This window comes from Glycine soja, unplaced genomic scaffold (assembly GCF_004193775.1).
Source record: "Glycine soja cultivar W05 unplaced genomic scaffold, ASM419377v2 tig00105716_1_pilon, whole genome shotgun sequence".
Classification (NCBI taxonomy): domain Eukaryota; kingdom Viridiplantae; phylum Streptophyta; class Magnoliopsida; order Fabales; family Fabaceae; genus Glycine; species Glycine soja.
In genome coordinates, this window is record NW_021144570.1 from 1 (window position 1) to 52801 (window position 52801).

At 33.0% G+C, this 52801-nt stretch overlaps 6 protein-coding genes and 1 pseudogene across 6 annotated transcripts; 1 reads left to right on the forward strand and 6 right to left on the reverse strand.

Moving 5' to 3' along the window:
* Positions 1 to 379: 379 nt before the first annotated feature.
* Positions 380 to 1207, forward strand: LOC114404677 (chromatin modification-related protein EAF1 A-like). Its single transcript, XM_028367538.1, has 3 exons — positions 380 to 501; positions 702 to 914; positions 1007 to 1207. Exons 1-3 carry the CDS (start codon positions 404 to 406, stop codon positions 1083 to 1085), a joined length of 390 nt encoding a protein of 129 aa, XP_028223339.1. The 5' UTR covers positions 380 to 403; the 3' UTR covers positions 1086 to 1207.
* A 5037-nt stretch (positions 1208 to 6244) lies between these two features.
* On the reverse strand, positions 6245 to 9271 carry LOC114404671 (sulfate transporter 2.1-like). Its single transcript, XM_028367533.1, has 6 exons — positions 8962 to 9271; positions 7386 to 7803; positions 7219 to 7267; positions 6882 to 7089; positions 6698 to 6768; positions 6245 to 6327 (listed from the first exon to the last, which is right to left on the reverse strand). The coding sequence occupies exons 2-6, from the start codon at positions 7716 to 7718 to the stop codon at positions 6245 to 6247; spliced, it is 744 nt and encodes a 247-aa protein (XP_028223334.1). The 5' UTR covers positions 7719 to 7803; positions 8962 to 9271.
* A 454-nt stretch (positions 9272 to 9725) lies between these two features.
* Positions 9726 to 10908, reverse strand: LOC114404670 (annotated as a pseudogene).
* Positions 10909 to 20436: 9528 nt separating this feature from the next.
* Positions 20437 to 21097, reverse strand: LOC114404672 (F-box/kelch-repeat protein At3g23880-like). The gene is made up of 2 exons (XM_028367534.1): positions 20585 to 21097; positions 20437 to 20511 (listed from the first exon to the last, which is right to left on the reverse strand). Exons 1-2 carry the CDS (start codon positions 21095 to 21097, stop codon positions 20437 to 20439), a joined length of 588 nt encoding a protein of 195 aa, XP_028223335.1.
* Positions 21098 to 24024: 2927 nt separating this feature from the next.
* On the reverse strand, positions 24025 to 25182 carry LOC114404673 (F-box/kelch-repeat protein At3g23880-like). Its single transcript, XM_028367535.1, has one exon. It carries the CDS (start codon positions 25180 to 25182, stop codon positions 24025 to 24027), a length of 1158 nt encoding a protein of 385 aa, XP_028223336.1.
* Positions 25183 to 40987: 15805 nt separating this feature from the next.
* LOC114404674 (F-box/kelch-repeat protein At3g23880-like) lies at positions 40988 to 41482 on the reverse strand. Its single transcript, XM_028367536.1, has one exon. The coding sequence runs from the start codon at positions 41480 to 41482 to the stop codon at positions 40988 to 40990; it is 495 nt and encodes a 164-aa protein (XP_028223337.1).
* A 1070-nt stretch (positions 41483 to 42552) lies between these two features.
* On the reverse strand, positions 42553 to 43584 carry LOC114404676 (F-box/kelch-repeat protein At3g23880-like). Its single transcript, XM_028367537.1, has one exon. It carries the CDS (start codon positions 43582 to 43584, stop codon positions 42553 to 42555), a length of 1032 nt encoding a protein of 343 aa, XP_028223338.1.
* Between the last annotated feature and the right edge of the window lie 9217 nt (positions 43585 to 52801).

The window sequence follows — 52801 nt, forward strand, 5'->3', positions numbered from 1 at the left end:
ACTCTAAAACTAATATTCTAATTATCCTTAATTAACTCCCCCTTCCTACGGTCTAATGGTAACCTTTTTTGAATTGGACTTTTCTGTATCTATTGGTTTATTTCTGGTTGATTTCTAGAGTGCAGTTACCTCTGAAGAAGTCGGACATTTAATCATAATTTTTTGTCATTTTTTAAATTCTGATTTTAATGTGATTATGCAGCAAACAGCATAACTTTTTTATATCCTGTTGGCACTTTTCCTGCTGATTTTGTATGGTAATATCTTACCGATATGGGACATACACTGCTGGTTGGTTTAATTATTTTTGAAGAATATTATTGATGTGTATCTATGAGCAGGGTGGTAGCTGTAAGAATTTTAAACCTTTTAATAACAGCTGATTTGAAATTCTTTTGTTTAAATGCAGAATGATAACCAACCATTAGTACCTGTCCATAATTCACACGGGATTGCTCTTTCCCAAATCTGCCCGAACAACTTGAATGGAAATGTTTTGACATAAGTTCTATTGATTTGATTTGATTTTTTTGTTGGGTGGTGGTGGTGGTTAGCATTGAAGTTTTAAAGTTATGAATACTATTGTATTATTGTCTATGCCACAACTAGGGTTACCTTGAATTTTTCACATTCTGGTTGTACATTATTGTTTTGTTTGGCACAATCACAAGTATCTTAACCATTTTTGAGTTCTGGTGAAGGCCACTTGATCTTTGTGATACAAATCAAACAAGCCCAGATGTCCTGTCTCTTGGGTATCAAGGCTCTCTTGCTGGTGGTTTACCAATGTCAAATCATAGTTCTGTTTCATCTGTGCATCCTTCAGCTGGGCTAAATTCATCACTTCCATCATCTTCTGGTATTGGTCTTAGCAATAACTTAACATCATCTGGTCCATTGGCAGCCCCTGCCAGGTTAGCACATTTTATAACTGGAGATTCTTGCTATGCAATTATTAAATACACATAATTAGTTATTCAATGCTAGGGACTGCATGTGTTTTCAGGGATAGTAGATATGGAGTTCACGAACTCCACCTTTATCAGTTGACGAACAGAAGAGAATACAACAATATAATCAGATGATATCTAGCAGAAACATGCCGCAATCTACCATGTCTGTTCCTGGATCTCTTTCAGGAAGTGATCTTGGTGGTGTGCGAATGTTGCCTGGTGGAAATGGTATGGGCATGTTGGGGTGGGATTAACAGAAGCATTAGACCAGGGTTTCAGGGAGTGCCATCATCATCTATGCTTAGTTCTGGAGGCATGCCTTCTTCTAGTATGGTGGGGATTCCAAGCCCTGTAAATATGCATGCTGGAGTTGGTGCTGGACAAGGAAACTCAATGCTGAGACCTCGGGAGACTGTACATATGATGAGGGTGAGAAGTGCTCTGGTTCTCTCTTCGAATTTAATTGGTTCTATTGGTGATAATTAACATTTTGGGGTTGGAATTTCTGCTTTTGGCTATGAAACTTAATATCCATCCAATTTAGCATCCCAGTTATTACAATGTTTCCAATAGTTTCTCAACTTGGTTGGGCAATAAGTTCATAGCAAGTCAGTTCTATTTTGATTGATCTTGCCTTTGTGCATCAATTAACATTTATGGTGATCCTATTTATTTTAACCAATGATTTTTCTTACAATTAGATATGTTTCTTACAATTTTTGTCATCAGACTCTTCAACATATTTTAAAATTTTACGAGATATATTTAAGAAAAAAAAAAAAAGTTAGATATGTTTTTCAATATTTATGGCCCTGTGCTCTGCACAGTATTTAGTTTGGGAAAATAATTATATTTATTTTATATCATATCCATTTTAATAACTAAAGAATAATGTTTTTTTATAAATACTAAAAACTATTATTTGAGTATATAATAATTTAAGAATATAATATATTTTATAATTACTACGTAAAAATAGTTTTATAAATTGAATTAATAGAGTAGATGGAAAAAATTGCGTAACAGTGAGGAAATTTTGCAATTTTTTTTACTAAATTACATAAAAGTTTTACAATAAGAAATTTTTCAGTAAAAAAAATTATAAAGTTTTTAAAATATTATGACAATGAAGTAAAAAAACTATAAACAAATAATAAATAAAATGCTCCCCAAATTTAATTGGAATGAAAAAAATAGAAATAAGAATTTAAATTTGCTGATAAAACAATCTTCAATAAATCTTTAGTTAGGCGAGAAGAGACAGAATATAGGGAAAATTTTTCATATTAAAATTATTATGATAATAAACTAGAGAAAGGTTCGACAATTAAAATGAAATATATATATATATATATATATATATATATATATATATATCTTAGCAATTCAAATATCAAAATACTTTCACGCAAAAAGTTCATACATGTGTACATGTTTTTAATGTTTAACAATTCAGATGTTAATATGTTTTCTCATAAAAATACTGCTATACGGTATGAAATTCTAAAGTACGAAAAACAAGAAAGATGATGCATAATTATTTAAAGAAAAATAAATAAAACTTCAATAGATAAATCTTTTGTAATAAAATTCTGCTTATCTTGGTAGCTATCTATATTACCCAAATCAAATAAACAAAAGCTAATAAGAATTACTGCTGGTAAATGCTACATTTTTCTTGTTTTGGTAGTGCCGCATATTGCCTCTTCAAAACTTTCAATTCTTTCGAATCTTTTTTTTGAAAATTTGAGGTCTGCTTTAATTTGCTTCTTAGTTGTTTAACATTTTGACAACATTTCACAAATGAAAGTTAGAACAATAATGATTTGATTCATTTTAGAATTTAAAGCTTTCTCTAGTTTATTATCATAAGACCCCACAAGAAAGCTTTCATGGTGATCCCTACAAATTTCTCTAAACCCTGCCTAAGATGGTTTTTCCAAAAGTCGACTTAGAATCTATAGAATTTAAGATAATTTTTCTAATTACAATCTTAGAATTTAAAAAAAATTAAAAAAACCTACAGTAATATTTTTTTATCAAATAAAAACTCACCATAATTGACTATAGAATTTACAAATCATATTTGATAAAAATCGTCTCTCTTCCCAACATGATGATATTTTGTTACTCAATAAAATTAATTTTAAATTCATGATTGATTTGGTGAAAAAAATCTTAAAACTTAAAAGAAAGTCACATTTTCCCCCTAATTATGCCATGCAATAATATTAAAAAATTCAAATGAAATTTTAAATTAAATTATATATGAAGATTATTTTAATTTCTGATGATACGCTAATCTTAATTATTTTACTTTACCAGAACTTCTTAATATCAAATATAGATAATATTTCTATAAAAAAAAAATTAACATCGAATAAATATATATACATATAAGCTTAATTTATCAACTTACGTTGCATGTAAATATAAAAACAATTATCAAAATTTAAATATTACTTTAACTATATGCACAAAAAATTGGTGAACAAAAATCATTCAAAATTATTATATATGTACTTGTCATAATTGAGAAAGAATTGTAATAAATGCATAGAAAGAAAAAAGAGCTTTTAATTTCATTTAGACATAGTTTGCAAGAAGGCGGAAAATAAATGATGCAAACTTAAGGATATTCATCATTTAGTTACTGGCTTTTCTTGTATAAAATCCAACCTTGGAAAAGAATACCATACATTACACGCATAGAAATTTAATTAATACAGTACAAAATGAACATAACAACAAAAGAAATTGACATGCTAACAAGAAAACTATGAAAATATTGGTGGCAACAGTATATAAGTATGACATACTACATATAAGACCTTCTATTTTATAGTTAAGCCTTATCCCTAAACATAGATACTAACCATTTATTTAAGTTTTAAAAATTGCAAGTATTCACTATTAATTTTTTGGCAATCAACACAAACATTCCACCAATCACCAAATATAAAATACAGCTACACTACTAAAAAAAGGCTTTTTACGACGGTTAATTAGTGCATTTAACGACGGTTATCAACCGTCATTGTTTAAAACATCGTTAAAACGATTATTAACTAATAACCGTCTTTGTATGCTATGTCAGAGTTTACATTCAAAGACGGTTATTTGCTAATAACCGTCTTTGAACTGTGTGTCAAATAGGCATTCAAAGACGGTTATTAGCTAATAACCGTCTTTGAAAGGTATGTTAGACTTTACCATCAAAGACGGTTATTAACAAATAACCGTCTTTGAAAGTCGTGTCAAAATAGACATTTAAAGACGGTTATTTGCTAATAACTGTCTTTAAATACTGTGTCTTTCAAAGACGGTTAATTGTTATTAACCGTCTTTAAATGTTGTACCAAATTTTAGATGGAGCAGTACAATAAACAGGTTTACCACAAATAACCATATATGCTGAATCATTGTCAACCAGTTTCAACTATTAGTATGTGTTTAATAATCATAATTATCTTAAAAATTCATATGAACTGAATCAAGGGACTGAACATGGAAAGCAGTGGACTCCGATAATAACTCAGTTTTAACCATAACATCCAAAAAGGGTTCAGTTTCAAAAATCTAATCATAGCAACCTACAAAAAGCTAAAAATACAACTACAGATGCTAATTACATTAAAATGTTGTGTATATTTATATTTATATGTTTAATTAGCATAAAATATTTAATGTTGCTTAGTACAGTGTGATTTCCAAGGAAAACATTGTAGGTTATTGCAAGATTCTGTCCATTTACTAGTGCAGGCGCCTCCAACCCCATCACAACACTTGCATACAACTCCAAGTGTTGCAAAAATCTTTGAGTACCCTGCAATTACATCACATAATAAATCAATAAACAGCCAAAAAAGAATTTAACTAGAATGAACTAATAAAATCATAGATTGTTATATATAGTAATAACTTTTTTATATGAAAAAATCTGTTGGAGATATTAAAAAATCTAACTGATCATATTAAAAAATCAGTGCTAGTTGGTATACATAATAAGAGTATATTAATTTTTATGATAATTATTTTAAAAATTATATCTAAGAGAAATTCTAATTAATTAATGGTATAATTATCTTTGTATTAAAAATTGGACACCGCAACAAAATCAACTAGCACTGATTTTGTTAACCTGCATGTGCAAATCCTCTGATTTTGTTAACTTGTTAAACATTCTTTAATTTTTATTATTTCTATTGTTTTCTAGTACACCAGTACACCCGTTTCTCCTTCACGAGGATTGAAAATATTATTTATCTTAAATATTAATATAGATTTATGTTTTATATTAACAAAATAAAAGCAAAACTCATTATGTACTGAGTTTTAAAGAATGAGAAATTAACTTGTTAAGATTCTTTTCTAAAATGTTTTTTATTTCTCCCATTTATTATATTTTAAAAAGTATATTTTACCATATACTTTAATAAATTATATATCTATAATTGACAACAATAATTAAGTCAAGTATATATAGGATATATATATATATATATATATATATATAATTATCATATGAAAAAATTAATATAGTTTTTCAAATATCTTTTAAAGTCGTCTATGCTAGAAAATTAAGAATATACTTATTATTTTATTTTAAATAACAAATTATAATTAATAAGTAAAGTCATTTCAGAAGGGAGTGAGAAGATATGGAAGTGGCAATGATTACCGCAGCAAGTAGACCAATCTCCACAGATGCAAACAGTACTCCAAAGAATGCTCCAGCGCATGCAAGAAAGTCTATCTTATCAACCTTCCAAATTTTGTAAGCTTCACTGAGGTCAATGAGTCCTGGTAGGGCAGAGAGAATCACAGAAGCAAGAATAGTTGTTGGAGTATAAATTAAAAATGAAATGGAAAATAATTAGGTTTGACAAAAAAAATAGATAGGGAATGAATATGGTAACTTCGTATATTGTATTAATTAAGTTGAGGGTTTCATATATAATTATAATTATAATTGGTTACTCACAGTAAGGGCAACGACAGCAACCACTAGTCCAATTTTGGCCACTTCTCCAATGTAGGGGTTGTTGAAGTCTAACTGATGGATGGAGCTTGGATTCAACCCCCCTTTTACATGTTTCACAATTTTAACTCCATTTTTATCAGCTCTTGTGATAAACACAATTAGAGTTGACACAACAACAGATACAAGAGGAGAGATTGATGCCAACCAGAATAGTTTCTTCTTCCTTTTACCCTGCCAATTAATTAGCACAAATTAATTTCAAACTAGAGGGAATTGAACAAAGACATAGTAATATTTAAGAGTTGGTTCAGTTATATCGCCTACCAAAAATCTCGTCGTTAGGATGAAGACCAAGAACGAGCATCCCAAGATAAAATTTCGAGGGTTCCACTGTAATTCAACATATATGTTAGCATTGATGATATGCGTATGCATGATGAAATTATATTTATTAGTTCTAGGAAATTTTAATAATTACATTTCTTGTGCCTGTTTAATTTGGAAGCTAATTAGTTATTATTTTACCTTTCCACTAATAAATGGATGCAGAATATGAGTGATTATTTTTTTAAAAAGTTATCAAAAAAAAGTAAATAATAATATTTTTAAAAATAAATCAAATTAAACACGTACCTAATCCATCAGATTTTTTTTAATTAAGGGGACAATAAACAAACAAACAGAAAACAACTACATGTTTTTTAATCATTAAACTTATGCTTAATAATATTTATAATTAAATTTATTATAATAAATGTACTGAATGGTGAATTGGAATCTGGTTCCAAAACTATTGCAGCATGGGATAGGAAATCCACAAGGAACCCAAGTCTGTTAAATTTTAATGGATGGCAAAGTTAAAAAAGATCACTCTCAACCTTATGGGAAACTTATAAAAATATAATGATAGGAATATGAGCATAGTATGTTAATTAATTGTTCACCTGAGGAGTCCGAAGGAAGTCTGAAAGATACCAGCAAAGAGAGTAGCAAGCAAAATCAGCTTTGTATAACCCACTGGATCAGTAGCAGGGTCTACTAATTTCTCCATCATTGAGGATAACAAAAGAGAAACCACTGCCACTGGACCAATTGCTATCTCCCTCGAGGTTCCCATTACAGCATAGATAAGTGGTGGTACCACACTTGTATCTAAATCATTTTATTTCACAAATTAGTAATAAACCAATATCGAGTACTAAATTTATTATTTAAAAAGGCATCATATGGAATGAAAAACAATTGTAATGATAATAAGTAGGAAAAAAAGAAGTGGCTTACAAAGGCCATATTGAGGATCAAGATGTGCCAAGGTGGCATACCCAATGCTCTGCATTGAAAATTGAAAACATCACACAACAAGCAGAAATAGTTCTATATCAATTGCAAGTGGTAGCTTAGCTTAATTATATATAAATTAATTATAATAACATATGCAATATGTATACCTGGGGAATACAAAGACTAGCAATAGTGAGACCTGCAAGAAGATCTTTCCTGAACTTAGTAGCAGTGTAGTTTCTGCCCCAAGCAAGAATTGGAAAAACCACCTGCAGAACTGAAAGGAGGAGTGTGGTGCAGGGTTGATCTATGAGAGAGGAAAGTTTATGTTTATAGTGGGAGATAGTTTTGCTCACAGAATCTGCAACCACACGCCATGGACTTGGGGGCTCATGAGCGTTAAGCACCCACTGAGACCTTATATCCTTCGCGTTCTTCTCAATGTCAACCTGCATGTGCAAATCCTCTGATTTGCAGGTTTCCATAGCTGAAGAAGCCATGTTGAAGTGTTTGGGAGAACTTTGTCTCGTGAAAAACTGACCAACTACATTCTCATGTGATGTGACTTACCTGTGAATTGCAAAGCTATGAAGTTGAAGGACTTGGGGTTAGAAAGCACCTTAAATAACGCAACAAAAGGCCTTGCTTCATTTTCACACCAAATATATATAAAAAAAATACATATATATATATAAAAGAGATATGAACTAAAGGATTCGGGATTCGGCACATATACACTCTTAATTAATGATTCTCACTTTCATACATGAAAATAATATCTCCATCATGAAAGACTTAAATTTATTAATATGAAATTATTCTAACTTAAGTGACGATCATGAGTTTAAATTATGTAACTTACTTAATTCGACTCAAATAATACTTATGAAAAGCTCAAATAATACTTATGAAGGATACTCATAATCTATATTAAAAAAATTAGAGAAAAACTTTTATAATTTTTAATATTACAATTTTTTTTTACTAATAAATGGAAGTAAAAAAAACATAGGAAAGCCAAAAAAAAGGCAAATAAAAATAGTGTTGTTGGTTCTAAATAAAAAGGAAGAAAAAAAAGGTCAAACAAGTCACAATTAAGAGAAGCTGGCAAATTAAACACGAGGAAAAGAGTTGAAAATAAATCCTACATTAGCATAATTATAAACAAATAAAAAGAGTATACAAGCAAGATTATTACAAGTAGATACTCCATTTTCAGAAAAACAGTTCACTCAAACTACAAGTCCACCATCTCACGATCGTATGGCCTGCCAACAAATTTTAATAAGCTGAAAATGTCTGTTACAGAACATATAACAGGAGTTGACATATGTGCCACACATCTGATCAATAGGAAGTTGACATATGTACAGAAAAATGATATTCAAGCCAGCATAAAATATATCTCCACCACCTACCAGTTCATAAAAACCAGAGTTAGTGAACTTATTAAATTCAAACTCTAAATTCTGTTGTAACAATTGAGCCTACCCAAGAATAAGGCAACTAAAGCTCAAGCTTTAGAACCACAAACAAAAAATTATTTGTTATTAGCTTTTTGTAAAACAAAAAATATGACATATGTTAATAAAAACCATTTCATACACTCTGCAAAACCATTTCATACAGTATTTGTAGTGTACTCTCAATGGAAATACACTTATGAGATAACCTCTAATATTTTTTTATCAGTGAAAAACTCTATATAAAAAGGTAAAACCAAAAGACAGAAACTCCAAGGACCTTATAAGTCCAATCAGCTGAGCCCACTGAGCATCAACAGTACTCCATTGATCCCCCTCAATAACCAAAACAATATGAAATACGGCATGTGAGAATAGGGTCAGAGAGGATAACATTAGCACAGACCATGATATCAAAGATGGTTGACAGACACGAAATCTTGTTTGCAAAACAAGAAAAAAGATTCACTACATAAATAAAAGACATAACTAGTTATATTAGCATCTAAAATACTAGAAAAAAGAAGTGCCAAGTGATGAAATGATAGAAAAGAATAATAAAATCATATATGTCCAAACAAACTTATATCACCAAATGCATCCTAAAGGACCTGTAGATGAACCTTCCTCTGCACCTTCTTGTCTCAAACAATGGGGAGTACTCAACCCTCCCCATAATAACTATGCTAATTATGTGTGTCTTGTTCTACACAATTTGGTTTTTTTGCTATTAGTTGCATTGGTATTTGTAGCCAATACTAAGGCATTATTGGCATTTGAAAGTTTGTATTTAATTGACTTATTTTCCATTGAGTTAGCGTGCCTTTTTTTAAAAGGATATTGCTGCATAATTTGGTGGTAATAGAATATAATAAGAGTTCCATTATAATAGAATATAATAAGCCAAGGAAAGCCAATGATACACCTGCTACCTGCTGGTAATAAAATATAATACCATCATTATTGTTTAATAAGAGTTCCATTAAGAATATTTAAATCATTCCCCACCTAACATACGAATTCAAAGACTCTGTTGCGGCGCCTTTGTGTTTGCCGCAGACACAAGTAAGTGCTGCTATGCATCTCTAACCAAATAAGTGCTGCAGACACAGCACAAACAAGTTTTTATATACAAAATTTAAGATCTTTACTCTTGTTTTCAAATAGCATATGCACAGGGTAGCTAGCCTGATTGCTCATGTAAAGCAAAAAGAGGAACATATAATTAATCTAACCTTACGCTCACGAACAACCTTGGCGGCCTTGTCCATTCCTTCCTCAAGGAGCCTGAGATCTTCCATGCCCAGCTCATTCAGACAATCTCCCATTCTCTACCTAAGCCATGAACAAACACCAGCAGTAAACAAATTAAATAAAACATGTGCATGTGCATATATATATATATATATATATATATATATATCAAGAATAAAACATTACCAAAGAGATCGATCGAAGTGATGAAAGATATATATACCTAAACTCCTTACGAAGATTCCTATTCACCTCTTTCAGTTTCTTCAAGTTCTCTTGCATATTCTGGGGGACAAATCAACCAATTAAAATAAAATATATTATCAATTACAACTTCCAAAGCAGCAGGCAGAAGTAAATCTGAAGAAAAGAAAAGAGAGAACCTCGTAATGAGAGATCCGAATATCAACTCCCAGAGTCATCTGGTATTGATCGAAGAACTGCTTTGTTCTTGAAAAAAGAAAAAGATATAAGAGAGAAGATAGGTAGGTAGGGTTTGTTGGATGAGATAGAGAATAAAAAAAACGTACGATTGCTCGATCTTGTGGAGTTTTCCAGTGCTGGAGAACATAATAATAGAAACCTTGGCATCGTAGAGAACGGTGAGCTCGTTGGCCTTCTTGGTGGTGTTCTGTATCCTCTTGATCTGGATCTTTCCTCTAGCCATAGCTAATAGCTAGCAGCTTCTTCACTTGCTCGATCTGGGACAGCGATTTCAATTAATGAGGGAAAGAGGAGGTGCGTTTGCATTGCCGCAAATGGGAGGCCTCTTTGCCAAATTAGTGAAAGCTATTGCACGCTTTTTCATAAACGTCTTGTGCTCTTTCTCGTTTCATCGTCAACACCAGCTCCCATGTGCACTGTGGGGACCCTTACGAGAAAGAGAAGAGAGAGTATGAGAGTGAGAGTATGAGAGGGTCAGTTGAGTGGAGGCAGGAAGGTTCAAGAATTAGGGTTCGCGAAAGGAGAAGGAGGAGGACGCATTTTGCATTTTTTTTGTTTCTCAATTACGACGGTTTTTATTAAGACCCGCAGTGAATTTAATTACATATAACATTCTAAGGCGGTTTTCAATGACCGTCTTAGAATGTGTGTCGTAAAATACTCTAAAACTAACAATAATTACAAAAATGTCACCGTACTCTTTTTTAAGGCGGTTTCTGTACAACCGTCGTAGGATACGTGTTGTAAAAAGCTAAATGATGCAAACTTAAGGATATTCATCATTTAGTTACTGGCTTTTCTTGTATAAAATCCAACCTTGGAAAAGAATACCATACATTACACGCATAGGAATTTAATTAATACAGTACAAAATGAACATAACAACAAAAGAAATTGACATGCTAACAAGAAAACTATGAAAATATTGGTGGCAACAGTATATAAGTATGACATACTACATATAAGACCTTCTATTTTATAGTTAAGCCTTATCCCTAAACATAGATACTAACCATTTATTTAAGTTTTAAAAATTGCAAGTATTCACTATTAATTTTTTGGCAATCAACACAAACATTCCACCAATCACCAAATATAAAATACAGCTAATACAGTTACCTTCTAAATGAGCACCAAGACCCTCCAAAACAGTAAGATTAGCCCTTCAAGTTAATACAATTTTAATTTTCTTATCTACCACTAGAACCACACTTCAAAAGTATATATATACAATAAGTATATTCTTTAAAGAAATCTTGTGGAGGAAACTTCAACTTACCCTTCATGAAGGAATATATTCTTCAGTTTTTATTATTGAAAACCTGAATTTAGTGTGTCTTATATAGTAAAGGAAAGAAAACAAAAATGAAAAGAGAAAAAAAAATCACATAAGTGAGGTTAATTAGGAATTAAAAAACAATAAAATGGTTTTTAAATTAACAAATCATTATTTTTAATCATAAGGAATCAGCGTAAATATAACAATTACTTGTTAGACAAGAAATAAGGAACAAGTATTCATTGAAGGGTATTTTGAGGATAAAAAAATTGTTAGAGCAGCGGGACTAGTGGGAGTGCCAAGAGACACACCCATAAAGCACTAGTGTATTTACAAAATGGAACAGAATATTTGATTTATTACTTGTTTTATTATCGTTGAATATCACACATCACAGATTTATACTTTTCTTTAATTTCCCACCATAAAACAAGATCAATGAATTCTAAAATAAGATATTCCAAAGTCCACACCTAAAAATAAAAAAATAAAAACTGAAATCAACCAATTTTGGTCACAAGTCATTAAACCAGGAGTCTGATAACCAGAGCCTGTATGAACTACAAATCATCAATCAGAGTATTTGAGAATAATTATAGTTCAATAGTGTGACAAATCCAAAAATTCAAGCAGACAAGTAACTTCGTCCAAGCATCATCCACATATCTGCAATGGCATTGACATATTTAATGGCCAAAAATAGAGCATTTTCCATGGTTTACCTCAACATGTGGCTGTCCAGCAAGAAGGTTTGCTACTGCAGTACCTACTACAGCATGACTAGCTTCATGCCGTGCAACTAGAGCCTTCTCACTTCCTTTCAACTTGGCAGTCTTCTCTTCTATTCCCTGAAGCAAGTAACTTGGTACATTTATCCATAATAGATAAACTAGACTCAAATTTACATAACTAAAATTTTCAATTTAACATTTGTGATCGACACTCCAAAGCTACACTTACCTTTAAGCAAGGCCTGGTCATAATTTTTAAGACATTTCCCCCAACATAAGGTGTTGGCAGTATTTTTCCATAATGTACACATACAAGCATGCAGTATTTTTATATACAGACTTCATCATGAACCATGAGGACTTAGCATGTAATGATAATGATATGAGTATGACCACTAAAATCAGGTTTTGAGTAATAACCTGTAAGCTGATCAAGGATCGAGCATAAGGGCAATCAATATCATCTGGAGTCACACAAAATGTAATGGAAAGATCAGGCCCCTTACATATTTTTTACGTAGCTCTTCAAATTGTTTCTGCCAAGAAACATAAGATGAAAACATCAATGTGAGTATAAAACAGCACAAGCCATCATTTCACTCACAGCAACTGATGAGCAAAACATCAAAGGTCCAGTATGAACAAAATTGTGAAACTCTAGCATGCAAATGACACCAAAGTGGAATTTTTCCACGGGATAAGATATATCTGATGAAGAAAGGGGATAAAACAAGGTACTTGCATATCATGCTACCATCAATGTTTAATGCAAAAAGAGCCAACGGGGTTGCCATAAAGATCAAGCCATATTTCATGACTTGCTAATGCTACCAGGAAGCTATATATTAGAATCAGAGAGAGGAGGAGTTATATTCAGCTTAATATTTCTCCAAACATCACGGGCATTTTGGTTTCCTCCGTAGCATTAATGCAACCCAAACAAGTGCTAGAATCAATAACCTGTCTGTCATAGAGAATTGATCTAGCTAGTTGGAAGAACAACATGGCATATCTGCCATAAAAAAAATGCATACAGCTAGCTGGCATTTTAGTCTTCCAAATCCAATCCAATATGACAGCTTTGGTGTGTTGCTATACGAACACCAAAGCCGCCATATTTCTCTGGTTAGGTAACATGCCCCTCTTAGGATTTGATTTTGACACACTATCTTTTGTTAATGTGAGACTTGAATTTTTTTTAATACTATTCCAACAATGTGCATTCCATGGGCAAGGAGAAAACTGAGTTTGCTATGGCGAGTCCACCTTATCAATGATCTCCAAATAATCGTCTCTTCTCGGCCTTCCTTGGAACATTTTGAATCCCAAACATTTTCCCAAATTGTTTGTGAAACCAATTTGAGTAATATCTGAAATATCATTTCTGATGTTCCCAGACAATCTCCGGGAAGCAAAAGCTCTAGAGTTCTCAACACTAATTTTCAATCCACGGGTTAAGGGAATCAAGTCCGATCAACCCTTGAAAAAGTGATTTGATAAAATTAATTAAAAAAAGAAATCACATGCCGAATGCTTTTTTAGTATCCCAAAGTCAGTCAAAATGAGTTTTAACATAAAAATTGGATTATTTTTTATTTATTATAAATGACAAGTATGTTTTCCACTACAATCCTATTTAAGTTAGATAAAATTATTATGAGTGATAAGATTTTCCGTCTAAATATTTAATGTAGTTATAAACCCATAATTTGAACTTTATGTTTGGTTAAACTAGATTATTTGTTTTATTAACATTAAAAAGCGATTTTTTCAGTCTTTTAAGTGTATAGAAGTTTGGAACTATCTTTTTAGTACTCCGGCAAATGTCAATTAATACCTTTAGATTAAGGAAATAAAAATTAAAGTCTTTAATGATGATTAATTTTTTTTTCTTCCTTTATAATTGTTTATATATCTAACTTCTAATAAATAATAATTTTGAAAAAAAATAGTTTTATACATAAAATTGAAATTAAATTTTTATATTAGATGATCATAATTTAATTGTTATTATAATAACAAATATATATTTAATTTCACACTAATTATCATTTTAGTCACTGCAATAAAACAACAAAAACAATTAATTTTACACTATTTTATACTAATTAACTTTATACGTCAAGTATTAGAATAACAACATACAAAACTAATTTTATACTTATTAACTTAAAAAAATATATATGTATATAGATGAAAAATTCCAAGAGAGGAAGGGGCTACTCAAGCCCTTGCTCGTCTCTCTCTAGAATCGTCAGTACAACACCAATACTCTCGAGTTACACATAACCAAGATCCTTATATATTTTAAAATGTTTTAAAAAGTTCAAGTGAATTGATTTCCAATAGTTTTTATCATTGTACAGAGTAACCTTTAAAGAGTTCTCTCTCATTCTCATTCTTGATTTTCTTTAAATCTAAAGATTATAGTAAGTAAACTTATCTAAGCGTAAAGCAAATAAGAAAGCTAGCTACACAAAAAAGCCAATCCTTACCAACTCCCTCAACTTTCACAGAAGTCCTGTATCATCATATCAATGGATCTCCTTTCCTTCACAAAGAGATCGAAACAATCATAACACTAAACAATTCAAACAAGCCCTAGGATTCATCTCCCATTCATAATAAGAGAACTTTCTTCCTTTCCCTTTCACATTAATCCATGCCCAAGCTCTAAGTTTTGCCGGATCCCTTGCGGGCACACAACACAGCTTCCCAATCGACATTGACCCCTCTAAAAATAACATTGTTTGTTTGGGAGGGTACCTGCAGCCCCATCCAAGAGTAACATTTTCTCCCAACTAAATCAGACAAGTCACAGAGAAAAAGCATATGCGACACCAATTATTTACCCAATATCCCATTTCAGCCACCACGGCATTCGGATTACAAGAATTTGTGAGTAACCTACTATACTTGTCAGCCAAAGCCCAAAAACTGTATCACCATTCCGGTTGTCCAGCCAGAATTTAGCATCCCTACAACTCCCTAGCCTCCAATATTCTACGTTAATAAAGTTGAATCCTCACCACCACATACCTTTGCCAAATCTCTCCACCAAAGGGAGGCTTTCTTCACAACATCTGAATTTCCGAATCCCCTTCAACCCCCATACTTTGATTCAACAACATTGCACCAAAGACTCCTGTCATGGTTTTTAATTGCGGTTGTGGTTTTACATTGCGAGCAATAGCAAAAAAATGCGATTGATGTGGCCCCAATTAGGGTTGTTGACCTCTATTTAAAACCATGACTCCCATCATCCTTAATTATTTTCCTTATTTTCATTTTGCAAGCAATTTATGCCATGAGCAATGCAACATCCTTTACTCCTAGCCCTCCCTTCTCTTTCTCAAGACAATTTCTTTTTTTCCCAATTGATCCAAGAGATATGCTTTTCCCCCTCCACACCTTTCCGCAGAAACAAATTTCAAAAGTTGATAGGTTAAAAGCGCCCAGTAGCTTTCAACTAAGAGAAGTAACTCCAAGGGCATGAATACGAGTGATTAACAACTATTTTGAAACTTACGTACAAATTGGATTAAAATTAAACAGCTGTGAAAAGAGAGAACAAATTTTTAAATTTGTCATTAATTAGCACATATATTTATAAATTTTTATAATTTTCATTTTTTATTGAAGAAAATATGAGATGCAATTTTACTAAAATAGAGACTAAAACAAGGAAGGAAAATTGATTTTACAAAAATGCCCGCACATGTACTTTATATATATAAAGATATTCACATGAAGCCAATATTTGTACTGATAAAAATGTTGAAAGATTTGATCATCTACTGGATATTAATTTCATTGTCAACAATGGCTTGAAGACTTTGTAAAATGTTAAAGCCAACTCTGCTCCAGTGAACCCAGTGAATCAAAGATAATGAAGTTCTCTAGCATCAAATGGTTCAACTGTTTACAATGAACTTTTTTATTCAAGTTACATTCTAGGACTCTGATCTGATCCTCAAAGTTCAAAAGTTTTAAAAATGCTTGAAGCTTTCAAATAAACGAAGTGTCTCCAAGGATGTGAATACAAGTTATTAGAGCCTTCTTTTAGGAAACTACACGACACAAGAAATACCTCCATTATTATGAATTAACGGTACAAAAGAGTCTTCAAGTCAAGTGCACATGCAGTGCATACAATAATCAAAATCAAGCCAAGCATAAAACATGCTAAAAGTGCACAAGCATATACAATGAGAAACAAGAACATTAAAAAACCCAAAAACGGCCTGTACCGCGAACAGGTGTTCTCGCTCTCCCAACCTCAAAACAACTATTCAAGCAGGCAATTGATTGGTATTGGCGGACGAACTTGATTGGGCTAAGAATGGCTATGCGGAACATGTTGAGTGAAATTTGGTTGGACTTGCAAAGCCTGCTTTGCCTGAGCATAACACAACTGAATTGTTGTTTGCCTTACTTGAATCATATGGGCTGAACCATCCAAGGAGGTCCTGCTTGCACTGAATTCGGCTGTATTAATTGAACTGCCTTCAGCAGAAATAACAGACCCGAATTCAGTTGAATTAACTGAATTGAAATCGATTGAACTAGCTTAACTGAATTTAGCTAAACTGGTTGACCTGAATTCGGCTGAACTAGTGGAATCAATCTTGCCTGAATTGAATTTGACAGGCTAGGTTGTACCAAATCTGCCAAAAAGCCAATTGGTTGAAACTGTGGTAAAGATCATGCCTGAGTGTTTGCTGATACCTATGAGTTTCCTACCTAAATCATTTGGCCTTGGTTTAGTAGGTCTGTATACCCATGCAAGTACTGATTAACTACCAGAATTTTCTCCAAATTTCCCACGTCTAGCTATTCTCAAATTCTTTAACATGCTGAAATTCGTTGTGAACCATATGATTAATGATATATGCCAATTGTTTAGGCAGCTGAGACATGAGATCGTCTATCACAATGTTGATATGCTATTTTTCAAAGGAGGTCGTCATGGCAACATTTTGTCTATTAGTGGTTCATTTGCCATGACAAAAGAAATTGCCAAGTAAGCATGGTAATTCACTCGGTCTCCATATGAGAGTCACTTTTCTTTTGACCAGATTCTAGCGATGTTTGTGAATCCATTCAATCCAATGAAAATAAAAAAAATCGATCCCCAAACAAAAAACAGAGAAAACATAAAACCAAATGGATAAAAATCTTGAAAAACTGAATTTTTTTATTGGATTGAATTTCCAATTTAATTTTTCAAACCTATCCAATCCCAATCAAACTTGTACATATGAATATATTTTTATTTCTTATATATTTATAAAATTATCATATTACTTACTATTTGAGTTAAGATGCATAAATATAGTTATATAAATAAAATATTTATTATTTTAAATTAATTTTTATTATATATATTACATTAATATTTAATATTTTCTAATAAAAATAAAAGTACGATTAAAAAAGAAAATCAATTCAATCCAAATCGCATCAAATTAGATCCAATTATATCGGATTAAAGTTTTGAACAAAACTGGCTAGATGATAAAGTAAAAATCTAAAGCGAATAAATTAGATGATTTTTCCTTCAAAAATGATCAAATCAAATCCACGAACACCCCAAATAGATTCCATGTTTTTTCCGTCAAATTTCTGAACTTGTTCAGCTATTTGGTCTCACGGGGCATGCAAATTTTGTTGACACACGAATCTGCCAATTGGATCAACCAAAGGCTTCAGCACGGTTCCAAAATAATGTCAAGCAGATTGTCTTGAGAAGGGAAATTTTACACTGATTTAGCTAATTTTGGAAGCCATTTCCGCAGACAGCAACTGAAATTTGGTTGACAACAATTAAAATTTTCCTGACCGGTGAAAATTGTAACTTCTTCTATAACTGGATCGGATCAGGATTTAAAATACTGGAAATTACTATTTACATCATTTTAGCAAATGAGATTCATCAGAAAACTTCTTATATATAGGCTTGAGTAATCTTGAATCCATTTCATTCAGCATGCTTTTATGAAAGTTGCTAGTGTATAATTGTATTGTACTGGTGTCACATAAATTCCAATCTTTTCAATATATTTAGTAGCATTGCTCTAATAAAAAAGATAATATACTAATTAGTATATCATATGAGTATCACCTGCAAAGTGTGTGGAGAATTTCAGCTTAATTGGTATTGAGGCATTGTGTCAAGTATCAGTTTTTGATACAACCTCTAAGAAACTCGAGGTTGCACTCGACAAGCAAGATCACATTGCATCTAAGGGATTCAGCTATAACAGAAATCTCTTAAGAGTTTAGACTATGTGTATTATAGCCAGGTATCGTTTCCAAGGAACAGTTGCAACCTGATAAATTGACAACTGAATTGAACATATATATAAAGTCAATTATGTCTGAAACATATTAGCCATAGTGCTGATATAATTGTCACAGTTACAACAACACATCAGTATGTATACTCAATGATGATATCTTATTTAAAGAACTAATGACATAAATACTACAGTTTAATGTACCATTCTTGTTCTGTCCTCGTACCTGCAAAAAAAAACTTGATGTTAATTAAAAGTCTGAGAACGTTGGTTAAGCAAAGTATAACAAAATGTAGCATACTGATGCAAGACAAAAACAACCATAACATTGATAAAATTATTAAAATTGAAGTAGCACCATGAATCAATAAAATTGTAGAATTAAGAATCAATGAAATATGAAATGACCAACGATTTGTAGAATGATCTAACTTCTATTTCACTTAATTCCAGTAATCACGATTCAAAATTTGCAAAGCAATGAAAGAGCTGAATGACCGAGAATGAATCACAAAAAAGATTGGTTAGACCGAATGCCTATGCAAAATGGAAACCGACGTATATATCAAAAAGTATAAAACCTGTGATTATAGGTTGAAATCGTTCAAAGCTACAGTCATACAGTAAAAAAAGCACTAATATATATTCAGATCTAGTGTTGCAGAAATTGATGAAGCTCGCATTTGGAGAGAGAGAGGGAGAGAAAACATGTCAACGAAAGACAGAGAGGGAGAGCATAGGTTGGACAGATCAGACAAAGATAGCACAGATTAAGATTGAGATGCTGATGAATGAATCCTTGAATTCACATGCAGTGGTTTCATTACTTCTTTTCGTAAATTTGATTATAAATGAAATTAATATCTAATTTTATCTAGGAATGTAATATGATGCCCAACACAGATATATCAGCTTACTAATTTGATAATGGTAGTGATAACAAAAGACAAGCAGGCAACAGTAACAATTTGTAGTATAAAAGTTAACAAATGACATTTTATTAAAATCCACAATATTTCTATACATGCTAATAAAATAAATTGGTTACCAGATGCTACATTTCTAGTAGTAATTCACAACCCAAGAGAAGAATATATGTTAATACATGATATAGATTAGATCTCACATAATTAAGGGACAAAGAATTAAACATCTGACAAAGCGTTGGAGATTATCAATATATAATTGAAAAGACAGAAATTAGATGATGCCAATTAAATAGGGTAATCAAGAACTCACATCTGTAGAATTTCAATAAGGTATGACCAAACTTTTGGTAAAAATCTTGAGGTTGCGCCACAACAAAGTTCTGAAACTACCTGAGGGAACGACAGAAACTTGAGACTTACCATCCCTCTGGTTATACAAAATTGTTTGGTATTCATCATCAGCATTTCTAGTGAATTTCAGCATGAAGAAGTCTCCCTTGTTAGACATGCACAATGGTAAAATCATCGATTTTTCTTCATTAGGACGAATATTAAGATGTAAATAACTAAAATTTATTAATTGAATCCAAGACTTGTCATCTCCAAACTTCCTCATCTGCCACAAGCCAAGATGGGTGTTGCTATCTTGCCAAACGCACAGCGAGTCTCTAAAAACTCCAATATTTGTATCAAAAAAGCAAAAATCGTCGGGAAGAAACAGTGATCTGCAAGTCTCCTTCTCCAGCTCAATAGAAATAATTACGATTTCCGAATGAATGGTTTCTTTTCCCTTAATAACAACCCAATTAAGGGTTCCACTCAGATACACTCCACCAACTTTAGGTAAAGTCCAAAGAACAGGAAAACCTTTAAGGATTCTCCAACTACTGTCACCTGCGCCATAAACTTTCATCTCAGTCTTTTCAAATACGTCAAGTGAGAGCATAGTCAATGCAATTGCTACAACCTTGTATTTGTCACTTGACGGATCATAGCCAAACCCAAACATTGTTCTACGACCAATGCCCGGGGAAAAAGACAGCGTTGGCGATTCTCTGGATATCACCCTTGTCGCCTTGTTCCAGAAACAAACACGGTATTCTTCTAGTATTTCGCTAACCCCACAGTGCAACCCATTACATGAACCGACCAGATGGTAACCTGGCATGTTTGCGAAATTGAACAAGAACGTTTCAATTTGTAGGGAATGGAATAACGAACTTACATCACACGATTCCATGTGGATTTCAGGGATGGATCCGAGGCAGACATTTTTCATCAGTTGAAGGTGTTCCAAATCGTCCTTCGCAGCAGATTTGCTTAGGTGCAATTTGATGAAATAGGGATCTGACATCAGGGAGTTCCATCCCTTGCACACACACTTGAATTGGATCAAAGGTTTCACGGGAAGACGAGACAAGATTTCCTCGATGAGTTCCTCACAGAGGAGTGGCGACCATGGTTTCTTCTCTGATCGCATGTTTCTGTGGTTTCTTCTCTGATCGCATGTTTTTGTGGTTTTCAATGAACAGTCCACATATATATGTCCCAATGTTGCTAGGGTTTAACCCTTCAATAAATGAATATATTTTATTTCAGAGATAAATTTATTTATAGTTTTAATAAAAGCTGTAATAAAATTGGAAATAAATCAGACGAAAGATGCAGGAGATAAAAACAACGCAGATTTCTGGACAAATTTAGTAGAATAAATCCTACGTTAAATACACATAACATTTTTTTGTCCATTTGGATTAAGAAAAATAAGATAAATTAGATATGTTTCTTACAATTTTTGTCATCAGACTCTTGAACATTATTTAAAATTTTACAAGATATATTTAAGAAAAAGAAAAAAGAAAAGTTAGATATGTTTCTCACTATTTATGGGCATGTGCTCGGCACAGTATTTAGTTTGGGAAAATAATTATATTTATTTTATATCATATCCATTTTAATAACTAAAGAATAATGTTTTTTTATAATTACTAAAAACTATTATTTGAGTATATAATAATTTAAGAATATAATATATTTTATAATTACTACGTAAAAATAGTTTTGTAAATTGATTTAATAGAGTAGATGGAAAAAATTGTGTAACAGTGAGGAAATTTTGCAATTTTTTTACTAAATTACATAAAAGTTTTACAATAAGAAATTTTTCAGTAAAAAAAAATTACAAAGTTTTTAAACTATTATGACAATGAAGTAAGAAAACTATAAACAAATAATAAATAAAATGCTCTCCAAATTTAATTGGAAAGAAAAAAAAAAGAAACAAGAATTTAAATTTTCTGATAAAAAAATGTTCAATAAATCTTTAGTTAGGCGAGAAGAGACAAAATATAGGGAAACATTTTCATATTAAAATTATTATGATAATAAACTAGAGAAAGGTTCGACAATTAAAATGAAATATATATATATAGGGGCATGCAAATTTTGTTGACACATGAATCTGTCAATTTGATCAACTAAATGCTTCATCACGCTTCGAAAATAATGTCAAGAAAATTGTCTAGAGAAGGGAAATTTTACACTGATTTAGCTAATTTTGGAAGCCATTTCAGCAGACAGCAACTTAAATTTGGCTGACAACAACTAAAATTTGCCTGACCGGTGAAAATTGTAACTGCTTCTATAACTGGATCGGATCAGGATTTAAAATACTGGAAATTACTATTTACATCATTTTAGCAAATGAGATTCATTAGAAAACTTCTTATATATAGGCTTGAGTCTTCTTGAATCCATTTCATTCAGCATGCTTTTATGAAAGCCGCTAGTGTATAATTGTATTCTACTGGTGTCACATAAATTCCAATCTTTTCAATATATTTAGTAGCATTGCTCTAATAAAAAAGTAATATACTAATTAATATATAATATGAGTAAAGTAAAATTTAATAGAAAATATTTGATATATTAGAAAATTAAATAACAATACATCTATGTGTATAACCACCTGCAAAGTGTGTGGAGAATTTCAGCTTAATTGGTATTGAGGCATTGTGTCAAGTATCAGTTTTTGATACAACCTCTAAGAAACTTGAGGTTGCACTCGACAAGCAAGATCACATTGCATCTAAGGGATTCAGCTATAACAGAAATCTCTTAAGAGTTTAGACTATGTGTATTATAGCCAGGTAGCGTTTCCAAGGAACAGTTGCAACATGATAAATTGACAACTGAATTGAACATATATATAAAGTCAATTATGTGTGAAACATATTAGCCATAGTGCTGATATAATTGTCACAGTTACAACAACACATCAGTATGTATTTCTCAATGATGATATACTAATTTAAAGAACTAATGACATAAATACTACAGTTTAATGTACCATTCTTGTTCTGTCCTCGTATCTGCAAAAAAAAAAAAAAAAACTTGATGTTAATTGGAAGTCTGAGAAGTTGGTTAAGCAAAGTATAACACAATGTAGCATGCTGATGCAAGACAAAAACAACCATAACATTGAGAAAATTATTAAAATTGTAGTAGCATCATGAATCAATAAAATTGTAGAATTAAGAATCAATGAAATATGAAATGACCAAGGATATGTAGAATGATCTAACTTCTATTTCACTTAATTCCAGTAATCACGATTCAAAACTTACAAAGCAATGAAAGAGGTGAATGACCGAGGATGAATCACAAAAAAGATTGGTTAGACCGAATGCCTATGCAAAATGGAAACCGACGTATATATCAAAAAGTATAAAAAAAACCTGTGATTATAGGTTGAAATCGTTCAAAGCTACAGTCATACAGTAAAAAAAGCACTAATATATATTCAGATCTAGTGCTGCAGAAATTGATGAAGCTCGCATTTGGAGAGAGAGAGGGAGAGAAAACATGTCAACGAAAGACAGAGAGGGAGAGCATAGTTTGGAGAGATCAGACAAAGATAGCACAGATTAAGATTGAGATGCTGATGAATGAATCCTTGAATTCACATGCAGTGGTTTCATTACTTCTTTTCTTAGATTTTCTTATAAATGAAGTTAATATCTAATTTTATCAAGGAATGTAATATGATGCCCAACACAGATATATCAGCTTACTAATTTGATAATGGTAGTGATAACAAAAGACAAGCAGGCAACAATAACAATTTGTAGTATAAATGTTAACAAATGACATTTTATTAGAATCCACAATATTTCTATACATGCTAATAAAATAAATTGGTTACCAGATGCTACATTTCTAGTAGTAATTCACCACCCAAGAGAAGAATATATGTTAATACATGATATAGATTAGATCTCACATAATTAAGTGACAAAGAATTAAACATCTGACAAAGCGTTCGAGATTATCATTATATAATTGAAAAGACAGAAATTAGATGATGACAATTAAATAGGGTAATCAAGAACTCACATCTGTAGAATTTCAATAAGGTATGACCAAACTTTTGGTAAAAATCTTGAGGTTGCACCACAACAATGTTCTGAAACTACCTGAGGGAACGACAGAAACTTGAGACTTACCATCCCTCTGGTTATACAGAATTGTTTGGTATTCATCATCAGCATTTCTAGTGAATTTCAGCATGAAGAAGTCTCCGTAGTTAGACATGCACAATGGTAAAATCATGGATTTTTCTTCATAAGGACGAATATTAAGATGTAAATAACTAAAATTTATTAATTGAATCCAAGACTTGTCATCTCCAAACTTCCTCATCTGCCACAAGCCAAGATGGGTGTTGCTATCTTGCCAAACGCACAGCGAGTCTCTAAAAACTCCAATATTTGTATCAAAAAAGCAAAAATCGTCGGGAAGAAACAGTGATCTGCAAGTCTCCTTCTCCAGGTCAACATAAATAATTACGATTTCAGAATGAATGGTTTCTTTTCCCTTAATAACAACCCAATTAAGGGTTCCACTCAGATACACTCCACCAACTTTAGGAAAAGTCCAAAGAACAGGAAAACCTTTAAGGTTTCTCCAACTACTGTCACCCGCGCCATAAACTTTCATCTCAGTCTTTTCAAATACGTCAAGTGAGAGCATAGTCAATGCAATTGCTACAACCTTGTATTTGTCACTTGACGGATCATAGCCAAACCCAAACATTGTTCTACGACCAATGCCCAGGGAAAATGACAGCGTTGACGATTCTCTGGATATCACCCTTGTCGCCTTGTTCCAGAAACAAACACGGTATCCTTCTGGTATTTCGCTAACCCCACAGTGCAACCCATTACATGAACCGACCAGATGGTAACCTGGCATGTTTTCGAAATTGAACAAGAACGTTTCAATTTGTAGGGAATGGAATAACGAACTTACATCACACGATTCCATGTGGATTTCAGGGATGGATCCGAGGCAGACATTTTTCATCAGTTGAAGGTGTTCCAAATCGTCCTTCGCAGCAAATTTGCTAAGGTGCAATTTGATGAAATAGGGATCTGACATCAGGGAGTTCCATCCCTTGCACACACACTTGAATTGGATCAAAGGTTTCACGGGAAGACGAGACAAGATTTCCTCGATGAGTTCGTCACAGAGGAGTGGCGACCATGGTTTCTTCTCTGGTCGCATATTTCTATGACTTTCAGCGAAGCGCCAAAACACTCTGAATCCAAATTCTGTACCTATCAAGACATGCACCTTCGTGAATAGTGCATATATATATGTCCCAATGTTTCTAGGGTTTAACCCTTCGAGAAATGAATATATTTTATTTCAGAGATAAATTTATTTAATCTTTGAATAATTGCTCTAATATAATTGGAAATAAATTAGGCGAAAGATGCAGGAGCTAAAAACAATTTCTTAACAAATTTAGTGCAATAAATCCTGATTTAAATACACATAACATTTTTTGTCCATTTGGGTTAAGAAAGAGAAGAAAGATTGGATATGTTTCTCACAGTTTTTATCATTAGATTCTTCAACATATTTTAAAATTTTATGACATATATTTAAGAAAAAGAAAAAATAAAAATTAGATAAGTTTCTCTGAATCATAGTCCATTTTAATAACTACAAATAATTTTTTATAATTACTAAAAACTATTATTGGAGTATATAATAATTTAAGAATATACTATATTACATAAAAGTAAAATATATAACAATGATCAATGAATGAATAATTAAGTAAAAGTTTTACAATAATTATTTTAAAATTATTTTAACTCGTCGAGTTCCCAAATGGAACTATGCAATACACACATTTACTCAATTGTTTTCAAAATTATTTTAACTCGTCAGTTTCCCACAGTGGACCCCCATCACAATACTCGTCGCCCTTAAAGGGTCTTACAATTGTGTGATTACACAGTTTATAGTTCACAACTCAATACATACATTTCATCTCAATACACATGTATTTCATCATCCGTCACATGTTCCATTTATCATATACGCACAGTTTGAATCATCATTTCATAACCTAAACATAACAATTTATACAAAAGATTTTATCACAACATGGGGTGTAAAACCGCTGAAATAGTTTCTCACAATTGTATCAAAATCAATTAATCAAAATCATGGGTTAAACACAAAGACATCAAGAGCACTCAAGTTTATCAATCAATTCTCATCAGGACATCAATTGGTACATAGAACACAATAATATTGTATTTATAATCATAAAGGAAAAGTTATAATTCAATAAACATCCCAAAATAAACCCAAATTTAGTTCTCTAAGGATCCCTACACATGTTCATTCTAACCCCCAATTGCGACAAACTCATCCCTTACCTCTAAGCGGACTCATGTGTCTTCTGACAGTCACAGCGGCATCTCTAGCGGTTTCCTAAGATTCTTTCAGTTTTTCCTCCAACTGCTCTGATAGAGTTCCCAAACGTTAGAGAGACAGAGAAGAGATTGAAGTCTCCATTTGTACTGTCTTCATGTGATTCATTTTTCTCCCTCCAAGAATATTATTTCACAAATCCCAACGGTGAAATTGTGTAACATATCCAAATTGAATGAAAATCCAACGGTTAACGAAACCGGGATTGTAGTTTTACTGAGACCGTTTTGCGTTTCTGCGGGAAAAGAGAAAGGTACGGTGCGAAGGGTATTTCTCTTAGCTCCGACATGTGTTTGCAATTCCCAACGGTGAGAATGCTCAGAATTTGGTTTCGAACTTGGTAATCAAATTTCACGACGATCCAACGGTGAATAAGTCACAGATCATTGTTTTTCTGAGACAAGTTTGGTGGGCTACGGGAAAAGAAAGGGTTTTGAGAGGAGAATGAGAAAAACGAAAAAATGAGGAAAAGAAAAGGCACCGTCAGTGTGAAAAGCTGACCTAACACTATTTATAGCTAAGTTTACTCTATTTATTTATTTATTATTTTATAAAAAAACAAACTTTATTTTATTCTCTATCAAACAAATAAATAAAATATCCTTTTTATTTTCTCTTAAATCACTATTTTAATTAATAATTATATCTTCTTATTTATTTTATTTATAAAATCTCATCATTTTTTTAAAACTCTATTTATTTATAAATAAAAATCCTTTTTAATCTAGTTTATGAAAATTGGGATGTTACACCTCACTCCCAGGACTTTCAGCCTGAAGTGTGCCAAATGCAGGTGACCCAACGATGGATCTAGAATAGACTCTAGTACCATTTTAGAAAGTGGGTTATAGGCCTAACTCAATCATACAAAATCGGTTTATAAGGTGATGTTTGTCCCACACTTATATATTTTAGTTTGATTTTATCTTTAGTCGATGTTGGATTAAATCACCACCTAAAGAGGCCACAAGTAAGGTAGGCTAAGGGGTATCCACAATTAGGTGGGCTTTTCCAACAAAAATGAAATGCAACAAAATTAGTACTGTTTACAAACATAAATGTTAGAGAAATATTTTGTTAAAAATAATTTTTTATATTTTCTTATCTTTATATTTTAATACAATATACACTTAATAAAAATATTAATTAATGCAAGATCAGTTAAAATATTTATGAGTAATTATTAAATAAGAATATTTCTGTCAGTTCAGTGAAAATACTTTCTTAATTTTGTAAAGTAATTAATATTTGCAATAATTATATATGGTCAGAAGTCGAAACAATTAATATTTGATTAAATATTAACCATGCGGTTTTGATTCCGTTTCAATAGAGCTTTTTGTGAGTACCCAAAAAAAGCTCCTTAGTTGTGTATTGTAGCTTTGGCGGGAAAATTTTAACCACATAATGACATGTGGCAGGGGGAGAGAGAGAGAGAGAGGAGGGGAAAACTTCTAATATATAGTAATAGATAGATAATAGATATCATTGCTAGCATCTTTTTCTGCCCTGGCCCGACCTCTCTGGCCAATGACCAATCACAGTTTTCTGTTCTTGCATTAGAGCTCACTCTGTTAGCATTTCAGAGCTCACAAATGTCTGCTTTTTTTTTTCCCTCCTTTTTGGGGTTGTTTTCTTCCTTAATATTCAACCGTTCACATTTTCGTAATTTTTGTCTAATGTGTTTTCTGTTTTTTTACCCTGATAATTTGACCATCATCTTTCATATTTTGACTTCATTCTATATTCTTATTGCTCCTTTATTGATGGTGATTCTGAGTGTAAACTGTGACTTATTTATCATGAATTTATTTAATTTTGGGTATATTATTTTTGAGTATTTGTATTTTGTATGTGCAGTATAAATTATTTAGTTTGTATTATAATATGACCAGTCCCTTTGTTGTACCACTATCCGAGATTAATAACTATGATGCTGGGTATTTATGTAAATAACCATGGTATTTTTTAGATGTAAATATTTCTTTTGATATTGCAATGGTAAAACTAAAGTAATGTTGATACTGAATTAGAGCTGTATCATAGGTGTATAAATCTGTTACAAGGCTGCAATCCAAGAAGATAAATAAATAAAAAAAACAGAACTAGAGAGCCCCTTTTCTGAGGAAGAACCAGCTTGTTCATTCAGCCTATTCAATACCAATTTTTTGATACCCCCATTATATAATCCTTCTATATCCTCCCTCTCCATCCTTTCTGGCCTTTGATTTTTCTTTTCTATGTATTTATCTATTTTTTCATGGCAGAATGAAAAAAATACTTAAACTTTGTTATGATTTTTGTGCAGACGAAGCTGGTCATACATGAGGGCTTTGTAATATGGAGATAGATATCCATTGTTTTGTGTAGGTCCTGTCAAAAGATTAGGAAAAATTATATTGGTAGGCATTATTGCTTACTTCATTCGTTTCATAGGTCTTGTATATTACCACTGTTTTTAGAGTATTTTCTTTGGTAAGAGACGAATATAGAGGCATGTGTACAGGATCGTCTCTCCTTTCCTTGTAATTTTCCTTTGTTTTTTTTTTTGTCTTGTTCTCTCTGCCCTTGTGCAGAGGAACACTTTATTTTTTGTTCTACTAGATTAGTGAATGTATTATTAGTCTGTTAGATAATTGGGATAGGAGTAATTTTTATGAGCAAAAGCCAATTCAAAGTTTTGTGAATACAAAATATCTGGTGTATGCATCTGCCATTGGTGTCTGCAAATACTTTTAAATCAGTGATGGAGAAAACAACCATGTTCACTTGTTCCATATCACCTTATCTTATTCCTTGTGTATCAAGAAACAATTTTTTTTAGTGCAAAAGCAGGTAACTAGTTGGAACCATTGGGAGGGATGGAGATGTGAAATTATTCTTGGTAAGGTTTATTTGTTTAATCCTTTCACAGAAGGAGCCAGTAACTTTTTCGACTTTATTTTTTTAGTCTCAGCGGAGCTGGTGCTTTGTATTCCTATATTGTTGGGGGGTTGGAGTTCTGCCTGATGAAATGCTTATATTTTTGTAGTAGCAGATGATATGGTACAGTGCATTTTTATTTGTGACGGATTTGAATGTTATATTTAGGTATTACATCTGCATCTGCAAGAGGAGAATAATGGTGTAGCTGAGGGGAGGGCTTGTTTAGAAAATTTGATCCTTAAAAAGTTTAATATAAAACTTGTCATTTTTTATTATATTTTTTTTAACATTGACTATAAATTATTGATTTTTTTGGTTATTTCTTATACTTATTCAATCTAAATTTTTATTATAGTTAATTTGAAAAAAGTATAGTTAATTTCAAAAAATGAGTAATTCTAATTTTAAGTCACTTTTAGTAATAATACAGTTGTGAGTATTTGTAATGTTTTAAAAGCAATGCATGTATTTGAGTTTTTGATGCAATTTAATAGTTTTATTGATGTATGAATTTTATGTTTGTATACGCAATGAAGGGTTAAGATGAAAAGTGAGTTATTCATTAGAAATTTAGAATCATTTGATTATATATAAGAAAATGAAGGGAGAAGATGAAAACCAACTTTTTAAAAGTAACTCTTGATATTACTTGATCTCTCATATTATTCATAATTATTTTAAAAAATTTCATTTAAGAAAATATCTAATTAATTAATCATATAATTTTTTTACACTAATAATATTTAAAAATTAAACTTCAACTTTAATTCTAACTTTTTTGTCTAGTGTGATTAATCAGCTTGATCCTAAAATTAATGTTTTTGTCATTTCTGTGTTACATTTCTTTTCAACCTTTTTAGTAAAAATAATTGATTTAATTTCTGTCCGCACAATTTTTCTTCATTTTAATTTTATCGTCTGTTGATATCAGAAAACTATTTATCATAAGAGATCAATAGGTATTCTATATGGGCGTAAAAGTTTTTACTTGAAATAATTTTTCATTCACCTAAAAAAAAAAAGAAATCATTCTTAATAAGTATTGAGTAGCCCCATTTCTGAAAAAATCACAAGTCAATGCTTATATGCCACTTGAGGTTTTAATAAAAATTGATTTTGCAGTATAAGTACATCGTCAATCTACTCACTGCCATCGTTAATGTACCACTTAGAATCATCCTTCTACTCCAACATACATATAAATGAAAAAAAAAACATATATAAAATGCGGAATCTAATTAAATCAATTTTATTCAATAAAATCGTAAATCAATCGACGTGGGTAATGCTCACATTCGCTTCACTATTACCAAATAAAATTTCTTAGAAATATTTATGACTTAAAACAAGACTGTTCAAGTTTATCAAATAAAGTAAAATGACATGTTTGATACGTCATGCAATTAAAAGAAAAACTCTTGTTCCAATGTTACATCCTATCAAAATATTGTGTCTCGGAGTCCTCCATCACAAGGTTTCTTAAAGTAATTCACCTAGCCATTTGCTCTCACAAACACAAGGTTTAAGATCATCACATGATCCAAACATAAACAACACATGAGGAATGAATTATCACATTTTTAAACAGGTAGAGATAAACAAAGACACACACATATATAGTAAAAATATCACAAGCTTAACTTAACATAATTCACATCATTTTACCAATCATTGTGTAACATCACTTGTCCTAAGGATTTAATCACAAAATCATATTCTATACCTTCACATTAATCACATGTTCATAACAAAACATCTCAAGTACAACACAACATCTCTCACACACAATTCATTACCCACAATCACGTAGCAAGTCACAATGATCATTACACAGACGTTATGCAACATATATACTAAGACTCAATCCTATATTGAATGTGGTATCTTGTCAGTGAAAAATAACACTAGGGCACCTAGGAGTACATAATAAAATACACCACACAATGGGTAAGCAGGTCACTCTTATTAAAAGAAATCATAAGGTGATTAATTAGGGTTATTCTGTTTAGTGTGAATGCTCTAACCATATGAGATCAACATAGATTTAAAGGAGCACTCAAACCGAGTGTATTTACCCTCAAGGCCTAGACTCTGAGAATCCATTAGGGTCTCATTTTTCTTATTCAAGTCCAATCCCTAAAACTTTTACATGCAGCCACTGCACATGAATTATACAATACCTATGACTTCACACTTATTTTCAAACGTATTTAATACAATACGTTACAATTTAACACCTCAGGTTCCTAACTTTGAATCCTACACTTTCCTTTTAACACCTCATGCATTGCTCTATAATTTAACAACTCTGGTTCCTAACTTGAAATCCTACACTTTTCTTTTAGCGACCGTGATTGTTTCTCTGATTACATGTTTCTGTGGCTTTCAGCAAAGTGACAACACACTCTAAATCAAAATTATGTACTTCTCAACACATCTTCCTGAACAGTGAATATAACTAGAGAGATAAATTTAGTTAATCTTTTAATAAAAGCTGTAATAAAAATGGAAATAAATCAGGCGTAAGATGCAGAGCTAAAAACAAGGCAGATTTCTTAACAAACTTAGTGCAATAAATCCTTATATAAATGCCTACCTACTAGGAAAACCATAGCAAAAGCAGAAAAAAAGCACATACTTAACATTTTTTGTCGATTTGGGTTAAGAAAACGAAGAAAAATCAGATAAGTTTCTCACAATTTTGTCATCAGATTCTTCTAATAAATAATGACATGTTGATTTTTTTAATTAAAACTTTGAAACATATATCTAATAAAAATCATTGGTTATATTAAAAAGAACATCCATTCATGTGAAACTAATCTCTGTACTATAATAAAAACTGAAAGATTTGATCATGTGCTTCATATCAATTTGATAACGAAAAATGGAATTAATTTGAAGCTGTCTGAAAAAGTTAAAGCCAAGTCTGCTCTAGTGAACCTGGTGAGTCCAAATAATCATTTCTCTAGCAACAAATGCTACAACTGTTTACAATGATCTTTTTCTTCAAATTACCCTCTAGAATCTCGTCCACAAGGCTCAAAATATTTTTTATTTATTTTGATCCGCCAAAGGAATATATATATATATATATATATATATATATATATAAAGAAGCTTGTATAAGGAATAACAACATAAATACAAGGTCGTGCACCAACAAGGAATAATGGACTCACACGGTTTCTGTGTATCTATACCAGCATCACAAATACAGTTTAACCATGAAACCCAACCATCATCTGCTGTTGACCCTTCGTGCGTTTATTTCTAAGTGTAAAGCAAATAAGCAAGCTATACAAAAAAGCCAACCCTTACCAACTCCTTCAACATTCACGTAAGTCCTGTATCATCATATCAATCGATCTCCTTTCCTTCACAAAGAGATCGAAACAATCATAACGTTAAACAATTCAAACAAGCCCTGGGATTCATCTCCCATTCACAATAAGAGAATTTTCTTCCATTCCCTTTCGCATTAATCCATGCCCAAGCTCTATGTTTTGCCAGATCCCATGCGGCCACACAACACAGCTTCCCAATTCCCATTGGCCCCTCTAAAAATAACATTGTTTTTTTGGGAGGGTACCTGCAGCCCCATCCAATAGTAACATTTTCTCCCAACTGAATCAGACAACTCACAGAGAAAAAGCATATGTGACACCAATTATTTACCCAATATCCCATTTCAGCCACCAGGGCATTCGGATTACAAGAATTTGTGAATAACCTGCTATACTTGTCAGCGGAATAAGATCAAACGGACAGATAGGAAGTAAGAATGCAGTATGATAATAAAAAAATAAGAATTATAAAATTGTAAAGCAGATATCAAGGGCACACCGAAACGGCTTACAAACCCAGGTTTTTGAAAACAAAGAAACCGAAGCGGCGGTAGAGCCGCACAGGATCGGTGAGGGGAGAAGGGAGATATGAAAAATAGAACTTGAGATTTATTAAAACTGAAAGAAAAGCTTACAAAGAGTTTTTCCCTAGGCAGAGCTTCTCTCTCTAAAAACCTGATTCTGGGACTATCTGAAAGGGTGCCTCACAAAGGGGACGAGGACTCCTTTAAATAGACCCAATTTTTACTGTTTCTACAGTAACGGTAATGTTTACCGGAACTGTTACAAAACTTTTACAAATTACATTATTTAAATTAGTTACAATAATTCATGATTACTACAACTAATTAATCGTCGTCCAATGATATACCAAAACAGTCATCTTCATTCTGGTAGAATGGATCATCTTCTTGGTCATCATTAGTCTCGGATGATTCAGCTTCCTTCTTGGAAGGTTCTTCTTCCACTTCCTGTTGAAGTAGTTGAAGAACTTCTTTGAGATTCTGAGCAAGACTCTCTTTAGATTTTGAGCTTGCTAAGAATGCTGCCAGTTGCGACTTCTGATTTAGAAACAAAGATGTCTCCGGATCAGCAGGTTTAAGGAACTCAGGATTGCTCTGGAACCAGTTCTTGACTTGATCTGGAGCAGCCTTTGAAGTATCGAATTGTGACCACCATTTTACAAAGGCGTGTCTCTGTAACGGTGGATATTGCTTGTTGTTTTCAGTTTTTCCGTATCTGTATTGCCATGAAAAGATCCATGACAAGGCAAAACTGGAAAAGTACTTTAAGTCTGCCGGAATACGTGATTCCTTGCTATTATAGAGCTTGTTGAATTGTTCGAATCCCTGTTGGACTTCTTCTGGAAATATTTGTGGAATTGGTCCGAAGTAGTTCCACCATTGGAGGAACCAATTTGGAAAATTATATGCAGTATTATTTTTGAAGTAAATCAGCCATGAATGCTTGAATTTACTATTTTGATGCCAGAACACATTGGTCCAGGCGTCAATGTAATCCCAATAATTATATCCTGCAGGGTCAAATGGTGCAGAGAATTTTTTGGGTTGGTTTAAGTTTGAGCCATAATGCCGTGGCTGCATCACCTTCAAGATTTGGATTGTGGAATGGGTATTTAGATTTGGATCTTTGGGGTCTTTGAAGTGTTTAATAGATACTGAGTTTGTATCTATTAGGATGAATTCGTAGAATTTGCGGGTTTTGTTTGTGGCTATTGGCTTGTAATGGAATCCCGGGGGGAATGCTTTGGCGGTTGCTTTGAAAGGATTCTTGTCCCAGTATTCTGGTTCCATTTGTAAAACATTGAAAAATTTGTTTTTTGAAATGTAACTGTTACCGGGTTGTGGTGTTGATTCTTGTTTAGTCAATGATTGGCTTGGTTTTTGGTTACAGACGATTTTGGTCTGTTTGGCTTTTTGGATTTGTTTTTGTAGATCTGTTTCTGAATCATCGTCTGATTCTGAGGCCATTTCTGCCCAGGTCTTTTTTGCTAATTTTGGTATTTTGGTGAGGCCTATATCTTCTAAGGCCAAGAGAGTTTGTATTGACCAGGCATAGTCAGCCACAGTCTGTTTGCTTGTTGTTGGTTTTGGAGATTCCTGAGTTGATGACTCAAATTTGATGGTAGTTGTCTGGGTCAATGACCCTTCAAGTTTTCCTTTCTGGGTCGATGACCCAGTTTGGGTAGGTGACCCAGAAGATGTTGTAGTTGCCTTTTTGGTTATTGGCTCTGGTAGAGCCAGTAGAACTTCTTTACCTTTTGTACTGGATCTTCCTCCTCTGCCGGAGGAACTAGACACCTTAGGAGGCATCGGAAATTTTCATCTTGCAAAAATCTGTTTTGAGGCAAGGTTTTATACATCCTTCTGTAAAATATCTTTAGCTGATTTGCAGTCAACTCTTACTAAAAATTTTTGATTTAATAAATCAGATTGAAATTTGGAAATGCACAAAAAAATTGCTAAAACTTCTTTTTTAACAGTTGAATACTTTAATTGTGCAGGATTCCAGTGTTTTGAAGTATATGCGATGACATGTTCTTGACCATGTACTTGTTGTTTGAGGATGCCACCGTAACCGATGTCTGATGCATCAGTTTCGACAATTTTGAATGCCTGTGGTATGGGAAGATACAGACATTTTATGGATTGGACTTTGACTTTGATTTCTTTAACTGTTTAGGTATGGAGGTCAGACCAAGGAGGCGGATTTTTCTTTAGCCTATCATGCAATGGTTTGACAATATTGTTTAAGTAGGGGACAAATTCACCTACGTAATTTAGACAACCTAGAAATCTTTGTAACTGGGTTTTGTCTAAGATTTGGTTGGGGAATTTGCTAGCAAACTCAATTGACCTTTCGATTGGAACGATTGTTCCTTGATAAATATTGTGACCAAGGAATTGAATTCGTGTTTGGAAAAGATTGATTTTTGATTTGGAGACTGCCAAACCATTTTGTTTGATGATATGGATGAAGGTTTGGAGATGTTTGAAATGCTGGTCAATGTTTTGGGAAAAGATTAAAACATCATCTATGTAGACAATAACAAATTTTGAATAGGGATTGAAAATATCATTCATAATTTTTTGAAATTCTGAAGGGGCATTCTTTAGTCCGAATGGCATTACATTCCATTCATATTGCCCGAAAGGTACAGTGAATGCTGTTTTGTACCTATCTGATTCTTGGATTTGGATTTGCCAAAATCCAGATTTCATATCAAATTTTGAAAATATCTTTGCAGAATTTAATCTGTTAAGCAAATCTTTTTTGTTTAGAATAGGATATCTAATCCATTGTAATGCTTGATTTAGTGGTTTGTAATTTATGACTAAGCGGGGTGTTCCACGCTCAATCTCAGATTGTTTGTTGACATAAAAAGCCGCACAAGACCATGGGCTTTTGCTTTTCCGGATTAGGCCTTTATCAAGCAAATCCTTGATTTCCTTTTGACAGTATTGAAAAAGTTCTTCATTCATTTGGATTGGTTTGGCTTTTGTGGGAATTTGTTTTTCCCTAAAGTCCTTCTCGTATGGGAGATCAACAATATGTTTCTTTCTGTCCCAAAATGCATGTGGCAATTTAGAGCAGACAGTTGATTCAATATGATTTAATAAAGATTGAATTTTTTCTTTTACTTGAGGTTTTCCTAGTTGTATCTGAATATTATTAAAAGATACTTCTTCTTTTAAGAAGTTAATTTGATTAGTCTTATTTTCTATAAAATTTATATTTCTAGAAATTGATTTAGTAGAAAAATTAAATATAATCTTTCTTCCTAAATAATTTGTGGTTATTCCTTCATTAGATATTTGGATGGGAAACAGGGCTCTAATGAAGGGTGTTCCTAAGATTACTTCATTCTTAAGGTTTTTTACCAGAAGAAAGTTTGTGTTAATCCTAAGACCTTGGTTTTCAATGATTGCATTTGATAGCTTAAAATTAATTTTTAATTTTGAGCCGTTTGCTGTACTTAATTTTTCTGAGGTTTTCTCAAAGAATTTTGTAGGAATTAATCCTTCTAAAATGCAGTTTGAATCAGCCCCTGTGTCAAATAGGGCCATTGTTTCTAAAACGAAATCATTAATAATTATTTTTATGTTTATGTAAAAATTTTGGATTTTAATCTTGTTGATTAATCCCATAAACATATCATCTTATAAATTTTCTGGTTGATTTTCTTCACTGTTGTGGGCACTTTCAGAATCACTATCTTCCTCAAGCTGAGAAAGAATGATCTGATGAATTTCTTGTTGTTGACGAAGTTCTTTTACCTCTCTTTTTAGATTGTTTATCTCTGTTTGGAGATCTTGGATTGTCGTTGGTTTGGTTGAAGAATTTTCTAATCTCTTGAGTATGTTACTTACATCAAATTTGTTGTTCGTGATAAAATCCTTTTGTCTAGGTTTTACCTCTAATGTTTTCTTGAGTTTTTCCAGGAAAACCTTCTTTTCCTGGGGGTCAGGTATGGAATTGATTGCTTCAAACAAGAGATCTTGTTCTCTCGTTAGAGTATTGATTTGCCCATCATCATCTGTTGATGATAGTTGGTCATCTTGCTGGAATAGATTTAGGTTTTCATCGGAAAGCACGGAGGATGAAGTTTCTGTTTCTGTTTCCTCCTTCGAGGTTTCTATGAGCAAATTGTTTATTTGCTCTTCAATTGAGGGTTCTAGGTTAAGGTTTCTTAACTTCTTTTTTAGTCTACAATATTTGCTAATGTGGCCTTGTTTTCCACAATTGTAGCACGTTATTTTTAATTTTATTTTTTGTTTAGGATTTTCCATTTCTCTACTGGTTGAGGGTTTTTGAGAGTATCTTCGTTTTGAAAATCTTCTTCTATTGGCTGGCTTATGATCCTGGGCTTCTTTCCTGGAGGTTTGTTTTTTCTTTTGTTTTGGACAGGCTGGCAAGCCAAATTGTTCACAGAAGGAACCTAAATCCCTCTTTGTTTGAGCTTTTTCTTTGGCTAATTGCCTCTGAATCTTGTCGTCCTGGCAGATTTTTAAGGCTACCTTTTGGACATAGGAAATTAATTGACCATAGCTTAAGTTTTCATATGGAATGTCTCCATTGGCAGATTGACTACGGATTTTATCTCTGACTTTGTCACCTAAGGATCTGGGAAGACCGGCTAGGAATTTTTCTTTCCAAAAAGGTTGTTGACTATCTTCTCTTGTGTAAACCCTAGTTAGGAAAGTATCTCTATACCACCTAAAATCTGCTAAGGTTCTACACTTAAGATTTGATAATAATTCTGCGGACCTGTCTTTCCACAAGGATGGGTCTCCAATGAAATGTTGGGCTATTGTAAAAATTAACGTGTTCACAGCGTCAGGAATCTCTTTATCATCGTCATTAGTAATGACTTTTCCATTGAGATCCGTCTTAACTGCGCTGTAAATTTTTGATTTCTCTTCATTAGTGAGATAATTATCCCACCATCCTTTTAGTTGTCCGGAAAATCCTGCCACTAAGATATCTATAATGGTTTCTTCCGAACATTCATGGGAGGTTTGGTAAGCCGTGGCTACCATGGTCATATGTTGGAGTGTATTCATGATGTTATACTCCGTTTGTGCATCTATGTTCCATTCATAGATGTTATTTGCACTAAAACTTTTAAAATTGTTTTTACCTCTTTCTTCTAATAGAAGGTCAGGGGCAGTTGGACGTTGATAATATAATTTGGAGGGGGTTTTCCAGTGTTTGGAGTTTAATGGATTTATATTCTTTTCTAACACTGATCCTATCTCAGTTGTGTTATCTAAGTTTTGGTCACTATCTTCATTAATAACATTAATTAATTTGGAGGTACTTCTTGTTACCATTTTGGAAGTATTTTCCGAAGCTTGGGGAGTATCTGGAATGACCTTAAGCAAACTACTAATCTTGTTTAGTAATTCGCTATGATTGTCACCTACGCCTTCAATTAAGGATTTAGTTTTTCTAAGTTCCCTAATTTTTCGTTTAGCCTTATCACTAACTTTGAAAGGTTTGAATAAAGGTTTTTCAATGGGGACACTCGGCGAAGCTTCCTCAATTGATTTTTGTTTAGGAACTACCTTAGTTTTAATGGTTTCTCCTAAAGCTTGTAAGTATTTGTTGGTATAATTTGCCTGTTCCATTAGGCTTTTAATGTCTCTAGAGGTTACTTCCTCGTTGACATCTTTTGTCTTGAATGGAATTGCCATGACAGGTTTGTTGTTACTGTCTTTGATATTTGGTAGTTGATATTGTGTTGTGGGAGGTAATTCCGACTGGATTAACTCACCATCCTTCACTTGCCAATTTGTTATGACATTTGTTGTTGGATTACCTATGATGTCTTGTTTCCAAGGGTAGTCTATATCCTTTCTGATGGCATAAGCATGAAACCAATCAAAGAAAAGGACATTAATTTTGACTCTTTCGACAAATTCGTAGAACTTGTCTTGGATTTGTTTTCTGTTTGTACCCTTGTAATGTTGGAAAAACCATCTCCTTTGAGGTTCATTCTCCGGAGAATAGAAATTTTTCCTAAGGGTTTCCTTATCAATACTAAAGTTGTCAGATAACATCATAAGGTTCCATAGAAGAGTATGTTGGTGATTGGATCGACTTTTGGTCGTCCTCTTGTTCTTGGTTATAAGTTGTTCTAGGTATGCTAGAGGTAGTGTCTAATCCTTGGAGGTTTACAGTAGGGAACTGGTTATGTGACTCAGATCTGGTTAGTCCTACTGGAATTGAACGGGTTCTAACCGAAAAGGACCTTCTGGCTGACTCATATTCAGACCTAGAGGCTTCTATCCTTGATGAAAAAGAATTTCTCCTATTGAAGGTTATCTCTACCTTTCCGGAGTTATCTTGCTTAATATGCTCTATGGTTGGAGCGGGTCGGGGAATAGACGGTGTTGCCTTATCCATAACCCATCTTTCGGGAAGAGTTACTTCATCCCATTTTATTTTTCTCGGGAGAGAAACGTTAGCCTTCGTCATATCAGTGATAAACAAAGTTGTTTCTCCTTTTTGAGGTTTTAACAGGACTCTAGATGCACAAGTATTCATGACCTTGTACTGGATCCTATATATTAAGGCTGCTGGGATTGATCCTTCTTTCATGTCAAGGCCATGAAAGTGGATGTTTAGGAACAGAGAGTCAAGAATGTTTCTGTCCATCAGACTCACTGTTTTGTTTGGATAACAGTTAAAATATATTGGACCTTGTCCTAGGCTGGTTTCGACTGTTCCAATTAGGGAGTCTTCAAATTGATTATGCCTAATGTCTCTTAGACACATTAAAACTGCTGCATCTATGCCCATATCAATTAAGGGCTTGATGGCTACTTGTACACAACCGATGTGTAGATATTTATACTTACGGCTATGTTCATAAATTGAATTTTTTGAAAGTAAATGAAATTCTTCCCCTACATCTTGTCCTAGAGGAATATTGTTTTCTACTGTTTTGATTATGTAATCAAAGTTGTGTTTGTCTTTTATTGTTTCAGGAACGTATAGTTGATCCTGAGGGATTTTTGGAATGTTCCAGTCATCCATGTTTTGATTGATATCTTTGAATCGGATCATCTTCACGTGAAGCCAATATTTGTACAGATAAAATGTTGAGAGACTTGATCATGTACCGGATATTAATTTCATTGTCAATAATGGCTTGAAGACTTTGTAAATTGTTAAAGCCAACTCTGCCCGAGTGAATCCAGTGAATCAAAGATAATCAAGTTCTCTAGCAACAAATGGTTCAACTGTTTACAATGAACTTTTTTATTCAAGTTACATTCTGAGACTCTGAACTGATCCTCAAAGATCAAAAGTTGATTCTCTAAAAATGCCTAGAAGCTTTCAACTAAAAGAAGTATCTCCAAGGATGTGGATACAAGTTATTAACAACTATTTCGAAAGTGCAAATTAGGTTATGAGAGCCTTCTTTTAGGGTTCTCAAAGCGTATTAGAGGCTTCTTTTCAATGGCTACTAGATGTAGTTAAGTCTTTACAGAACTGAGTGAATGAACTGACAATATTAGAAAATTACAGGACACAAGAAATACCTCCATTATTATCAGTTAATGGTACAAGAGTCTTCAAGTGCACATGCAGTGCATACAATAATCAAAATCAAGACAAGCACAAAACATGCAAAAAGTGCACAAACATATACAATGAAAAAAAAACATTAAAAAACCCAAAAACAGCCTGTACCGTGAATAGGTGTTCTCGCTCTCCAAACCTCCAAACAGCGATTCAAGCAAGCAATTGATTGGTAGTGGCGGATGAACCTGATTTCAGAATTGATTGGTATCAACAAAGCAAAAATCGTCGGGAAGAAACAATGATCTGCAAGCCTCCTTCTCCAGGTCAACATAAATAATTACGATTTCAGAATGAATGGTTTCTTTTCCCTTAATAACAACCCAATTAAGGGTTCCACTCAGATACACTCCACCAACTTTAGGTAAAGTCCAAAGAACAGGAAAACCTTTAAGGTTTCTCCAACTACTGTCACCCGCGCTATAAACTTTCATCTCAGTCTTTTGAGATACATCAAGTGAAAGCATAGTCAATGCAATTGCTACAACCTTGTATTTGTCACTTGACGGATCATAGCCAAACCCAAACATTGTTCTACGACCAATGCCCGGGGAAAAAGACAGCGTTGGCGATTCTATGGATATCACCCTTGTCGCCTTGTTCCAGAAACAAACACGGTATCCTTCTGGTATTTCGCTAACCCCACAGTGCAACCCATTACATGAACCGACCAGATGGTAACCTGGCATGTTTGCGAAATTGAACAAGAACGTTTCAATTTGTAGGGAATGGAATTACAAACTTACATCACACGATTCCATGTGGATTTCAGGGATGGATCCGAGGCAGACATTTTTCATCAGTTAAAGGTGTTCCAAATCGTCCGTCGCAACATGAAGAAAATTATTAAAATTGTAGTAGCATCATGAATCAATAAAATTGTAGAATTAAGAATCAATGAAATATGAAATGACCAAGGATATGTAGAATGATCTAACTTCTATTTCACTTAATTCCAGTAATCACGATTCAAAACTTACAAAGCAATGAAAGAGGTGAATGACCGAGGATGAATCACAAAAAAGATTGGTTAGACCGAATGCCTATGCAAAATGGAAACCGACGTATATATCAAAAAGTATAAAAAAAAACTTGTGATTATAGGTTGAAATCGTTCAAAGCTACAGTCATACAGTAAAAAAAAGCACAAATATTCAGATCTAGTGCTGCAGAAATTGATGAAGCTCCCAATCGGAGAGAGGGAGGGAGAGAAAAAATTTCAAAGAAAGACAGAGAGGGAGACCATAGTTTGGAGAGATCAGACAAAGATACCACAGGTTAAGATTGAGATGCTGATGAATGAATCCTTGAATTCACATGCAGTGGTTTCATTACTTCTTTTCTTAGATTTTCTTATAAATGAAGTTAATATCTAATTTTATCAAGGAATGTAATATGATGCCCAACACAGATATATCAGCTTACTAATTTGATAATGGTAGTGATAACAAAAGACAAGCAGGCAACAATAACAATTTGTAGTATAAATGTTAACAAATGACATTTTATTAGAATCCACAATATTTCTATAAATGCTAATAAAATAAATTGGTTACCAGATGCTACATTTCTAGTAGTAATTCACAACCCAAGAGAAGAATATATGTTAATACATGATATAGATTAGATCTCACGTAATTAAGTGACAAAGAATTAAACATCTGACAAAGCGTTCGAGATTATCATTATATAATTGAAAAGACAGAAATTAGATGATGCCAATTAAATAGGGTAATCAAGAACTCACATCTGTAGAATTTCAATAAGGTATGACCACACTTTCGGTAAAAATCTTGAGGTTGGGCCACAACAAAGTTCTGAAACTACCTGAGGGAACGACAGAAACTTGAGACTTACCATCCCTCTGGTTATACAGAATTGTTTGGTATTCATCATCAGCATTTCTAGTGAATTTCAGCATGAAGAAGTCTCCATTGTTAGACATGCACAATGGTAAAATCATCGATTTTTCTTCATAAGGACGAATATTAAGATGTAAATAACTAAAATTTATAAATTGAATCCAAGACTTGTCATCTCCAAACTTCCTCAACTGCCACAAGCCAAGATGGGTGTTGCTATCTTGCCAAACGCACAACGAGTCTCTAAATACTCCAATATTTGTATCAAAAAAGCAAAAATCGTCGGGAAGAAACAGTGATCTGCAAGTCTCCTTCTCCAGGTCAACATAAATAATTACGATTTCAGAATGAATGGTTTCTTTTCCCTTAATAACAACCCAATTAAGGGTTCCACTCAGATACACTCCACCAACTTTAGGTAAAGTCCAAAGAACAGGAAAACCTTTAAGGTTTCTCCAACTACTGTCACCCGCGCCATAAACTTTCATCTCAGTCTTTTCAAATACGTCAAGTGAGAGCATAGTCATTGCAATTGCTACAACCTTGTATTTGTCACTTGGCGGATCATAGCCAAACCCAAACATTTTTCTACGACCAATGCCCAGGGAAAAAGACAGCGTTGGCGATTCTCTGGATATCACCCTTGTCGCCTTGTTCCAGAAACAAACACGGTATCCTTCTGGTATTTCGCTAACCCCACAGTGCAACCCATTACATGAACCGACCAGATGGTAACCTGGCATGTTTTCGAAATCGAACAAGAACGTTTCAATTTGTAGGGAATGGAATAACGAACTTACATCACACGATTCCATGTGGATTTCAGGGATGGATCCGAGGCAGACATTTTTCATCAGTTGAAGGTGTTCCAAATCGTCCTTCGCAGCAAATTTGCTAAGGTGCAATTTGATGAAATAGGGATCTGACATCAGGGAGTTCCATCCCTTGCACACACACTTGAATTTGATCAAAGGTTTCACGGGAAGACGAGACAAGATTTCCTCGATGATTTCGTTATAGAGGAGTGACGACCATGGTTTCTTCTCTGGTCACATGTTTCTATGACTTTCAGCGAAGCGCCGAAACACTCTGAATCCAAATTCTGTACCTATCAAGACATGCACCTTCATGAACAGTGCATATGTATATGTCCCAATGTTTCTAGGGTTTAACCCTTCGATAAATGAATATATTTTATTTTAGAGATAAATTTATTTAATCTTTGAATAATTGCTCTAATATAATTGGAAATAAATTAGGCGAAAGATGCAGGAGTTAAAAACAATTTCTTAACAGATTTAGTGCAATAAATCCTGATTTAAATACACATAACATTTTTTGTCCATTTGTGTTAAGAAAGAGAAGAAATATTAGATATGTTTCTTACAGTTTTTATCATTAGATTCTTCAACATATTTTAAAATTTTATGACATATATTTAAGAAAAAGAAAAAAGAAAAATTAGATATGTTTCTCTGAATCATAGTCCATTTTAATAACTACAAATAATTTTTTATAATTACTAAAAACTATTATTGGAGTATATAATAATTTAAGAATATACTATATTACATAAAAGTAAAATATACAACAATGATCAATGAATGAATAATTAAGTAAAAGTTTTACAATAATTATTTTAAAATTATTTTAACTCGTCGAGTTCCCAAATGGAACTATGCAATACACACATTTACTCAATTGTTTTCAAAATTATTTTAACTCGTCGGTTTTCCACAGTGGACCCCATCACAATACTCGTCGCCCTTAAAGGGTCTTACAATTGTGTGATTGCACAGTTTATAGTTCACAACTCAATACATACATTTCATCTCAATACACATGTATTTCATCATCCGTCACATGTTCCATTTATCACATACGCACAGTTTGAATCATCATTTCATAACCTAAACATAACAATTTATACAAAAGATTTTATCACAACATGGGGTGTAAAACCGCTGAAATAGTTTCTCACAATTGTATCAAAATCAATTAATCAAAATCATGGGTTAAACACAAAGACATCAAGAGCACTCAAGTTTATCAATCAATTCTCATCAGGACATCAATTGGTACATAGAACACAATAATATTGTATTTATAATCATAAAGGAAAAGTTATAATTCAATAAACATCCCAAAATAAACCCAAATTTAGTTCTCTAAGGATCCCTACACATGTTCATTCTAACCCCCAATTGCGACAAACTCATCCCTTACCTCTAAGCGGACTCACGTGTCTTCCGACAGTCACAGCGGCATCTCTAGCGGTTTCCTAAGATTCTTTCAGTTTTTCCTCCAACTGCTCTGATAGAGTTCCCAAACGTTAGAGAGACGGAGAAGAGATTGAAGTCTCCATTTGTACTGTCTTCATGTGATTCATTTTTCTCCCCCCAAGAATATTATTTCACAAATCCCAACGGTGAAATTGTGTAACATATCCAAATTGAATGAAAATCCAACGGTTAACGAAACCGGGATTGTAGTTTTACTGAGACCGTTTTGGGTTTCTGCGAGAAAAGAGAAAGGTACGGTGCGAAGGGTATTTCTCTTAGCTCCGACATGTTTTTGCAATTCCCAATGGTGAGAATGCTCAGAATTTGGTTTCGAACGTGGTAATCAAATTTCACGACGATCCAACGGTGAATAAGTCACATATCGTTTTTTTTCTGAGACAAGTTTGGTGGGCTACGGGAAAAGAAAGGATTTTGAGAGGAGAATGAGAAAAACGAAAAAATGAGGAAAAGAAAAGGCACCGTCAGTGTGAAAAACTGACCTAACACTATTTATAGCTAAGTTTACTCTATTTATTTATTTATTTATTATTTTATAAAAAAACAAACTTTATTTTATTCTCTATCAAACAAATAAATAAAATATCCTTTTTATTTTCTCTTAAATCACTATTTTAATTAATAATTATATATTCTTATTTATTTTATTTATAAAATCTCATCATTTTTTTAAAACTCTATTTATTTATAAATAAAAATCCTTTTTAATCTAGTTTATGAAAATTGGGATGTTACACCTCACTCCCAGGACTTTCAGCCTGAAGTGTGCCAAATGCAGGTGACCCAACGATGGATCTAGAATAGACTCTAGTACCATTTTAGAAAGTGGGTTATAGGCCTAACTCAATCATACAAAATCGGTTTATAAGGTGAAGTTTGTCCCACACTTATATATTTTAGTTTGATTTTATCTTTAGTCGATGTTGGACTAAATCACCACCTAAAGAGGCCACAAGTAAGGTAGGCTAAGGGGTATCCACAATTAGGAGGGCTTTTCCAACAAAAAGGAAATGCAACAAAATTAGTACTGTTTACAAACATAAATGTTAGAGAAATATTTTGTTAAAAATAATTTTCTATATTTTCTTATCATTATATTTTAATATAATATACACTTAATAAAAATATTAATTAATGCAAGATCAGTTAAAATATTTATGAGTAATTATTAAATAAGAATATTTCTGTCAGTGAAAATACTTTCTTAATTTTGTAAAGTAATTAATATTTGCAATAATTATATATGGCCAGAAGTCGAAACAATTAATATTTGATTAAATATTAACCATGCTGTTTTGATTCCGTTTCAATAGAGCTTTTTGTGAGTACCCAAAAAAAGCTCCTTAGTTGTGTATTGTAGCTTTGGCGGGAAAATTTTAACCACATAATGACATGTGGCAGGGGGAGAGAGAGAGAGAGAGGAGGGGAAAACTTCTAATATATAGTAATAGATAGATAATAGATATCATTGCTAGCATCTTTTTCTGCCCTGGCCCGACCTCTCTGGCCAATGACCAATCACAGTTTTCTGTTCTTGCATTAGAGCTCACTCTGTTAGCATTTCAGAGCTCACAAATGTCTGCTTTTTTTTTCCCCCTTTTTGGGGTTTTTTTCTTCCTTAATATTCAACCGTTCACATTTTCGTAATTTTTGTCTAATGTGTTTTCTGTTTTTTTACCCTGATAATTTGACCATCATCTTTCATATTTTGACTTCATTCTATATTCTTATTGCTCCTTGATTGATGGTGATTCTGAGTGTAAACTGTGACTTATTTATCATGAATTTATTTAATTTTGGGTATATTATTTTTGAGTATTTGTATTTTGTATGTGCAGTATAAATTATTTAGTTTGTATTATAATATGACCAGTCCCTTTGTTGTACCACTATCCGAGATTAATAACTATGATGCTGGGTATTTATGTAAATAACCATGGTATTTTTTAGATGTAAATATTTCTTTTGATATTGCAATGGTAAAACTAAAGTAATGTTGATACTGAATTAGAGCTGTATCATAGGGGTATAAATCTGTTACAAGGCTGCAATCCAAGAAAATAAATAAATAAAAAAAACAGAACTAGAGAGCCCCTTTTCTGAGGAAGAACCAGCTTGTTCATTCAGCCTATTCAATACCAATTTTTTGATACCCCCATTATATAATCCTTCTATATCCTCCCTCTCCATCCTTTCTGGCCTTTGATTTTTCTTTTCTATGTATTTATCTATTTTTTCATGGCAGAATGAAAAAAAATACTTCAACTTTGTTATGGTTTTTGTGCAGACGAAGCTGGTCATACATGAGGGCTTTGTAATATGGAGATAGATATCCATTGTTTTGTGTAGGTCCTGTCAAAAGATTAGGAAAAATTATATTGGTAGGCATTATTGCTTACTTCATTCGTTTCATAGGTCTTGTATATTACCACTGTTTTTAGAGTATTTTCTTTGGTAAGAGACGAATATAGAGGCATGTGTACAGGATCGTCTCTTCTTTCCTTGTAATTTTCCTTTGTTTTTTTTTTTTGTCTCGTTCTCTCTGCCCTTGTGCAGAGGAACACTTTATTTTTTGTTCTACTAGATTAGTGAATGTATTATTAGTCTGTTAGATAATTGGGATAGGAGTAATTTTTATGAGCAAAAGCCAATTCAAAGTTTTGTGAATACAAAATTTCTGGTGTCTGCATCTGCCATTGGTGTCTGCAAATATTTTTAAATCAGTGATGGAGAAAACAACCACGTTCACTTGTTCCATATCACCTTATCTTATAACTTGTGTATCAAGAAACAATTTTTTTTAGTGCAAAAGCAGGTAACTAGTTGGAACCATTGGGAGGGATGGAGATGTGAAATTATTCTTGGTAAGGTTTATTTGTTTAATCCTTTCACAGAAGGAGCCAGTAACTTTTTCGACTTTATTTATTTAGTCTCAGCGGAGCTGGTGCTTTGTATTCCTATATTGTTGGGGGGTTGGAGTTCTGCCCGATGAAATGCTTATATTTTTGTAGTAGCAGATGATATGGTACAGTGCATTTTTATTTGTGACGGATTTGTATGTTATATTTAGGTATTACATCTGCATCTGCAAGAGGAGAATAATGGTGTAGCTGAGGGGAGGGCTTGTTTAGAAAATTCGATCCTTAAAAAGTTTAATATAAAACTTGTCATTTTTTATTATATTTTTTTTAACATTGACTATAAATTATTGATTTTTTTGGTCATTTCTAATACTTATTCAATCTAAATTTTTATTATAGTTAATTTGAAAAAAGTATAGTTAATTTCAAAAAATGAGTAATTCTAATTTTAAGTCACTTTTAGTAATAATACAGTTGTGAGTATTTGTAATGTTTTAAAAGCAATGCATGTATTTGAGTTTTTGATGCAATTTAATAGTTTTATTGATGTATGAATTTTATGTTTGTATACGCAATGAAGGGTTAAGATGAAAAGTGAGTTATTCATTAGAAATTTAGAATAATTTGATTATATATAAGAAAATGAAGGGAGAAGATGAAAACCAACTTTTTAAAAGTAACTCTTGATATTACTTGATCTCTCATATTATTCATAATTATTTTAAAAAAATTCATTTAAGAAAATATCTAATTAATTAATTGATGCAATCCTCCCTAGGAAGGGACCAATCACTAGAACCATGAGCAAGAGGCTCCAAGAAGATTGGGCTAGAGCTGCTGAAGAAGGCCCTAGGGTTCTCATGAACCTTAGGGTAGATTTCTGAGCCCATGGGCCAAGGTTGGGTCCAATTATCTTTGTACATATTAGACTAGGATGTCATTATATTTGGTCCTTGTATATAGGGCTCCATATTGTAGGTAGGGTACCCTAGAAATATAGGATTTTTCAGCCCTTGTATTTTTGGGCACCTAGACTAGTTTTTGTATTAGGGGTAGTTTTGTAATTTCACATGCACTAAGTGGATATTTGATGTGTGTGGCTGGAAATAAATTTAATTGAATTGGTAGAAGCCCAATCCAATTAAATTTTAGAGGGGAAGGTGAGCATTTGCTTACTACACCCCATTGCCACATCATATAGTCACACTTTGTGCATGTCCTTCATGCTTTTCATGCCTCATGACACCTAAGCACACTTAGTGGAGAATCTTGGAATTGATCTTGGATTAGTGGGCTGAACCATAACTAAAATTCACTAATCATAATTAGTGAAATTTTGGCTCCAAAGTTTGGCTCCACAAATTCAATTTCAAATTCAAGTGAAATTTGAATTTCCCTCCAATTTTGTGTGACACTTAGGCTATAAATAGAGGTCATGTGTGTGTATTTTTTTGAACTTTGATCATTTGAATATTAACTTCAGATTTCAGAGCTCCTTTTGAGCACAAAATTTCGTGCTCTTCTCTCCCTCTCCCTTCATTCATCTCCTTCTTCCTCCAAGCTCTTATCCATGGCCTCCTATGGTGGTGAGCTTCTTCTAGACTCATCTTCTCCTTGAAGTGGCGTCTCCTCTCTCTCTTCCTTCTCCATTCCGCTGCCATTTATCTTCCAAGAAGCAAAGGAATCCATTGATGAAGAAGATCCTAGGCCTACAAGCTCCAATGGAGCTTGCATCATGTGGTATCAAGAGCATCTTCATCTAGGTGATGTTCTTTTGCTTCCTCTATCTTTTTGTTCGGTGAATTCTCTTTAATTCCTTGTTCTTCATCTTATTCTCCATGTATATCCTCCATTGTCTTGTGGTTTGGTGCTGTTTAGAGTAGATTCAAAAAAAAAATAAACCGATTAAATCTTAGATCTACACTTGTTCTTGCATTTCTATGGTTCAAATTTTGTAGATCTACTCTTGAATCTTGTTTTTGTGTTGATTTTAGGTTCTATCATTTTTCATTCATAATATTCTTGTGCTGAACCTTAGATCTAAATTTTCTTCCAAAATATTGATTAAAAAAAAAACACAAAAATCTAAGTGTAAATCACTTAATCCATGTTGTCTTAGAGTCATGTTTAGTCATAGTAATTGTCACATTATGTTCTAAGTTTGTGTTGAATTTTATTTTGTTGATTGAATTCTAGATACATTTGTTCATGTATTCTTGTCATTCTTAGCCTATCTTTTGAATTTTGAGTCTAATTCATGCATGTTATTTAGTTCATAACATGTTCTAAATCAATTCCTAGAAGTAGTCTTGTTCTTGAACTCTTTTTTGTTTTCTAAGATTCCTACATGATGCCTATGATGAAGTTGAGTTGTGGTGCTGAGTTGTGGCTGGATTTGTGAATCAAATAAGTCTTAAGCTCTCTTGAATTGTGTTATTCAAGATAATTGAGCATAAGCAAACACAAATTGTAACTATCCAAGCCTTAAGCAACATAAACACTACTCTTGATTTCTAGGTTGAAATCGCTGGTGCTGGCAGCTTGAACATACAAAATTGTATAAATTACTGGGAATTGGTCACAACGATTTTTGAGCTGAAAGTTTTACTGAATTTTCTAGACATCTGGAAAAAAATTATAGAAAAAGAACCAAGCGATTTGGATTAAAGGAAAAAATAATAAAAATCACACAAGTTGGCAGAAAAATCAGTGTCCAGGAAAAAAAAAAGGAAAAGTGAAAGGAAAGTGTGCTTGCTATTTTGGCTCAAAATTTGTTCTATAATTGGTGCCTATTTTATACCAATCCTAGTTCTGAAATTTCAATTGAAAATTATTGTGAAAACAAGTGCCAAAACTAGAGGTTTCTTGAGTCTTTTTTTTTTTAGAGTTTTTCTACTCTACTCTAGAGCCATTCTAGGTTTCTCTTTGAGTCCTAGCTTGCTTTTTTGTGCTTTTCATTGCTTTAATTGTTGAATAATCTTTGGAAATTTGTCTTGTTAAAACTCTATTGGTTTAGCTTTCATTTCATTTTTTTTGGTCTTTGGTTATTGCTTGTCTCTTTGTTTCCTTGCTTGTGAGTTGCCATATAGGGAATTGGAAAGGAGGATTGGTGCCATATCTTGAAGAATTTGAGTCAAGAAGAAAGGGGCCAACCACCTTAAGAGCTATTGGACTAAGAAGCACTCCAAATTGAGTGAAATACTCAAGAGAGAATAGCCACCACAATTGAGGACTTTTTTTTTTGTAATTTTGTAATTGGCAATTTGTTTTGTTTTCAAATTTTGTAACAAAAAGGCCTTTCATTGGAAGTAAGTTGGGAGCCTCCAATAGGTCACCCTACTTCCATTTGTGTGTAATAATTTTAGGCAATTTTCCCTTAGGATAGTGAGTGTTTTGTTGGGAACCTTAAATGAGGTCATCCAAACACTCTTAGGATCCGCCTAGTTTGCATTTCTTGCACTTTAATTTCTTGCTTACTTTCATAGCTATTTCTTTTACCCTCCATTGTCAAACCACCTAGATAGCTTGCCTTTTACCAATTAGTTTTTACCTTATCTTTCACACCTCTTTTAGTGTTTATTTTGGCTAGTTTCAACCATAGTTTCTTTTACCTTTTGTTTTCAAACCCCCAACAAGAAAGAACCATAACTTAGGAACCAACATGAGTCTTCATTCTTCATCTAGTGTTAATGGTGAGGGTTCTACTCCTAAGACCCCTTGTATAAGATATTAGATGAGTTGAGATCCCTTAAGTTGTGGAAAGAAAAACAAGAGAGAAAAGAAAAAGGTAAAAAAAAAGTGGAAGAAATATGTCAAGATGAAAGAGAGAAAATAAGAGAGGAAGAAAGAAGAAAAATAATGAAGAAATGAAAAGAGAAAAACATGCCTCCATAGTAGTCATGACTCTTGCAAGAGTTTAAGTGAAGAACTTAGCGACTATTATAGAGGGCGTCATAGTTCACATACTAAACATCACTCCCAAAGAAGAGAAAAGGATAGAAGGCCTCAAGAGGTTAACATTAGCCTCCCATATTTCCATGGAAAAGATAATGTTGAGGCCTACTTAGATTGGGAAATGAAGGTTGAACAACTCTTTGCTTGCCATCATATTAGCGAAGAGAAAAAGTTCCATTGGCTACCCTTAGCTTTCAAGGGTATGCCCTCTATTGGTGGACTTCCCTTGTTAAAGAACGAAGGATTCATGGGGATCCTCCAGTAGAGTATTGGAATGATCTTAAGAGTTCCCTTAGGAAGAGGCACATTCCCTCCTACTATGAAAGGGAGCTTATGACAAGCTCCAAAGCTTAGACAAGGGAGTATGAGCGTTGAAGAATATAGACAACAAATGGAACTACTCCTTTTAAGAGCTGACTTAGGGAGGAGGAAAGAACAAGCATAGCTAGGTTCCTTAGTGGGGCTCAATATGGAAGTGAGGGACAAGGTTTGAACTCCTTCCATATAGGGACCTAGATGAGCTAGTCCAACTTGTATAAGAGTGGAGCAACAACTTAAAAGAAAGCCTTCTTCAAATCTTATGGCTCTCACTCTTATCCCAAGGAAGGACCAAGCCCATGAATTTAGGGGCGCACCTTCAAAACCCAAGGAAGATAAGGGTAAGACCATAGAGAAATACACCCCTAAGACTAGTTCCCAAGAAAGGACTAGCAACATTAAATGTTCAAATGTCTTGGGAGGGGTCACATTGCCTCTCAATGCCCCACAAAGAAAACCATGATCATGAGGGGTCAAGACATTTATAGTAGTCAAGAGGAGACTACTTCTTGCTCTTCCTCTAGTGGAAGTGAAGATGAAGTAAGGGTGAAGAGTCTAGTGAGGAAGTCTACCCCCATGAAGAAGGTGACCTCTTAATGGTTAGAAGGCTCCTTGGAGGTCAATCTTGTGATCTATCTCAATCCCAAAGAGAGAACATCTTTCATACAAGATGCAAAATTTAGATAAAACTTGTTCTCTCATGTGATAGTGGA

What these genes read in the sequence shown, in the direction of transcription:
- LOC114404672 (XM_028367534.1), bottom strand. Translation starts at nt 21,097, where the DNA reads ATGCGATCAGAGAAGAAACCATGGTCGCCACTCCTCTGTGAGGAACTC. An exon ending in CGTCAAGTGACAAATACAAG is followed by an intron (nt 20,512 to 20,584) that starts GTTGTAGCAATT and finishes TTTATGGCGCAG; the next exon opens with GTGACAGTAGTTGGAGAATC.
- LOC114404671 (XM_028367533.1), bottom strand. Translation starts at nt 7,718, where the DNA reads ATGGCTTCTTCAGCTATGGAAACCTGCAAATCAGAGGATTTGCACATG. An exon ending in TGATCCTCAATATGGCCTTT is followed by an intron (nt 7,090 to 7,218) that starts GTAAGCCACTTC and finishes AAAATGATTTAG; the next exon opens with ATACAAGTGTGGTACCACCA. An exon ending in ACTTCCTTCGGACTCCTCAG is followed by an intron (nt 6,769 to 6,881) that starts GTGAACAATTAA and finishes AAAATTTAACAG; the next exon opens with ACTTGGGTTCCTTGTGGATT.
- LOC114404676 (XM_028367537.1), bottom strand. Translation starts at nt 43,584, where the DNA reads ATGTCAGATCCCTATTTCATCAAATTGCACCTTAGCAAATTTGCTGCG.
- LOC114404677 (XM_028367538.1), top strand. Translation starts at nt 404, where the DNA reads ATGCAGAATGATAACCAACCATTAGTACCTGTCCATAATTCACACGGG. An exon ending in TTGAATGGAAATGTTTTGAC is followed by an intron (nt 502 to 701) that starts ATAAGTTCTATT and finishes GTTCTGGTGAAG; the next exon opens with GCCACTTGATCTTTGTGATA. An exon ending in CCATTGGCAGCCCCTGCCAG is followed by an intron (nt 915 to 1,006) that starts GTTAGCACATTT and finishes ATGTGTTTTCAG; the next exon opens with GGATAGTAGATATGGAGTTC.
- LOC114404674 (XM_028367536.1), bottom strand. Translation starts at nt 41,482, where the DNA reads ATGCCAGGTTACCATCTGGTCGGTTCATGTAATGGGTTGCACTGTGGG.
- LOC114404673 (XM_028367535.1), bottom strand. Translation starts at nt 25,182, where the DNA reads ATGCGACCAGAGAAGAAACCATGGTCGCCACTCCTCTGTGACGAACTC.